At 36.1% G+C, this 59,446-nt stretch overlaps 1 protein-coding gene across 1 annotated transcript; it reads right to left on the bottom strand.

Moving 5' to 3' along the window:
• Positions 1-9,575: 9,575 nt before the first annotated feature.
• MICU3 (mitochondrial calcium uptake family, member 3) lies at positions 9,576-48,165 on the bottom strand (the record flags this gene model as incomplete). Its single annotated transcript, XM_010010943.1, has 14 exons — positions 9,576-10,335; positions 15,030-15,104; positions 18,253-18,410; positions 19,381-19,489; positions 21,774-21,945; positions 22,786-22,886; positions 27,986-28,081; positions 31,298-31,336; positions 32,621-32,692; positions 37,709-37,791; positions 39,202-39,249; positions 43,085-43,163; positions 44,022-44,053; positions 48,012-48,165. Coding segments are annotated over 13 exons (1,212 nt in total), but the record flags the coding sequence as incomplete, so codon positions are not given.
• Between the last annotated feature and the right edge of the window lie 11,281 nt (positions 48,166-59,446).

The following is a 59,446-nucleotide window of genomic DNA, read 5'->3' as shown; positions in this document are numbered from 1 at the left end:
GTGTCACGGTGGGGCCGCGGTGGCCGGCCCTGCGCTCGCCAGACGTGCGGCCAAGGGAAGGCGGTGTAGGGTTGTGCTGACTCACCCCCTCCCGGGCAGGCTGTGCGTTATGGCCATCGTAGCGAAACGCCTGTGGGATGTCCTAGTAAACCGGGGCTGCGGCGCAGTGTGCGCGCCCAAACGGTTGCTGAATTACTGCTCCAGAATTAGAAATGCCAAGCACGGCCCGTAGTATTTCTGCAATCTGCTAGAGTCTCTCAGAGCACCGACGGCATGGTAGGTAGGAAGGAGCTTGGTTAAAATGTGTTTGGACTTTGGAAAAAGGCTTGTGTAATACCGCACACGGGAAACTGCATGAAGCGAAGTAATCACAGCATGGAAGGAGTACAACTGCCTTTCATTGAGAAACAGGCTGCGAGGGAGAAAAAAAGATGGAGAAAATACGAGAAAAACAATAGTAGGTGTGCTGCCAGGTTCTAGGGGATGAAACGGAGAGGCGGGAAAAGAAGTTGGCCATATGGCTGCTGTATTTTTGTGTAATGCACAACCATGTACCCCTCCTTATTGTAAGATGATGCAGAAGAATTTCAGTTAGCCACAGTGAAGTGGGTGAATGAGCAATACAGAATGATGTATCGAGAGAAATATTACACATCGCATGGCTGTAAATTTTCTTTGCCTGTTCAAGAAAAAGACTTGTAATCATTGTGAATGGCTCAGTGAAACCGTCTCTGCAATGTGTAGTAGTTATCATAGACGAGAAATGAACGGAATATACCGTGGAAAGATTGGAACATAAGAACTTAAGATTCTGCATAATGGGGAATTATGTATTATACATCAAAAAAGCAGAGATATAATGAATGGTGGTGAAAAACTACATTTGATATTCCTGCATACGGTACTTCACAAAACAAGAGGAAAGGGACCAAACCCAACGTAACATAGACAATAAACCCACTTTAGTTTACCATCGTTACTTATGGAAGCCATCACATTTTAATACAATATTTAGAGGATTTGGGTTTTGTATGTTTTAATGAGAACATCCGTGATTATTCAAAACAGACTTTAAAAGTATAAGGAATAAGATTACCCCTGCCTGAAGGCATACCCCATGCTTTAAAGGCAAAAGTAAAAGAAATTAAGGCAATTTAATTTAATTTGCTGGCTTTTTGCACTGGTTTGGAAACAGCTGACAGTGACCTTTCTCAGGTGCAAAGGGTAAAACGTCTAATGGGTTGTGTGCTTCCAGGGGCACATGGCTGCACCATGAGAAGTTAGCAGCTGGATGCCCTGTGTATAAGGATGAAGTAATTTTTGCATTGTACTTAGGGGGCTATGAAAAGCTTCCTCCTATAAACCATTTTAAAATGCTCTATGTGTTACGGGAGTTATTAACAACAACACGTGCCAGGGAAGCGTAGTAAACATCAGAGAAAGCTTTTTAATGTAGTAATTAAATATTTGAAATAATAGTCATACAGAATTATGTACACAGAGAGGTGGCAGTTTGCCAGAGATAATGAAATAAAAAGATGATGTGTTACAAAGACCTCAAACTATATCATACAATTTCTGGTCAGAAGCTTTTTACTACCCCTTCATGGAAATGGGCTCGTGTAGTCCATCTTTCTAACTTTTCCATGGCCACTATCACCCTCTTCTCACTGCTCAGATTTCACAATAATCAGAATTTTCTTACTTAGTATGCTGATAATTACATTAATAATTACTACAGCATCCTCTTTGCCAGAGCTCCAAAATCACAGTCATTCTGGTTCAAAATTAGCCCATTTAGTCAAATAAACAGGCAAATCTTACTTTAATTGAGTTGGGACAAAAAAGCTTGCCTTGACTGACACTCCGAATTACCTTGGAACATCCTTTGGTCAGAGAGCTGTAAAGAATCCCTCACGCCTGCCCTTGCACTCTTGGCTTTTCCCCATGGATGTGGGCTCCCTAACTCATGCCCACAGTTCCTTTCTGTTCCTTCCATAACTCTCACCACTGGGTCATAAGACACCCTTACTTCTGTGCCTTTCCTCCTCCTCCTCCCTCTATGATATGACCCACAGAAATTTTAGGTAACAGCAGAAGAACCTGAGAGTGAGCATATTCAAAGGAGCATTGTGTTAAGGCAGAAGTAAATGGTGGGATAATCTAAACCATTAGGTATTCATGGACAGATTTCCCAAATGACTCTGCTCAGGCAGCCTCTTTCTACAATGAGAGAGGTTACTTGGGGCACAGGTAATTGGTGCTTGTGTGAAATGTTCACAAGCTAGAGGAAATGAAGGTAATTTACAGGCTTTTCTTCTTCTCGGGAGCTGAAGACCGCTGCGGTTTGAGTGTTTGACAAATGAAAACAAAATGTTCTTGTCTTAAGTGGTACCACTCAGCTTTTCCCCTCAGGCAAGATGTGTGCGAAGTATTGGTGGTGGATTTTTTTAAAGAAGTATCTCTCCTGGAATACATTTGGGTGTTTCTAACAATACCACATCTATTTTCTGTATCACATGGTGTGACTTAGCTAGTGTGAAGGGATGTTACAAGAAGGGGCTGCCCCCTGCAGCTCTGGGGCTGGGCATCCTCTTGCCTGGCCGCCGGAGGCCAGCCTGGGGACCTGGCGTCACTGCGTTTTGGTATGATCCTTGTCTAGTTGATCTTGCCAAAACAAGCATCCTCCTGCTCCACACCCCCTTACCAAACAGTCTGGCTGGTGCTTGCTATTGTTTCTGAGCATTGCTTAGTTGGGTTTGTGCCTCTGTATGTTTGGCTTCGCCCCTTCTCCTTGTCATCCCGCTTGACAACGTCCTTCATTAATGAAGGATGACTTTAATGAAGCAGGCACCTTCTCCTTCCACCTACACTGACAGTTAGATTTCAGCTGGGTTCAGAGAGACAGCCCAGCTGGATAGAGTGGAAATTGTGCCTCTTTCTGAAGGAAGGCACCCCAGTACCCTAGCATGCAGTCGCAATTGAAAACGACTCATGCTCAAGTCTAGGGAGCTCTACTTTGTTAACTACCTGAAGAATTACATTGTGGTTCTAATTGCTGACGTTAAAAGATCATTGATGCTTATGGTCAGCTGATGCTGCATTTCTACAATGCTCATTGTAAATGGATAGCTATTCAGAGCATTTGGGGACATTTAAGAAATAAGAAACTACTAGAAATTCTATGTTACTAAGTTATCTATCTGGAGCAAACAGTAGTAGAAGGTTTTTACATGCCTAATGAAGTTACACAGGTGTCTTGAATGCATTTTGTTAAGATGTGATAAATAGTTCCTGATAATAAATCTCATAAAGTAGTGGTGGCAAAATGGAAGGAAATTTGAAGCAAAAAAGGATGTTTAACATATGGCAGAGAAAAATTCCCTGTTACTGATAATTCAGCATAGCGAGCGTCTTTGGAGCTCAGTTTTATACCAGTTTGAAAGGTCAGAAAATTAATAAAATGAATAAAAAAGTAAAATGAGCCACAAAAGTGATTATGAAAATTAACAGTGTTCTCCTTATTGTATACATGAATTGAATACCACAATACTGCAGTAAGAGGGCATTTGGCAAGGAATTACGTTAACATTCATTTAGCCTCTTGGGGATTTAATATCCAAGGCTGCCCATAAATGTTCATGTTTACTGTCCATTCATAGGTTATGATGAGTAGCTGGAAACATCCTATGTGTATCTGGCTTATTACATTTCAGCTAAAAAATTACACTGGACTCTTAAGACTACCATTGCAACAACTGAGTGTGGAAAAGTAAGACTTCATATTACTAGATCATTTTAAAATGTTGCAGACTTACTGTGCTAGAACAGTTTGAAAATGATAAAGCATGATACATTTTATAATTTATAATAACTTTCTGATGATTTTAATCACGGTATTTCTTTCATTATTTGGTCAATTAAAAAATGCCAAACTAAGTGTATGCAGAATACAGTGAATGATAAACAAACACACATGAAAAATGCTTTTAATTTAACACGTATTTTTCAGACTAGGAACTTACAGCTTATAGACTCTGAACATCTCCTCCTCTATGTAAGCAATCTGATATGGTGGAATACTTTCCTGCCACATCCCATGTATTCAGTGGAGCAGCAAGAGGAGGATGGACAATAGGAGCATAAATATTTGCTCTCATACCACAGCAATACACAGAGCAGCAGCCAGAAGCGGGAATATGCGTGGACACAGACATACAGGTGCATGGCACTAATGCGGTGACCCAGGGGCTCCACGGGGATGCTCTCTGACCTTCACAACAGTGACCACGCTGCTTGATTCTCTCCAGAATGCTTGGGTGTTGGACCACACTTAACCACACGTGGAAAAAGAAACCTCTCTGCAACATCTCTGGCATAAGATATCACTTAGAAAATGTACATTGCATCCCAGCTGGAGTCAAGTACCATCTGTGTATAGTTTGTAGCTCCCAGCTACATGAAAACAAGCTGCTTAGTAGCCTCTCCTGTCTCGGTCTAGCTATCAGATGCATTTTAATTGAAGGGCTAGCCCAGAGATACTCACCTGCTTGCTCTCCCTTCATCTTAGCTAGGAACTTACTTATTTGCAAGTAGAAATTTGCCTGGTTCTCCACAGGAAAGGCTCCTTTAGCTCCTTTTCAAATAATGAAGTCCTTCCTGGCATTTCCTGCTTGCTACCTGTCCTGTTTGCAGCTGGGATGGAGTTAATTTTCTTCCTAGTAGCTGGTGCAGTCCTGTGTTTTGGCTTTACCCTGAGAACAGTGCTGATAACACACCGATGTTTTAGTTGTTGCTAAGTATTGCGTATCCTGATCAAGGACTTTCTCAGTCTCATGCTCTGCCAGAGAGGAGGGGAAGCCGGGAGGAAGCAGAGACAGGACACTTGACCCAAACTGGCCAAAGGGCTATTCCATACCACAGCACGTCATGCCCGGTATATAAACTGGGGGGAGTTACCCGGAAGGCCCAGGTCGCTGCTCGGGTCAGGCTGGGTATTGGTCGGCGGGTGGTGAGCAATTGTATTGTGCGTCACTTGTGTTTTCTAAATTTTTATTCCTCCTGCTTTTGTTATCATTACTATTATAATTATTACAGTATTATAATTGCTATTATTGTTATTCTTATGTCTATTATTATATTTTACTTAATTGCGATCATTAAACTGTTCTTATTTCAACCCATGGGTTTTACCTTTTTCTGATTCTCCTTCCCATCCCACCTGAGGAAGGAGCAGTGTGGGGAATGAGCAAGCAGCTGCATAGTACTTTGTTGTTGGCTGGGGTTAAACCATGACACTACCCCTGAATTAATACAATACTATGTTTGCCACAGTCTGCCTTTAGGGAGGTTGTTTAAAGTCCTGTTTGGGCTTACCCATTCACTCTTCTGTGACATTCAGCAGTCATTTTTTCACTGTGTTGCTTTTTCCCCAGACATACTCATCTTCAGTTTTCATTCCCTTGCCACTTCCCCTTTTGCCACTTCAGGGGGGAAACACGGGAAAAAGTTAAGTCAGTTCCAGGCAGTACTAGTTCTGGTGCAATGGAGATTTCTGTGCAGTGCCCCAGGGCATGTCTCTGCCTAGGCAAAAATCACAACCCCTGGTGTGGAAAGACCCTGAAAAGCTGTAAGGAATAAACCTTATCCCATCTTGTGCCATCCCAGGCTGTGTGCACTGATCCAGTGCTTTCTCCCCTTAGGAGTAGTTGTTATGTGGCTTAATGGTTGACTCCAAAAATAGGCATCTAAATGTAAAACTATCAGTCTGACAATCTCTCTTGTTTTTCTTTTTTTGGCCTTGAACACTGCGAGGAATGGGGCAGCCACAGCTCCTCTGGGCAACCTGTTCCAGGCTCTCACCACCCTCACAGGGAAGAATTTCTTCCTGCCATGTGGTTTCCAAGTGCAAGGGCATATTCTCTTCACAAGCTATGTTATCTCTGGCAAGAAGCGCAATCTGATAGCAACTACCCCAGCAGCTCAGGTCTCTCTGAATCCAGAGTGCCATTATCTTGCTCTTCATCTCTGCTTCAGGCAGTGTATTTCCACCCCACCTCTGTGCTGTCCCCAGCACTTGTGTAAGAGGGAGCTGTTTTCATTGAATCACACCTGTGCATACATATATATGTGTGTGTGTGTGTGTGTTTCTTTTGGCTGTGTTACTTTCTGAGCCATCTCACTCTGTCACACACGTGCTTCTGCCCATGAAAGAAGGTGCATGAGAATGCACAGTTCCCAGGAGGTCTTGCAGCCCTATACTCTTTACTGCCTGGTTAACTAGTTTAGCTAGTTTGCCAATTTAAAACAGTTTGTGGTACTTCTGGATCTCATGCAATTCTGTGCACGCATTTCTCAGAGAGCCTAGGTGACTAACTTCAGACTGAGTATTTTACTGCAGAGATTTAAATACCTGAAGTTTCTTTTCACAGCACTACACTTTTTTGACTCTAGGTTGTAGGTTCTGAATCAGGGTTAGGGTGACTTAAAAGTTCATTGTTTCAAACCAGAATTCACAACCTCTTAGCAGTGAATCCACACAGTAAAAACCCCATGGTGTACAGGTATGGCTGCTTAAAAACTATTCTAAATTTACTGTCAGAAGGAAGCTGTTAAATGAAAAGTTACTTGCAATGCACAGCTATGAAACTATTCTCTACAATGATTATTAGTTTGTTGTTTTTTTTTTTTTTTAATTAGGGTGGACATATAAATAGGTAACTCAGATCTCTGTATTTAAACAAACAAACCAACAGGAGTAATAGTTTACTTGCTTGTATTCAATAAATAGTAACACATTACTAAAACTTAAATACATTTAATATGCTGCTGTTTCTATAAATGTTTATATATACAAAATTAGGTATTTTGTTTTAAAATTTTTGAGTGGGTACTAACATTTTTATGGAATGCTCCTAGCTAATAATAATGTTCTTCTGTGGGAGGAATTTATAAGTCAAAACTAGTGGTAAAAATTCACATTACTCATTCAAGATTAAAGCACACCCTCATGTATTTAATTGTGTGTGTATGAAAAAGAATATAAGATATCCAAGGGCACCATCTGCTGACAGGTTCAGGGTGCCAAATGCTTTCATGGATTTTCAGATACAGGGGAAAATACTGTACATTCAGACCTCACATATTAGAAAATACTTACACTAGTTTTAGCTTGATTTTAAGGGGAGTTCAGACTTGGTATTGCTACAAATTAGTTTCAGATTAATTTTTGCAGAGTGAAGTTCTGGACTGATTATTTTCCTTCTGCAAGGATTACTCTGGAGTTCTTTTGCTATAAACTGTCTTGAAAGTGACCTTGGTGGGACAGGAGTGCAAGACATCATTATGTAAAGAATATTAAGCAATATCGAATCAAAGTGAAAAATTCCTCTCCTTTTTTCCCCCGTTTTATTTCAATGTATCCTTATCTTGATACTTACGTGGAAAAGAAGAAATCAAGTAACTACAGGAACCTCTGAATATACTCTTACATTATTAAAGTTTTCTTAACTTACTGTAGAGAACAAGGGCTGGTTTAAAAAAAAACCCCTTCATTTACACAATTTTTCACAGATTTTAGTTCCAGCATACACGTTTTCTCTGCTGCCATGAATTTGGCAGATTTTGAGTAAGGTTTCATTGAGCACAGGGACTGCTGCCTATCCAAGGGGTGCCTCTATAGCAGATGGCATATTCCACCACCCAGCCTTGTTTTCACCTGTCTGTCCTTGCACTTACAGCTTTTTTATACAGAATTCCATGGCAGAAAAGCAAAGCTGTCTAAAGAAAATGACCAAAAGAAGGAAACAAGTCTCGGGGGTTTTTTATGATGCTGAGATACTCTAATTCAAAGCGCTTACACATTCATGTTATGCATAGAAAGTTTTTTTATGACAAAAAATTTGAATGATATACACTGTGAAGAAAATGAATTTCAAGTGCATTTATTTTGAAACAGACAAGACTACTATATGCATATATTCATATTTATATTAAATAACTTATTATTAAACATGAGAGAAAATACTCTTAGAAACTAATCTGACACTTTCACATTCTATTTTATATTAAGTGACTGTAGTTAGGAAATACATATAAAAACGATAAAATTGTTTCAAGCCAGCCATAAGAGCAAAGTGCATTATTGCTTAGGGCAGTGGAGGAGCAAAATGGTGATGGTACTGCTGCTTCCAAGGGGAGGATTGCTGTGCTTGGGCACTAGTGAATGAAGAGGAAGGACATGAACCCCTTCAATAACTCCCTATCTTTTCTTCCATTTTTTGTCCTTCATCACTGAAGTAGCAATGTGGGTTTTGCATATGCTGACAAGAAGCAGTGAGACAGTTCTGCGTACCAAGACGACACACTGAACACAGTTGATTCCCTAAATCATCACACAGGGATTGCAGCGTGCCCATGTTCTGTTGTATCAGTTCAAAAACCTTTATCCCAATTTATTTGATTTTCTTGTTGTCAGTAGTTTAATGACGCCAAGGTGGAAATTTTGTAAGTAACGATCATGAAACATTAAAGTAGCACCCTTCAAATGCTTTCTGAATCAGGTTTTTCTCAGATAAAAGCCACATGTAGCACATTTTTATTTTCTAAAATGCCCAGTGTGGTATTTTTTAAAACCCCGCTTCCTTCTCGTTTTGTTCTGATTTTTTAGCAAAGGTAAATCTTACTATAAATTAAGCACTTCTAAACTTAGTTGCACTTGCACAGATGCTATACATCATTTCCATTCACATGTGATATTAAGGTGGTATTTGAGCAACATATGCACTGAATACAATTTCACAAAGTTTGCTTTCATGTTGGAGTAATAAAAGATTTAAAACCATTATTTTGGTTGTATTATAATTATCTGACCACCAAATTTTTGCCTTTCTGATAACAATGTACTGACATTAATTTTAGTGTGTGTGTATTCAGCTAGAAATATTTGAAGGCACAGATTGTTTCTAAATAGGTACAGACTTATTTAATGTCCAGCAAACCTTTTCAAGAAGGATGTAAGAAATAAGTGTTCATGTTTGTTTGGGTTTAATTGATACCACCTACCAACAATCTTGAAAGGGAATAAGGAAAAACGCTGCTGCTGGACAGCAAAAAAAAATTTAGAGAATATGAAAAACAAATGTAACAGTGTCCTTACCACTGTTTCAGGAACATCTAAGCCTACAGGGCATGAAAGGGCATAGTGGCTACTGACTGCCTGTAGTCTCCATAACCTTTGTAAAGCCTAATTTGTGTCTAGTATTTGATGTGTAATATTCAAATAATATTACTTAGTGTTGCTCTGTACTGTTGCATGCATTCATGTTTTGTTTTGCTTTGTTTGACACAAACACAAGTTATTATCTGTTTTTCAGATACTGCATTCCAGAGTAGCAAATTAGACAGCTATAATTTCTACTCAGTGCCACTTCATATAAAAGTGCACTATTCACAAGAAACACATGAAGTTTTACTCTACGAGAAATATAGCAGTGAATTTATATGTATAGCAATAAAATTTATAATTAATATTACAAAGTGTATATTTCTTAACATGAATTTGAACATTTTGATCTTTTGACATACTGCTCATAAGACATCTTAAAAGCTACACTATTTTTTTAAAAGGATAAGTTACTAAACATAATAGTAAGACTTGGAGAATCTGAACATTAGAGTCCATACAGTACCTTCCCTAGGTAAATACCTATCATTCACATTATAACCGTAACAGCTTTACTCTTTTTAAAGTAATAGCTTCTGAGAGCTTAATTTGTCCATTCAACTCGTACATAGCTGTTATGCTACTTAATGCATTCTCATTGCCAATTTTGCACAAACTTTTAATAGCGCTCTTCTGAAAGAAAATTCACAGTCTAAGCTGCTGCAGTTTCTCTTCAATGCCACAACATTTGCCTACCCAGGTGTCAAACTTGTTTTTATTTTCTTTTAACTTGCAAATTTATCTCAAAATAATAAAAAATATTCAAAACGTGTTCTTAAGAAAAAGATTTTTGCCGATCGGGTGATGGTTAGTTCATCATTTAAATAAAATACATACTGAAAAGCAGTTGTAAGAGTTGATGATCACTACACTAAGTGGAAAAGAAGTCCTGTGTTTTCTACTGCAGCTGTAAGATTGACAGTTCACCTGGGTTTGTTCTTCATTAGGAATTCACAGAGATAAATAGTTCTAGCCAGTGTAGATAATCCTTCTTTCTTCCTTTATCTCAGCATATCTCGCCTCCGAAACTGCTTCCACAGATCTCTGAGGTGTTCGCTGGTTACAGTCATCACACAAGAGTAATATTCCTTCCAACCATATTTTGGAGTCTCCTGTGAAAAGTGAAAAACATGTAATTGGAAAAAGATATTGTTCATTAAATTCTTTAATACTACATTAAATTTTACTCAGACTCATACACACTAATATATGTTTTAATATTAAAATCATGAAGATCAAATACTTTATAGCTCAAAAGTACTTCTGTAAAATAAGGGTTGTAAATCCATTCACAGGTTAAGTACTCAAAATGCATCCTCATCTCGCAGCACACAGTTAGCATTCAACAAATAGTCTATTTATATTAAAATTTGCAAGAAAGGATTTCCTTTTTATTCAGGTATGTCCTGCTCTGTCTCTAGTTTTGATTCTTGCTTGTGTTGACACTGTACTAAAAAGATCACCTGTAACACCAAGTAAAAAAGCACAGAGCCTTGGGCAACATAGTTTAGTGTGTGGTGTCCCTGCTCATGGCAGGGGGGTTGGAACTAGACGATCTTAAGGTCCTTTCCAACCCTAACTATTCTATGATTCTATGAAACTGAGGCATCAGCAACAGCCAAATACAATATGTATTATTCAGCTAGGCTGCCTTAATCCTAAACTGCACTGCAGTTCAGCACTGCTAATGAGTGCCCATTGAGTGGAGAGCAATACCAGCCAAAGGCTGTCCTGGAAGATTCACTAGGCTCTATGCTATCTGTAGTTATCAGTGGATCTCCTTATTTCTTCCACTGTTCCTAACTTCACAAGCTTATTTTGATAGTAAGTACAGAAAGATGGAGAGAGACTATTATAGCAACTAGGAAATGAAGCTAAGGGAGGAATAGGAATTGTAATTGCTATAGGTAAGTCAGAAGCATTCACAAGCCATTTTAATTTCTAAGACGGATTGCAATTAAAGTCCAGTATCTGGAGGCAGAGGGTTACAGTGTCAAGGTGTCGTGGCTTAACTTGGCAGGCAGCTAAACACCACACAGCCCTTAGCTCGCTCCCAGCCCCTGCAGTGGGATGGGAGACAGAACTGGGAAAAAAAACCCCACCAAAACCAAAAGAAAATTAACTCTATCCCAGCAAAACCAGGACACAAGGTGAGAGATTGCCCGGTAACTTGGTCTGGTTGAACTGAGTGAAGATGTTAAAAATATTGTGACACTGCAGTACATTAAAACCAACCATTAGAGAGTGAAGCCTACATCCATTTATTCTTATCACTTGCATAATTAAAACCCATAGAATATTATAGAGAAGTTGTAAATATTCAGAAAACAAACTAAACCACAGCAGTATATAACCCAGACTTTACATTAAATATTAGAAACAGTACATACATGAATACATAATTTAGTTGAGATGTATAGTCTTAGGAAAAAAAAATGCATTACTTGCAAAATGCACTGCATTATTTAACAAAAGCACATTCAGTTAATTAAGCAGTGTTTTAATACATGCATTTATTTTTTATTTTATGAGAAAGATTCAGATAAATGTTCATGAAGATCATTAAGAGAAACACTGGAGTATGTTAACTGTTCATCTGCTTATTTCTAATGTATACACTGTTGTATCTACTCTTAGTGTACCAAATCCATAGAAAGAACATTTTGTCCACAGTCTCTGCAATGCTTTCATATTTCACTGGAACATTTTCCTCCAACTGTATACAGGTATGTTTTTAAAGGCCTAGTCAGGTTTAGGATGAAAAGTCTGGGTTCTGTAACTTCCAGTTACCTTTATAAGATGAGTCAATAAGGCATGCCTATCACACACTTCTCACTTCATCAGATTTAGAGAAGAGGTAAGCAACACCCTCTTCAGGTTTGGGGTTTTTTTTAAGCTCTCTCTTATGACAGATGTATTCGACTACTGTGAACTACTGTGAAAAGTATGGAAATTATGAGTTTTCAAATTAATAATTACATAACAAATTTAATCTCATTTGACTGAATGAATTACAGAAGACAGCAATTTATTGTTGAAACATGGCTGGAAACGAGGTTCTGAATCCATACTTCAGTCTTTCATGTCTTTCTCAAAATAAAATTTCCTTCCTCAATCAGTCCCCCAAGATACTATTTTTAGCTATTAATTATTATTTCCTAAAAACCTTTAATCAAAAATTTAGAAACCCCACAAAATTCAGAACATCTAAGAAAGTTATTTTAATGCAAAAATCTTAAGATTTTTGGGGAATTACTGGGACATACAACTTAATTTCTAGATATGTATTTGTGACATGTAATAGTTACTTTTAATACTTTAGAAGTCAACAAAACCAAAATTATTGCAGCTACTGAGCACACAAATAGGACTTTCAGATGGACCTGAATCCCTCTGGAAGTTGGCCACTAGCATCCATTTTTTGGAAACAAACTCTGAAAAGGCTTTGTTAGAAATTTCCTTCCCATAAGACATTCAAAGTGGAGTTCTCCTCTCTGCTCTGGCAGACATTTCTCTACTAACATGTTTATTTCTGTTCTCCCTGCTGTGCGTGCAAAGGAGTACCTGCTGATGCCGAGTCAGGCTGCGTGCCCTGCATGGAGAGCAATGCAGAAAGACAAGCTCCCCAAGAACACCGTCAGCTGGCTGGATCACACAGAGCTTTGTACAGTTGTTCCCCAAAGAGAGATTTTCATTATTTATTACAAGCGTATAACATGCTTTACACTGTGAAGTACATTGCATTAGTGCAATCTGGAGATACGTAATGTACAGCACGATGTGCTGTTCATCACTTTTCAGGGTGCAGATTCAAAGTATGGTGTAATCTGTGGTACGTATGCCAAGCGTCTTAATCTCTCATCAGAGTTCTACATCTACCACAGAAAGTATATCAAAGCCCAGTGAGTTGTACATTTATATTTGGAACAAAGTAAACTTAATAGTAATTGCACTGGACCTAACTTTGGGATGTAGGTGCAGCAGTTTTTGTATTTCACATACATTTATGTGTTTCTGTGTACATCAAACTGAAATTTAACCGCCTAATTGAAACTGTTCAATTTCAAATCTCCAATGATTCCATCTTTATTATCTTTTCAATGTATAAACTAAATGGAAAATAATTATTTCTAGAATGATGTAAATCCACTTTCACTCCACATTGTATGGCAAAGACAGGACTACTTCTGTTCTCCTCCGCAGTAATTAACACCAAATCACTTCACACGTGTTTTGGCTAAAGCTTCCATTCCCATTAACTGACACTAGCAACTAACTTTTATTAAAGTTTACAACAAATCTGAAGAAACACTAAGTTATTTAATGTTTTGCACAGAAAGGATCTCCAAATAGCCAAGAACTGGATATGTGACTGTAATTCATAACAGACAAGAAGCAGTTGCTCAAGTGAAGAGCAGTAGCCAACTAATGCGTCAGCCAGGAAGAGGGAATATTATGTAAGTCAACGAGGCTTACACCATATTCTTCATGGCACAGGTAAGATGTATCTGACACAGACCTACACAAGGAAGCTTAGGTAGAAGAAGCATTTTTGTTAACAGCATTCAGGAGCTTCAGGTGGGAAGAAGAGCAGAGTAAACAACCAGCAACCTCTACACTATGTTAGTGAGGCTGCCTGTAACCAAGTCCATGCACTGAGAACTCACCTGGTTTCTCTGCCTCCCAGTGCATAGTGTAGACATACTATGACTCAACTTTGATTGATTTTTTCTCCCTGAGAATGACTTTTATACAGAGTGAACAAAATCTCCCTTTATAAATTTCCACTGTGTATTTTTTTCCCAGTTGACACCATCTCAAGATAAGAATTAATTAATTGCCTGAATTCAGACCTCTGTCAAGGTGTTGATGTATATAACCCGATGCTTTCACCGCAGTCTCTCTTTTTGTCACCTAATTTTATTAGGCTTGATGACAGTCAAACTCTCCTGGCTCAGGAGCACAAATGTGTTGACTACTCCATGAGGTCCACTCACGAGACCACTGGCCATGAGGCATTGCCTGTCACGGCATACATCTCTGTTAGCTGTTAACAGCCTTTGTAGCAAACTACTGTAAATACAAAGAGGAAAAATGTGCTTGCACCAAAACCTTAAATTGCAAAGAAGCAAACTCTCGCTTTATGCAAGAGAAATGTCTACTAGCATATTTCTGCTGTGTCCACCATGTGACAAACAGTTACAGTTCTGGCTACAGAATATGCACACCCTAGTTTTTAGACTGAAACCCACAGTACAATCTAATTGTAAGAATAATATTCATGTAGTGGATAGGCAGAAACAGCCATGGTGGTGCTGATTTTTGATAATTGCTGGTATAGCACTAATTGAGTGAAAACCACATTAATGTTTTCAAAAGTCTAAGTTGAAGTAGAATCAATCAAGTTACTAACAATCTCTCAGGAAGAAAGATCTGCCTCTATAATCTTCACTGCTAAATACTTCTCAGCTACAGGTACCCGAAAAATTACTTATAAAGTGGTCACAGGACAGATGGAAAACAGCAACAGAGACCATGAAAGAATACTTTTCCTTATTTCAAACATAGCACAAAATCTCAGCTGGCTTACAAAACAGTGACAGTGCGAGTCAGTCACTGCCAGCTCCAGAATAAAATTCTATTGCTTCAGTCAAAACAACAACATGACACTTTGAGCTACTGCGCTGCTTACAGTCAGATAACCTATTCCTGAATTTAGGAACAGGAAACAAAACAGTGACAGTTTAACATTCAGCCATTCCTGTAAGCATGCCAGCACAATCAAGACTGGGTGGCTAACACATACCGTCATTTATCTGCTATAGAGTTCCTTCCTCACGCAGGATTTGAAAGTAGTATACCTCTGTATAGGTTTGTAGCCCTGTGGAGCAGAAGATGGAGAAGTGCGCAGATGCAGACAACATGTGAAGGCAGCCAGAGGTAAGCATAAGACAACAGTATCATGAAAATACAAAAAAATGGCTTTAAGTGACGAATAGCTAGAAGATAACAGTATAGTTCGTGCTAGGTAAAACATTTATCATTTAGTCATGTTCCAAATCATTCAGTTTAAAATTTGAATTTACAAAGGAAAGGGAATCTTCGTATGTAATTTTTAATTAAAAAAAAAAAACCCACAAAAAAACCCAAACAAAAAAAAAAAAAGACATGAAATAACTATTTTAAACCAAACATCAAGAAAAAATAAAGCTTTTAATGTCTGCACATTTTAATAAGTTTACGGCAATACTCTGATTGACCACTTGATGGCAGCTTCATATATGTTTGTTTCAAACTACTAAAACCACAAAAGGTTTCAGATTATAATACTACATTTCAGAAAAAGAGAAATTTCATTTGACAAACTCTTTAAAAAATTTTCTTTTCCCAAATCATACCTAAAATATATGTTAAAATGAGGATTTATTATGTTCCCATAAGGGGTAGTACTTGATCTTTCTCAGGTCTATGGTGAAACTTGCTGGTACGTACTGACTGGCCCTTCAGAACTCCAGTTTCATTGGACTTGTGCAAATCTTTGCTCTTAGATACATTTGCTGTAGTCAGACTATAAAACTACAAAATACATGGGCCTAGTACCAAGCTCTGTGATGCCTTCCAGTTTCTTCTGGGCAAACATTTTAGTAAAGCAACTTTTTTAAAAAGTTGAATTACTAAGTATAAAATGGTAACTGTAAAATCATACTTCAAATCATAGGCCTATTTTAAACTGTTAGTTTTAAATGTATTTAGAGTGATAATCAGAGACTACACTGATTTGGGCAGACATTAATTGTAAGGTACTTAACATTAAAATTGTGTGTTTACACTTTATAAACAGGTTCCAATTTCTGAAGGTAAAAATTTCCATGTTGCTACAAAATACTGCACAGACAGAGGCTATAATGTTCTTTTATCTGTGTAACAGAACTGACCAATCGTAATATGAATTTGAAACACAGTAATTAACAAAAAAAGGTTAGTGATTTGTTAGTTTTAATTTGGAACAAGACAACACTTGAGCCACTACAATGTAGGAGCAAGAGGGTAAACTTTTACTTGTTCTGGCCACGCTAAATACTTTGTAACTTCTAATGTACAAAGAATAGAAAGCAATTAATGATACTTTCCACCAATTTGTTCTGGGCAAAAAGTTCTTACGTTTTCTTCTTTTCATTCTAAATGGAGATTGGGATCAGAGAGGGGTGTTAATTAAACTGAACATAGTAGTAATTTGTACAATTAACTAAACTGAATATACTAGTAATTAGTATAATTGTACTAATTATACTAATCATACTAATTACACTAGTATAATTAATATATTATTATTTTTTTATATTAAACTAAAAAAAGGCAAATTTTTGCAGTTTTTACTACTACCCACTCTCGGAAAAAATCACGTTTGTGTGACGCTTGGGAAAACTTACTGGAAATTTTAATTCTTAATTTTGGTACTGTAATTGTCCTGGACTAATAGTGATTAGTGAAGAGAATGCATTTTTCTGAATAATCTAACAAATGTGCATGTAGGCATGTCTGAATATAACTGAATTATAGGACCAAAATCATGATCATCATCTATGCAAACCAGGAGATACCTGATACCCAACTAAAATTAGACATTTCAGTTATGAAAAATGGTGCTATTCTTCTGTACATCCTTGGCTATTCTTTACAGTTCTTTTACAGGCCACTGGAATGTTTTACAGTGGCCTATGCAAAAGAAAGACACATGCAAAAGACTGAATAGTGCTGGATGATACAGATTCTTAAGGATTATATGTGATTTCTGTCATGCATTTTGTGAAATAGAAACATGTAATACATTTACAAGAATTACTTAGTAAGCAGACTGTTTCCTTGTTAAATTAAACATACACTGCACACTTACAATTAGTAAACAACTAAAACATAGAGCTGAACATCTTGAAACAAGTTATGAAACAATCATCATTCTCACACCGTAATAAAAGGAATTCAGGACCAACAAAGAAAGAGGTTTGTTACAAATGCGTTTTACATTTGATCATAATATTACAATAACAAGTAGACTATTAGACTCAACACAGCTTCACAAAAAGTTCTAAAACTATATTGAAGAAGCTAACTAAAAATGAGTAAAATTATAATACGGAAGTAACATACTGGAATGTGAATTCAGGAACTATGATACAGTTTCAGATTTATGTCTAAGCAATTATATTGTCAGGAAGAACACCATTTTACATTCAGTAAAAAAAAAGTTAACACCTGCCATGTAAAGAAAAAAAAAAGTGACTTTTATTGATCATACTCTAATGAAAAATTCTCTGCTACTATAAAATTCCCTGTACTACACAGAACCTGAAGATGGCAGCAAGGCCTGTACATTCATCTAAAAGGCAATGCATGATTTTAAAGCCATTCCCTATGAAAAGTTTCTGCAAGTAATTTCCAGCCCTCTAGCTTATTATAAATTTAATATATAAGACAAAGGGTTAAATCATCAAAAGCATCTTTGAACTAGAATATAGCATCGTTCAACAATTGTTTATTTGAAACCTAAAAACTATCTTCTGCTGCAACTCTTTCCAACAGTCATTATCAACACTTGGTATTTTAAATGTTTTAGAAGAGGTTACCCTTTAACTAAACTGCTAGAGTTTGAGAGAGACAAATTCTCTTTTCCCTCCAAACAACCCAGACATAATATACACCCTTTCAAAGGTATGTATGCTATATTACCCATATGTCAAAGTTCTTAATGTCTGTATAGCAATCACACAATACAGAAGAAATGACAGTATGCAGAGGATTTCCCATTTCCAATTTAGTTTGTGTACTATAAAGGTCCTCCACGTATTGCTTCCTAACAAAAAAGACATGAATTTAAAAAGGAATTTATCTTACAGACTGATCCGGATTTCTATAAGACACATGCCTTTAAACATGTGCACTGTTTGCAACACACTGGTACTACAGGTGCTAACGTACATAGCGGAAGTAGGAATGTTAACTAAGATAACTACAAAAATTAGAATCCTTACCCTAAACCCTCGATTGAGTCTGTCTTTCATAATGCCAATAAATTCTTTGTAACTCAACTGGTCATCTCTGTCAACATCAAAAATCTTGAACACCGTGTTCACCAAATGTGGCGAAAGCTTCACACCTGTGGCTACATACACAGCACGTTTGAATTCATCTGTGTAAAGAGAACATCAGAAGAAAGAACAAAATTAATTTAATTGTACTTTGTGACAACATATTATGAAATATAAGTAAACTTTTGAGTTTTTACATTTAAGCACTCAAAAAATAAGAAAATGTGAAAATTAGGATTGAATTTCACAGTTCTAAACCAAGTAGTTCTCAACTGATATAAAATGATGCTGTTTAATTGGTACCAATTATCTTATATGAAAGATAAGAGTCCATATACTATGTGTAATAACAAAGTTAGAAAATCATATTATAATTAAACTCACATTACATACATACCAATGGCATCTACTTAATTGACATCTGAAAACAGAACCTAAGAAATAGAGCACACGGAAAACAGTATAGTCCTTTGGTAAGGCCACATGAGGTGGGATTATGCTGGTGTGATGGTGTCAGACCCATAAGGATGCAACTTGAAGACAGCACACAAGTCCGACAACTTCACATACTGCTCATCTGCACTCCCCAAGCATCTTAACTGTTGTATTAATGATTTTAGTCAGAAGATACCTGCCTAGTTCTTTCAGCACCCACTTACTGATTTGTTCAAAAATCTGTCTAATCCCTCTTCAGGCCTTCTGACACTGTTTCCTTCTACACCCTTTGCAGAAGACCAGGTTCCAGATGCCCACTGTGTAAAGAAATGCTTGTGTTTGCTTTAAACTGATCTCTTATTAGTGTCATCAAGTGTCTCCTAACTCTTGCATTGTAGGATTTGGTAACCAACTATTCTGCATTCATCTTATCCAGCCCTTCTATGACTTCTTTGTAAAGCTTTGTTGTATCTCTCATGATATAACTGAGCCTTTACCTTTCAAAGCAGGAGTCCTAGCCTTTTTAGCCATTTACCTGAGACATTAAAACTACAAACTAGGAATTTCAAAACATTTTTGTAGTTTTGTCAACAGTTCTGTATCTTTATCAACAAATTTTTATACGAATATACTTACCCTGACCTATGGAACGACTTGCAAAATTATACATTTGCATTGCAATTGTAAAGTCTTCTAGGTTGTTCAAGAATTGGAAAAATGATCTAAACTCGTCAAATGTGATACCCTAAAAAAATGGAAACACAATATGCACCAGAAAAATTATATGTAGCGATGACAACTGAATGAATAAACCTTGCAGTTACATATGCCTACCAAATCTGTTAAAAATGCATAGACTTTCTTTAGGAGCAGTTATTTCTAGCAATCCAAGATGCCAGCTTAAATGAATCATTGCTTGGCATCTAGTTAGAAAAAGGAGGAAAACATCCTGTGAGCAGGCAGCATGCCATCTGAACATTTTAACGTGACTGCACTACGCCAAATAATCGTCGTGTTGCTTTACAGGCATCTACATATAGCACCACCAAAGATTAACATTGCCAACTGTGAGAGTAGCTGCCTACTACTTCACAGGCTAGACTAATTTTTCTTCTAAATGGAATCCTCTGGTTTCTATTAGTATTGCAGCATATCACTGCAACAATATAGGGAGTACATTTCATAATTTTCAAATTAGAATGTTACTACAGGTGTAAAAAGTGCAAATGTATGAATATATTATATTGCCTCCATGGCAATAAAAGGCAAAGTTCTCAAAAGCCTGGGACCAGTACAAGAGATGCCACAGTAATTTACTTTTTCCACTGTACTAACAGTGTATTTACCAAGCCAGTGATAAGCAGCTATGGAAAACGGCAACAATTTGTTTTACTTATGGGAGGTACAGCGTATGACACATTAGTATACGTCACTGGTCGAGTGCCAGGGTATTCCCAGAATGCAGCATAAGCAAACCTGTAACTGAGTGTCACAGCTTTCTGTGTGGAAGTATTCCATAACTCATGGTCCCACTGGAGATCAAGAAGAGGAAACTACTGTGGAAGGCTTGCTGTCAGAATAGTGGCATTGGAAGACTTAGAGATGTACTTCCAAGACTACTTCCCCTGGTTTAAAAGACAGTGTCTGTATCTGTATTTACTTAATCAACCTGTGCCATTCAAAGGAGTACTTCCGTGTAGCTACAAGTGTCATTTTTCAGTTACCCAAGATGTCACTGTTATACAAGCCCTGAATTTATCTTTTTTCCCCCAATTCCCATATAGATGCAAATCTTCATTCCACCCTGAACAAAAAACCATCTGCAAATCATGCAAAAAGAGTTTTGTACCACTTCTGGTGCACTCTCTTGGCTTTGAATACTGAATGCTGCACAGACCTTTTAAAGGTCTCAATCTTACCACTTCATCTTACACCTAATCTGGTGCAAAAGAGACAGTCCTACTTTCCCTTTCTGCTTCCCAGCTACATTCACCTCTCAGTGGACCTACTTGCTGTTCAGCCACAAGAAGAATAAGAAAATCCAGATATTTGAACAGAAAGCTGTTGATTTATTTTTGAGGTGTGTTTCTATCAGGTCAGCTGACTGATCTTACTTCCTCTGAACACTGAAATTACAATGTAATTTCTCAAAAAAACCCCAAACAAAAAAAGAACCCCAAAAAAACAACAACAAAAAAAACCCCAACAACAAACCACCAACCAAACCCAAAACAAACTCAAAACAAACCAAAGCTGTCCAAACTTTACAAGTTTTACTTTTCCTTTACAAGCTCTGCCATCAATGCTATTAAAATAGATAGCTATTTGAAAGAAACAGATTTCTAGGGAAGATCACCTTCTGTAAACACAAAGAGAAGGAGTATATCCAAAACATCCCCTATTTGAAGGGCTACTTTTAACATTATCCTACTGATTACAATTGATGCACAGTTGTGACTGCATTTGTCTCAGGTATACTTCTGACAACACACTGGTTGTTAAACAAATGAAGGACTATCTACTTCATGACCTTTACTGTTTTTATTATCTTTCCTCTCTTCAGCCATTAAGAAGAACCACATACCCATCAATAATTATATAGAAGTGATTAAGACTATAAAACAACTAGACAAAATGTCAGTTATTTATGAAGAGGTGCTATTCCAGTGGCAGTGCAAAAGAGAACAAAAATAAAAAACCACCTCATTTCCAGAGAATGGTTTTTTTCAAGTCATATGGTTTCTGCTGTTTAAACTGAATTTTCACATAATATAAATCTTTGTTACCTAAACTTCAAAAATATTACCACCCAAATCCTATGGAACATAATTCTATGCTATTTACTCTTCTACTTTTTATTCGAGAAGTAACCTGAAAAACATGAGACACACAGCTTATGATCACAGTAAAATCCTGGTGCCAATAAATTCAGTGACAGAATCGTACTCAGTCCAACAAGGCTATACTTTCCTATCAATGACACTGGGACTGAATGCTGTGGTCCACTGCTGTCGTCACTAAACAATTACCTTCTCTTCAGGAATCCTGCAGCGCATGTTTTCCAGGTAACTTGATGTATTTTCCACATTTGTATACCTCAAAAGAATATGGGCAAAGTCTTCCTCACTAATGGTGTTCATCCCGTTAGAGTAGGAAAGGAATTCTATCTCTAGAACTTCAGTCTGTAGGTTATCCATAAATCTAAAGCACGAACATAAATACGAAGAAATACTAGTACCTTACATCTGTACTATTCACGTCCTTAAAATACTCATAGAATTTAAAGCCAAATAGCATTGCACAAATTACTTCCTCTTTTGTAGTGCTGATGGCAAAATTGGTAAATCCTTTATCTATGTTCGTATATTTTCTAATCAATACAACGGTCTTAAAGATGAATTGTTTTACTAAGGATTAAATGACTTAATGCTTACATTTTTTATTTACTTCTAGTTTGTGTTTGCTTAATTTTCTTCTTCAGTGGGTCACTGATCTTTATTTTTATATCCTAGACTGAAAATTCCATGATGGTACAAAATGAATTCCCCAAATTTATTCCCCATATAGTTACTTCCCAATTGTGATTAAACCTTACTCTTTTAACAAGCTAAGTATGATGAGCTCTTGCAGCCTTTCAATCTAAAACCTTTCTTTTTTAATTCTTCACTATTCTTACAATATTTCTATAAACTCTTCCCATTAACAGCATATTTGGTAAATTCTGGACACCAAAACTGGATGAAGTATAAAACCAGCTACATATAAACATAATTTCCCTGATTCTGCTTGATGTCCTAGTTATACAGCCCAAGGATGGAATTAGCTCTCTGGTCACAGTACTGCACTGGGAGCGTATCTGATTGTTAACCTCTAAGTTCCTTGTTACAGGTTCACAAAGGTTCCCATCCTGTCAACATTGACAAAGGGAACATAAACTTCATGTACATCTGAATAAATGATGTGTATAGTAATATAACACATATTAATTAGACCAAGTACGCAAGTAGGCTTTTACAAGGAATTGATAAAGTTGAGACTCACCTATAAAAATCTTCAAAGTTCAGTTCAGCTTTTCCTTTCTTGCCAAAAAAGTGTACAAGCAGTGTAGTATCTGACAATGAACTTGAAATATCATCAGCACGCTTAAATATTAGAACAAAAAAATGAAAGGCCATGATTGGATTAGTTACCGAAGAATAATCTGAGAATGCCTATCATCACAATAGACATTTCTCTTAAAAGAGTTTGTGGTTTATGTTCACAGTCTGAAAAAAGAGTTTAGTATTAAGAAACATTAATTTAATTTAGTCATGCAATTTTCACACAAAATGGCATTAGGCTATTAATTGCATTTAGCAGGAAACACTTAAAACAGCAATATAATATAATGGAAATTACAATGAAGGGGAAAAAGTATGAAAAAGAAAACGAGAAACTTGGGGGGGGGGGGGATAAAAAAAAAATGTTCTTGTCAGTTGAGGTAAACCATAAAAATAAATCCCTTTGTACACAATCTCCTTTCCCTCTATTATGCAACTACAAAGAAATTAAAGGATGTTACCTCATATACTCCTACTTTTTATTTCAAAATTATTAAGTATGGGATTGTATTTCAAACCCAATCACATCAGTCAGGTGTTCTTTATATGATTCTTTTCTGTAAGTAGCAGATAATGACATTTACATTTTATTGCCCAAATACATTTAAAATAACAGAACTGTAAGAAATTTTGAAATAATGAAGTAATTCTGACTCACTCTCTTAAAAATGTTCCTCATCTATCGAGTATGTGGTCTCTGCATCAGACAGGAATCTTTGAACATGTACTAATACTATTTCTTTAATAAGTAACTACCATATTTGAAGGCACAGAGTTAGAATAGTAATGCCAACTAATTTTGACTATTCGTAATAGCAAGAGTTGTAAATAAGCAGACATGCATATAAACAGAAGTAACTATCATTTGTGTATAGTGACTGTGCAACATTCTACTTTTTTACTGCATATTCATTACCCTTATTGTCGTGTATATGCACTGATTTTACCTCTTTTACAAAGAAATTCTTGATACACTGAAGAGCTAGTAATATAAGTTAGTAATAAGAGTCTTAAATAAGCCACAGTATTCCCCATCATGGTAATGTCCATCTTGCATTAATGTGTGTCTGCCAACATTTGAAGTTCAAAAGTAGTATGCTTAGTCTCCTTGTTGCACCTGCCCAGGGAGAATCTTCTGTCTGAGCTCTCTCTTTTCTTACAAAGATGAGATAGAAGAAAAGCAGAGCGGAAGCCAGTAGTCTCTGCTCTTCCTATGCAAGCTACCACCCAGCAGCAACACCATATTTTTGCAGAAGTGTGCGTGCCAACTCTATTGTTGAAGTACAAAACAGAATACACAGTACAGAAATCTAGTAAGTATTTGGGAGATGTAACAGTATTAATTTATCAACATAGTTATAGACTATAAGCCTATGAGATTTACTATAATGACAGAAAACTGTTTATAAGTATCTATGAAGATCTGCATACACGAACCTGCAAACTGGACTTAAGAGTCGTCTAAGTCTGACTTTATTTTGTAACAGAAGAGGCTATAAATTTATAGCAGATGGAGAAACTCTAAATGAAGAAACTAGGACAAAAATTTTGAACAGTATGAAGTAGTTCAACATCATGTACCACAAAAAACTATTTCATATCTACATTCTCTGAAATACACCATATTAATTTCAAATTTACACACGGATTTATAAAAAAATGGAAAATGCAATATCCATTAGGAGTATTCATGTATTAATCACAAGAAAAAATATTAGGCAGTAACAACACAAATCCCTTCCTTTCAACATACAACAACTTAAAGAACAAGAAAGATTTTTCTGTACTTTAGTATAATCAGTTTAGGATTCTCAAGATTGTATTTCATGTACTCTAGCTTCCTCTTTATCCTCATATTCTGCTCCAGGGAGAAATATAATGACATAGTATAAACGTAGGCAGAGAGATATTTCATGCCCTTCAATTAAGACAGCTCCATTCTTCAAGTGAGTAAACTAATTCAGAGAAGTAATCACTATTTGTCTTCTAATATTGTTATCCTCCACTACAGGACACAATATACTGAAATGCAGATACCCTGATTTCTTATGTGTTTAAAGCAATTAAATCCCTCACCACATTCAAACAATATCCCTCAAGTACACTGAAAAGATATCAAATGATAAATTACAGCCTTTCATCTTGCAAAAACATTTCAAAATCTTAGACTTAGGTTGCATTCACCCATATTTAAAGAACTATTTAAAAATATACAATCTCTAAGTTTTTTCACAATTCCCATTTGGTCAGCCTCACTAAACGAAAAAATCCCAAACAAAAACCTCATCCCAGAAACAACCCAGTATGCTTCTCTGCAGAATTGCAGGCAACTGAAAACTATTCCTGTGCTCCTTCTGCACTTGACAGCATTAAATAAATTCTCTCTCTGAAGGGGCAGTGATTAAAAAAAAAAAAAAGCCTTAATAATTTAAAACTATTATTTATTGTTCATAAAAATTGAATTTTGTATTTTAGATCAGTGAAAATAAAATGACCACACCTGTTTCCATATACACAAATAAGCCTCTATTTTGATCTAATATATTGTGTAGTCATTTAAATGAGAATAAAGCCCTGCCTCATCTCTCTTTACCTTTACACTAACTGTAATACAAATACGGGTAAAGAGACAAACAGGAGAGACAAGTGTTTCAGTCACATTATTGGCTTGCTGCATAATGGCAACGTCTTTTCCTTTCAATTTCCTAACTTGAAGAGCAGTTAATCTATTTTAAGATTCTGAAAAATTAATTTCAAGCTTTCGATTAAAGAGGATTGACTAAAACTAAGTTATTCTCATAAGGGATGGTTCACTTGTAGCAACAAATTCTGAAAATGAAGTATGCATATTATGCTTTGAATTAGTAAGAGATTTCTTACTTCAAATCCCTGATTTTTTCTATAGTCATAATAACTCTACCGATTCCCAGTTTCGTATAGAAATCTAAGAATAAACCCACAAACTGAATCCAGTGATGACTGGCATATTCCAACAGGATGGTGTAGTTGCTGAATTAGGAATAGCTGAAACAGTACTGTAAGCTGCCCAGGAAACAAACTGGATGTGATGAATAAAGAGCAAAGAGACCTTGTAAGTTGATTCCCACAACAAGGAACCTTATTTGCTTTCCTTTTCAACTTACACAAGGCCTTCTCAAAAGGCTATGAAACAAGACAGATGCCAGTGTCACCTAGCTTTATGCCACTTTCTTTGTAGAGATGGCTATAATATTATTCAGATGTGAAAGTACCTGGGAGAGATAAGAATATGGATGAAAGCCGGCTGGCTTGACCTTAACCCAAGCAAGATAAATAATGATTATGGTGAGAAGTGGAGAATTGTCAGTGGAGCAAATGCAGGACATGATTCTTCTTCATAAAATGAGGATCAGAGAGACCTTTTATACATTTTATAGACCATTTAGATCAATGTTTAGTATAGCTGATGTTAAGCTTCAATTACATTGTAGTTACAGATACCAGTCTGAGTCATCAGATGTAAAAAACCTCTCTCTGTTTAAATTAAAGGTGTGTAGAAATTACCAAACTGAAGTCCATCTATACTTAGGACTGAATCCATGCCAGTTAATTGCAGATTAAGACAACAGTTAATTCAGGAAACTCAGTTCCTCAAGCTTCTTAAACAGTCAATGAAAATAGTGGCCCGCTCTCTCCTCTATGTCTGACTAGACAAGAATGATAATTTTCTGAGATTTAAAATCTGGTGGAAGAAATAAGGATTAATAACTGGACTAATACAGGATCTCATCAATTTAAAATCAAGGAAAGAAAGGCTGGATATACTGCTTTACTGCAAGATTACTACAAGGGTATTATTACTGTGAGTATTGCTACAAATAGTAACATAAAACTCAATTCTGTAACACTACATTTTGTTTTGTTCAAAGACAAACAGGCTCAAGCTGAGAGAGGTACAGAGAAGGCCTACTTGGTACCTGGGAAATGTAGATCCTACCCTAAGTGAAAAACCAAAGACCTTGCTGTATTTAGCCTATGATAATTAAAACTGAGGGCTATGGCTGCATTTATAAATACAACCATGAATAAGAAGATTAACACTACAGAAGAAAAAGCTCTATGAAAATTAAGGGACAACAGACTGGTATAAAGGGACTACGAGCAAATTTAACCTGGAAACTAGAAAAAGTCCATCCAAGTTCTAAGGTTATTCAATAGCTTCTGCAGAGGAACAGCAGGGACAAAACACTAATTACTTTTAATATGGAGCACACATTGCTTATGAAGCAAAAAAAAAAAAAGATCATTTTACCCTGGAGGTCCGTTTCTGTTCCTTGTTCTTTTCTCATTATGATCCTGCTTATGAAGCATGGGACTTGAGATCAGAGTCAGTGGGGAGTTGCTGTATGTCCTTTAATGCCACAACCAGCAGAGCAAGCACCCTCACTGTATGGGGCACAGAAAAGCCTAAATGATCTAGTTTTCTGACCCTCTTAAATGATCAATACAAATAAATGTCTCAATTATCTGAAAGCAGATCACGAAACAAGAATTTTATTAGAATTTAAAGCACTACAGAAATTAATTTGACAGCTCAGTGATATTGCTAGTCCTCCATAATGATCGAATGATATTAAGAAAAAGATTGATTAATATAACTTAAAACACTCCTAGTTTGATATGATAGTTAAAACAATCTTTGTGTGATACTGTTTTTGTGAAGATAAGCTCTGGAAACATACATAAAAAGCAATTAAGGACCTAAAAAAATTAAAAGCTTAGAGGTCTTCAACTCTCACTGAAGTTGTTGTATCACTGGACCAAGCCTAAATGACAAAGTTTTCCTGAATTACTTCTCTAACTGTGAAATATCATCACCGTTAGTGTTAGCAAATGCTTTGCATAGTAAAGACTGAAGAGGATTTGATATTCCAACTCTTTCAAAAGGTAATTTTGCTTTTACTTGGAAATTACAACTTTCAATTATTTTCACTGCATGGAACCAAATCTATTTCACCTTAGAACTTTCAGTGTTTGTTTTTGTTTTTTAAATAATTAAAACAAAGAGAAGAAACAAAGTGCATAAACGAGGAAAATAATCAGAAAATAAATAAATAAAATAGCAGTGTGTTTATGGACCAGAGACAGAGGTTGGCTTATACCTCCGCAAGGTCCGAAAAGAGTGCTTGGCTTGTGCTACGTCTCAAAGTATCCCAATAGCTTCTGGGAACAAGGTCCTCGCCTTCTGTTTTAAGGACCTGCAGAAGTTTCAAGAAGCACAATTGTTTGAAAACGAACAAACAATAAAACAACCATTCATTTACAGACTTCAAAACTTTTCCCAACTGATCTTCAATAGCATGGCTTGCTTCCTTTGTTTCTACACAGAGAAATTTCTATCCAGTTACATAACACTTTATAAATGAAAAGAACATTAATCTGTTACAGCTATTTGCTTATTACTCATAACCTGGCTGTGCCAAAAGTATCACCAGACTCCACTTCCCGAACAAAATCAGAGAAAATATCCATCTAAATTCAGTATTTTGCTGTTGTTTTTTTAAACAATTCTATGTTGCCCCCCAAAAAACGTTTTTGTACTTATGAAATTTCTCATTGTTCAAAATATAAATATTACCATACAGCTAGTTATCCAAAATTCTTTTCATCCAATAATGAGGAGGACATACTTGCACCAAACAAGAAATGGAAAAAGAAGTCTCATAAGTTCAACTTCAACTGTAACATACTTATTCAGAAAACACTATGCACATCTGATGATAAAACTTACCTTGTTTAAACAGAAAACAATTGATTAATCTCTCCAAGTAAAATACGCTTACCTTTTCCTCTGAAATGTTTCATTTTTTGAAGCCTGAAAAATCCTCCCTTATTAAAACAGACCTTCCTTTATCTTGCAATTAGTCTTGGAAGACTATGCAATACGTTTCTCCCCCATCACCAAAGAACCTAGGGGAAGTGATCCTAAAGACAGTAGAAGGCTATTTGAACTTGGTTAGGGTTACTGCAACTAAATAAACCTTCCCCTTTCCCTCCACAAGGTAATCTAAACTATGTCTCCTACTTTCACGGCTCCCCACTCACATCCATCTGGGCAAGCAAAATGAAGACAGAATGAGTTTAATCTTCTAACTACAAATGAAAACTTTTTTTTTTTACTCAGCACATACTGTTCTCTTGATTTATGCTGCTGTGTGACGTATAAACCCACACTGTTATCATAAAGAATACTGCACAGTGTTGAAGGTTTATTATCTCTATGTAGTCTACATTATGGTCAACACATTTGATGTACTGCTTCTACAAGTTCTATTACATATTTCCTCCACTAACCAATTCAACTCAGCTTTCTGTAAATTGTTATCAAAGAAACATGACAAACTACCAAGAATTATACCCATGCTTAATGTATACACTTCTGTTTCCTTTTTGAACAATTCTGGTTTTGTATCTTTCTCTTATTATGGAGTAACAGTTCCTACATCGTGGCCAGAGTATTCTCATATATAACTCCATTTAGTCCTAAACTGCTAAACTCATATAATTTGTTTACTTCAGTGTGTACAGGATTAGGTCCTTACCAGTTTCCCTCTTACACTTTGATGTTTTACTGGGCCACGTGAATAAACAAAACCTCATTCTTTTCTGCATACAATTCGTAATTATCTATTTTAAGTGTTCACTGAATTTGTGCTCTTAGTGGAGATGTACTTTAGCCAATGGAATTAGTACTTACGGGCATGCACATTTTATTTTCCTTACATGCATCTCATCATAATTATCATGTTCTGGTTGGCATTTGGCTAGTGAAAACACTCATGCAACACATGCTCATGTAGCCTCAACACACAGCTGCAGTATGCCCCAGAACATGACTTGAAAGAATAAACCTATTCAAATGAAAATACAAAAATATTTAACTCATTTTATATCTGTCACAGTAGACACTCTATGGCTTATAGACTAGACCCTGACACTTCTCAAAAAATTAGAACTGTTTTGAAGGATGAAGTGAGCAGTAGGGCCCAACGCTCTGGACCATCCCAGATATTTTAGGGCTGCATCTCCTGGGTCTTGAGTATCTTCAACTCCCCAGGACATCAAGGCAAACTGGGAAGGCTGCTACACGTCTTATTTCAGTAGGAGAAACAGAAAACCAAAATATCAATTTTCTGGGTGGGGGATTTGTCAGATACTGTCATTTTCCTATACACCTGAGTCTCCTTTACATGGTGATCTCCATTTAGGTCGTAGGAGGGCAGAAAAAGATGGTGCACACCTGGGCATCATCTTGATAATGAGTTTGGATGTGGCTGGAGTATAAAAGGAGATTGTTTACTAAGGCTTAAAATTATTATGAGTAGGAAACCCTAACTAGTTTGGTTTAATTTTAAAACAGGAGGCAGCACAGGAATATGGCAACCACTGTACAGCATCTTTCCCTGCAGTGAAGCCTGATCTAAAATCCACTGAATCATAAGGCCTTACATTCCCTACTACATTATTCTCAGAATACTGCAGCATCATGTCACTGCACCTTTTCATTCAACAGACTTCCTTCCTGCATACTGCCCAACAACTTCACAGGAAAGAAATATGCACATTCCTGTGAATGCTTATATAAAGAAACAGACTTTAAAATTGGAATTTCAGTAGTCATCTAGTTCTCGTAAGTTCCCTCTCCTCACTTTGACTATAATAATAATTGTACCCAAACAAGTTTAATTCTTTCATTTTAACATCTTTTTTTTTTTTTTTGTACAACAGTTTTACTTCTGCTGTGACCCAAAAATTAATCAGACCATGATGAAGACATTGGAAAACCCAGAAGATAATTCTCTGTCCGATTCTCTCTCCCACTCCTCAAAACTGACTGAAAGTAAGTTTACCATCACCTACATAATACAGGGACCATTTTCTGTAAATCCTATTCTAGTTCAGCACTGAAAGTTCTTACTTATTTGTTTTCTAAGTGAAGCACAAAAATAAAAAGCTCTCTTCTAGTTTCTTTTTTGGCAGGGGGAGGAACTAAGAGGTGAAGGATTCATTTGACTAATTATTATTTCACATTATACACAAGGAGATGAGAGAGACCTGGATCAAATGACTCATGCAGAACGACTTAATTTACACACATCAGTTAAAAACAAGTCTATGATTTCTTAAGACATATTTTGTCCCTTCCCTTCAAAGTAACATTTCCTTCATTTTCTATAAATAGAGAGAATATAAATATAAATAGCCTACCTTTCCTCCAGGCAGGCTTGCCTGTTTCACAGGGCATGCAACAAGCATGCAAAATCTTTTATGCAAGTAAAGATCCATTACATTTTTACTGATTAGCAGAAGTAATTTACTTGATGAAAAAGACAAATATAGTTAATTTTCTTATAGAAGACTATTTCAACTAACTGGTGAAGACTGCATACATTGAAAATAATTAGAGTACATACACTGTTAGTAGAAGTATGATATCCATACAGCTGAAGACGCTGACATACAGCAAACACGGGCCAAGCCAAGTATCACGTCAGAATGAAGCCAAAAGAAGAGGGGAAGAAGAAACAAAAAAAAAAAAACCAAAACAAAAAAAGACAACATAATAGGTTAAGACAGGCATATCTTTATTTTATATATTACTAGATTTGTTTGTTTTTAAAATGACAGAAAAAATGGTTTATCTTTAATCTCATTCTCCAAAATTTCAAAAAAGAAGTACAGAGTTGCAGAGATTACTCACAGGAGAAATGTTCTATTTTGCAATCCTTACTTTTGTCTAAAGCTCTTCCTTTAGGTGTAAGTTTCCTTTGTTCAGAATAAAATGTGTGAAAGATTCAACAACTGACCTACAGTTCTGAGAAACTGAGAAGGACAGGTCTCTCCGGGTGGGAAGAAGAGATCCCTTTTTATGCTCAGGGAAGGTTTGAAAAGTAGTTAATTCTTGAAATGCAAACTTCCTATGGTTTCAAGACAAAGATCTGAGATCAAGCACTTACGGTTTCAGAAGGATAACGGGCACTAGGAGAAGCTTTGCATGTATGACAAAAACTTTCTTGCGATAGGGAATTTGTGCAATAAATATGCAAATTGCAAAGGAACGTGTTTTTTTTCTGCTGTGAGCTTGACAGAGACTTGTCTCTGATTTTACCTGTCCAACAGTAAAATAAGTTCCTGCTACTGCTGCCATCCTCCAGACAAACCACCACAGACTTGTCTGACTTACTTTTCTTGTACACATAAAAAAATGCAAATTTGACATTCCACTAAAAATGTTTTGCATTGGTCATAATCAGTATTTAGTAAAAAAGAAAGATAAATTTGAATATAAAGTCTAGGTTCACTTGTAATATTTCATCAGCTAATTTAGACTCAGGATCAGTATGTCTACATGAACAGCTTCAGTTAATTATGAGTAAGAGCATAATTTGGTCTTGCCACTGAGATCACTCACTCTTACAGGCAATAACACTGGGACATTACTATTTACTTTCTTCTAAATTTATAGACTCCAAATGGAATCAATGCTATTGTCATAATATGTAATACAGTATTTAAACACTAATTTTTCCTATCGATGACTCAAATAGAGATCTTTTAAATAGCTGCAGTTTGGATTAAATATTGCTTTTTTCTATATATAAAATTATGCGTATTATTTTAATACTATGAATTTACCATTTAAAAAAGAAAGTGATTAATGAAAGACACAATTTCATCCTATATAAAAAAAAAAATCCAAACCAACTACCAGCTGTTACTATTCTAATTTCACTTACCAGCATTGCACGTTTTATTTCATCTCCTTTCCTTTCTCTCTTCTCATTTTTTTTCCTGAAAATTTCTTGTAGCTAAAAAACAAACCATTTTGTTCTTACTCAGTTTTCAGACTATTTCATATGCATAACAATAACTCATCTTGAGGAACATCGCAAACTAATTAAAATATCAGTGTTTCAATGGTGCTTTATTGTTCATATTCATGCCTTCATGTTCCTCCTTAACCATTACATGGAAAGGAAAAAGGAAGTAAGGCTACAGTAAGTACACAAAGTAAGGCTAATAATTCTATTTGGGAGCACAACACTTAGAACATCCTATTAAGCTTTACATTTTACCTAATCCAGCCTATACTAAAAGGGGAAGCTCCAGCCTTTTTCACCACCTCTAGGCACATCCTTTCTTGTCAGGTACTAATTAGTATCTGTGTGGCTATGTAGTCAGATGGATCAATCTTTTTTTTTCATATTGTTAGTTCCCAACCAGATCAGTTCTTACTCCTGCTGGCACAAGGGAGGGGTGGAAACAGCTGGTGGGGATGAAACATTCCCTTTCAGCAGCAACAAACCACTACTCAAGAATAATTTATCAAGTACCCTTTTTTTTCAAGTCTGTTCAAAGAACACCTTCAAGTCTTGTAAAATACCCCTTTCACAACTTTCTCTAAGAGCTTTAAACATGACTTCTGAGAAAACCTCAAATACCAGATCTAAACCATACAGATTCTTGAGCATATTTATTTTTTGAAATTCTAGAGTCTTCCAAGGACTGATCTGTTCTTTTCTTCCGTTATAAGTATCTGTTTTATTTTTATTTATAGTAATACTTGTTAATATTACCAAGCAATTAGAAAAAAAGTGTCACAATGTTTACTTTTCACTGCAAGAGAGATCACTAAGTATATAGGATGCCATCTACACCTCTACCAGCAATCTTCAGCTTTCGCAACCTGCATGTGAAAATATTGTACTGCCACTTGTAGCATTTGCTAATCTGAAAGTGGGCTGGAAAAAGTATAAATGCTGTGGGTAAAAAATTTCTTCTATCTAGAATATGTTATTTTCAGAACCAAACATCATGGCATAGAGACACAACTGTGGCAGTTGTTTCAAAGATCTGATTTTACCTACTAGAAGTCTGATAAAAACCTGATACTGTAATGACATGAACACAGAGCTCCCCAGGGACCAGAATGTGAAAGACAGAGTGTGTGTGATAAATTTTGCAAGCAAATTTATCAAATTGAATTTCAGAATACCGCACTTCAGAGAAGGCAGATTACGCAGACAAAGGGTTCAGCGAGATCTACTGCAGGGGCGTAAGAACACTGAAATAAATAAACAGTGTTTAGTGATTAAACAGCAAATGAATTTATAAATAACGTTTTATGAATTTCCAAAATTGATTACTGTGTTCTGGAATTGTCTCTTTCCAGAATAGAGCAGAATATTGTGTGTATATATTTTTGAGTACGGGATCAATTTACAGACCTTAGGTTTTTTCTCATTTTTTTGCAAACCTGCAGTCACAAATTACCATAACCTATGCTGACAAGGAAAGAGTCACGATAGGACATTTAGCTGGATGGTGTAGAGTATTACACAGCTTGCAACCCTAAACTGTGGAAAGAAGAAAAGTAAATCAAGAGAGAGAAGTAGAAAGAAAATACCTTGTAAAAAGTGAAGTGACAAGCCATCAAGTAGGAGAGAACAGTGGCAGCAATTGAAAACCAAAAAAGAACAGTAAAAAGCAATGCATCCTTGGATGTATTTCCCCTGCCACAGAGGCAAAAGGAGTAGGATTCTGTTGCATTCATCATTAAACCACTTGCTAAACTTCTGGAAATGGATCTTTTGTTCAGAAGAAGTGCTACAGGATACCAGTGAGTCGAAAAGTGAATGCAAAAAGGATCTAGGAGTACTTTCATAGGAGCATTGTTTGAAAGAGGATAATGAGACTGACTGCTGAAAGCAGCAAAACCAAGATCTCCTGTAACAAGGCAACACGATCCTTCTGTTCCCTGACCTCCACTCTATGGCATAAGCAAAGAGGAAAGCACAAACACCATGGAATTAGTTTACAAACCCACTAAAGCTGTTATCAGAAAAATTAAGTGTTTGTCAACTCTTCATTACACATACTCTTCAAAAATTACATGTAATCCCTACACCAATCTCTTTAAACTCTCTACATTTGCAAATCTGAATAGTGTTAACTATACTTTCAATCCCATGACTGTAATCAGCGGAGAAGTATACTGCAAATGTTAGATATCATTCCAACAGCAACACTTAAGAGTGTCCTGCTACCAGGCACACAGGAGATGATGCACATGCAGGTAAGGCAAGTAGAGATGCCAAATGTATGTTCTGGGGCCAGGTCTATCACAGCTGCGGCATCACTGAATCAACTTTTATTTTCATATTTACTTTTATTTACACAGACGTTATCTTATCTACCTGCTGATCTATTTTAGTCTTTCTCACTTCAGATATAACATTCTGACTTACAGGTTTTGATGTAATTTTTGAAGGGTCACTGACACAGTAATCAAGCGTTTAGGATCAGGTCTAATTTATACAAATTTGTTAAATACAGTCATAGGTGGAGAACAGTATATCTAATGTTGGAAAATTCTACATTCTTCTATCCACCAAGACTGGTAAAGAAAAAGAATAAGAAGGAGAAGTTTTTATCAGGAACTATGGCAGAGAACAAATGAAAAGCAAGATGTGACGAAGACTATAGAAGCATGATTAGAAAGAAAGATGAAATATCCACAGTTAAATGTTGTCCTTGCTTCCTGCCTTATATACTTATTTGATTTCATTCTCAGCATCAGCTTCTGTAAGACAAAGCCTCCTGCTTCAATTTCCTCCCATTTAGCTATTGTAATGGAAGCCTTTTTTAAAAGGAGAAAAAAAAAGTTGTCAGTCTAGTCCATCACATTCCGTTTTATTGACTCATGAAAGACCTTTTTTTTTTTTTACTTCTTCCTCTATTTTCCTTTAGCCAATTAATCCAGTGTTTGCTGGCTTTTTCCCTCAAGTGGAAGAGACAGTTGTTAGGAATTAGCAATTGTAAATATATATACATTTAATACAAGAATACAAAAAATTATCAGCACGCCACAATTTGAAAGTGGTGACAGCTTCCAGAATAAACAAGACCTGTTCTGCTTAAGCTAGGCCACAAGAAAACAAGACCTCAGATCTCACTTCCTTGAAAAGGAGAATTGAGGGAAGTTCAGTGTTTTGAGGACAGTTCCTTTCACATTTCCCATTTCTTTAGCTTAGCATAGCTTATATCAATCAAGCCTTGTAACTTCACTTGAAAACAATTAAGAAACAGCACACAGGAAATTAGGAGGTCTTCGTTTTAGATAAACCATGGTCTGGAACTGAAATCCATTCCATGTGCCTGTTTCCTCTTTATATTTTGTTCTATTTTCTTCTTCTTCAGTTAGGCATTGGGCTTTTTCTCATGCGTTTTACTGCATTTATTTATAAACTCAACTATACAAAAAATGTCTGAAGAATTGATATCTTCTGCAAATATATTTTTTACAAACATCTGATTAAATTCTTCTAAATATTTTTTATTCTATTAATCACCTGTACTTGTTCAGTAGAAAATAAAGGCCTTGTGCAGTCTTCAGAAAGCTTGTCTAAACCACTAACCACAACATTTTAAATGCCAATTTTGAAAGAAATGTCCAAACCTATGGTTTTGCCATAACTGAGTGTTTCAGTGTAATTCCAGACATCTGCTGCGTATGGATATTACTGATTTACAAACCTCTGATTTATACTGCATTGTGCAGTTTGTTAATGTAAAACCATGTAGGCGCCATGAAATCAGAAGCCTCAGTGCTGAGTGGGCAATCTTCTGCATTTCATGATTTTTAAAAAAATGACCAATTTTTTACTTCTTCAGTGACATTAATTTAGAACAGCATTAACTATTCTCTCTTTTTCTCTTTTTAATCAGAAAATAAATAACATTAACATAAACCTGAAACAGCACTCTTGTTCCAAGGCTTTTTAATTTTATACTTGTCAGTGCAAACATGATTCTCCTGTACTTAGTGGACCCTATCACCTTAAAAATGATGAAATATTAGAATTTTAAAATGCAATTATCAGATTTATCACGATCAAAATCAATTTATAGTGGGTGATTTAAGGCTTTTTGAAGATTTTCTGTCAAGTGCCTAATTATTCTTAATGCACAAATCTCAATTAAGTGAAATAAGCCAATTTTTCTTTCAAACACTGGGCCTTTTAGAACTGTTTAAATTTCTAACCAGAAGAAAAATAAACTCTCTGTTTAAATAACTGGCAAGAAGTATTTACAGAACTGCTTTTTCCAAGCAATAAACTGAGTAAAGCTCTTGTTTGAAAAATACTGTAATTCAGATTTGTAATTAACAAAACCATGGATATAATGAAACTACTGACAAATTCTAGATGTCCTGCCAACTGTTCCTAAATTATTCAGCCCAAAATCAATTTTGCTATCAGGAATTTTCTCCTTAAAAAGAAATCACTGAACTCCAGTTTAACAAATTGCCTCAGCATATGGATTTCATAGGCTGAACTAGATTATATATACACAGTATGTTTTATTTCATCAAAAATCTTCTCCAAAACAGATGATAGTATCACATTATGTCAGTCAACATTTGCAGGTCACCTGGGTTTATATGCAAAATGAATGACAAAGTGAAGTGGTCTCCCAGGAAAAGATTCTTTTGCAAGTCCCTCCACTATTATGGTAATTAAATTATTCTGCTGACCACTGATACAACAATATTATTTTAATAGGCTAATTACCTGTGAATGGAGTACCAATTAAAAAGATCCAGAATAAAAACTGGAATTAAGATTCAAAAATCATTATATGCAACACACCTGTGCACTGTAATAAGGAGCTACTGATTACGATTTACATTACATTTGCCATTTACATTAAATAAGACACAACCACATTCAGTCAACAGCTCATATTCTCATTATTACTGACATCAGACAAAAAATGAACTTGAAAAGTAGATAAAAATACTTAAAGAATAAAAATATACATACCACTAAGAATTCCTTTTTGTCCACCATCTCATTGCCATCAGTATCAAACATGTTGAAAGCAATTCTAAAGCCTGCATGTGGCTCTGCAAAAAAAAAAAAAAATCCCTATCAAGTTATTTATTTGCTTGGAAAGAAATCAAATATAGAACTATAAGAAATTATTTGGTGTCTGTTTGTAACAGCCATATCCTCAACTAATTTGAATTAATGCATTTGTGTACATAGTAAATGCAAATCCTAACATCTGTAAAATCCATGTTACGAAAACAGAAGGCATGCTCACAGATTCTTAGATTAGGGGAAATAGTAGCAATAGAACATGAAATATTAAAAAAAGAAAAATCACACAGCACTGGCTGGTTGGGTAGTTTAGAGTGTTATAACTAGAGTCCGTTTTGTTACAAAACACAAATTTGTAGAAAATAAATTTTCTGTGAAAACACAGCATTCTAATAGACACTTTAAAAAGTTTTGCAAAAATGGTGTAAGATGCAACTTCTGGTCAAAACAAATGATGTGTTGAAAAAGACCCAGAATTTCTTGTTTACGTGTCTAGACTCTCTGAAATACAAAATTAGGTTCGAATTTTGAATTATTTCTGAAATATAGAGATTTTGAAGGTAACTCTAAGTGAAGCTTTAGGCAACATTTTGGTGATACTCAATAATTTTCAATATGGATTAATAATGCCCAGAAGTTAGTAAAGATAACAAGGAATTTATGGAAGAATATACACCGATCCAACAGTTAGATTGTAAGGGTTCAGGGTCAAGTTCCTGCTCTGATTCATAGTAAGAATCCAGACCATGTCTGGAGACAAAACCCGCTAATTAATTCAATAAAAATGTTTTAATTACATACAAACAGAATAGAAGTGAAACACTTCGCTCCTTCCCAAAAAACACCTCTTTAAAATCAAAACATAGCCTGTATTGGCTTAGATTAAGTTATTCTACTTTGGTTTTATGGATGGTAGGAGAATAAGTATTCAATTTTGTTAGTGTTTTCTAGCATAAACAAACATTTACTTCAGTTTGGCAGGTTTTGTATTTTATCACTGTCTCGCTGACGTCACCCATTATGGACTAATAGGTGAAAGAACCCCGTAAGAATGTGTATCTTTCTCTTCTCCCTATACTCAGTATCCTTTATGAACTTCAGATAGAACTTTTGTAGGAATTTCAAAGAAGAAAATAAATTTAAGGTCTTAACCGGAGCTTAGCTGAAATGTACGGCTCAGCTTTCTCATCAGTAAAAGGTGTTCACATCAGTAAAAGCTCGCCTAGATAATAAAGCACTTAAATAAAACATAACACAAGATTCCAGTAGGACAGAAGAGTTTCGAATGGACACAGAGACGTATGATATGTAAGAAAAAGGAAAGGAAAGAGTACTGTAACATACAACACATAAAGAACTTGTAAATTTATACAAAAACTTTTGGTTTTGTTTGTGGTTGGTTGGTTGTTTTTTTCCCTTCCAAGAATACTTACTTGTTAAAATACATAAGAGGAATAAATATTCTGTGTAAGATATCACACCTGAAGACAAAACAAAAAGTTATGCCATATTAGTTTTACCTTGTCTTCACATCCAACCTGAAAATATTAAATCTATATATAAGAGGAACAATTGTTGTATATGCATATACATACTTGTGTACATGTGACTGTATTCAAGCTGGTCAATGAGTTATTTGTCTAAAATACTGATCTATGGGGTGGAGGGTTTTGTTTGGGTTTTGTGTTTTACTATTTTAGGGGAGGAATACATTGAATATGGCAAATAGACAAGTACAGTCAGTGGAGAATGGCTCATTAAACAGAAGCTGGCTAGATACTTAGAAGTTAATACAAATTACTTACTTGATTTTCTTTCCTAAAACCCCACTGATAGCTCATGACAACACTCTCTAACAGCATGAGAACATTAATAGTGCTCCCTCTTGACAAGTACCATCTGAATACAGTTCTTGACTTTAATACGTATTTCCTAAATTCATGCCCTATATTAATTGAAAACTTGGCCTCATGTTACTTATGAAAGCACAGATTTTGAGTTGTCCTTATATGAACATTTTCATAATCATTACCTGAAGTTTACACTAAAATTTATACTAAATGAATGCATAATTTTGTTACGCATTTTTAAAGCCTCTCAGAGTCATTTGTACTATCCCTTCTTCTACGTTCAGAAGTAATTTAAGGAATACAATCTAAGCTTTTAACCTTTCATTAGATGTCAAAAGGCAATGACAGTGTGGAATGGCACTTCCTTTTCTCTTCAGCAGTGATTAAGGCAAAATTTAAATTAAAAGGTGAAGTGAATATGCAAATAGTATGTCTGGTACTATAACCTGTACTTCTGCTTTTTTCTAGCTGTGGGGTATAGAGATAACATTGCAGAATGCCCATAGTACCAACAAAGAGAAGCATCTTACAGTTCAGTAAGTACTGAAAACAGTGACTTGCAGCTTTCCCAAAAGCCCTTAGCTCTAACGATCTCCAACACTGAACTAGCAAAACTGGTTCTTGATTTCTGACCAACTGATTTTGTCTGTACTCCAAAACCAAAAGTGTTAAGTCAGTCCACAATACCAGACTATTTCAAAAGAGTAAGAAAAAAGTAATTAGATGCCTGAGAGTAAAGATGTCTATCAATTGGGGTTTTCAAAAGTTGCTGGCTGTCTCCTTGATTTCAGTCCAAGTCAGGTGCAAACATTTTTCTAAAAACAGCCACATCTTTGGATGTTTAAATATCTTTTAAAATCTGACTTAACTGAGTATGTAACAAAGCATGTAAAGTCATCTGATTTTTTTTCACTGAAAACCCTGTGCAATTAAAACATTTTATCATTTTACATTTACTGAACACATTTAGCATCTTCTACTAATATATACAGCACCAAAAGTTCTAAATTAAATCTGTACTGTAGCAATACTCAGGGGGGACTCTCTGTCCTCTTGAATAGCTGAGATTTTAATATCTCAGCTATACTTCTCTTGGATCTGTCCAAATTTCTAAATGCCTCCGAAAACCTTCAATGATACTTCAATACTCCTCCTCAAGAGCAATTGTCCTGAAAGAGGAGGATCTTCAAGAGAATCAGGTCATCTATCCTCAAACATAAAATATCCAACCATGGAGATCTTAAACCCTCAACCTTTGTTAGCTTAAACACTGCTCATCCAACTTCCACTCCATTCATCAAAAAAATAAAGATTTTCCCACCTTTTGATCCAAGAAAAAATTTAACTCTTCAGAATCAAGATTATAGTACTGCTAGTAGATCTAGTTAGGAAGGCTACCAAGCATTTTTAATACCACCTACTCTTTTCCTCAATTTACACATAGCTCCACACTGAAGATTAGCGAAGATTAAATGCAGGCATTTAAGTACACATGTTCTATGCTTTCTCTTCTTGATTTTATACAGCAGCTTGCAGAAATTAGTTTTCAAAGCCCTGCTTGAATCTTTGGACAAGCAGCTGTCAAGAAATCAGATACCTCAAAGGTTCTCATCCAGTGATGTAAAGAATTCTTTAACAGCCAGTCAGTAAATTTAAATATGTATTTTTGTTTGTTTGATGACACCTTCTTTGTTGTAAAACAGAGGAAGAAGGTGTGTTTGTAAGCAGTCCCTCACAGGTACTACTGAGAAAGCAGTATAAAAGACCTTGAAAGCATTCTCTTCTTTTGTTTGTACTGGTATATTGTGGCTGTAGATAGTTCTGGTTGATTGCTCTCAGTGTTACAGGAGAAAGGTTCTGAAATGACGATTGAATAGAAACAAAAGCTTACACTAAAATAGAAGAGAGGGAGGTCACTCTGGGGTAAAACATAAAAATAAAACTTAAGGACAACTGGCACAAACCTAAGTGGCTCATCTGATTTAAATCAATCTATAGCAAAATACATGGGCATAGGCTTCTGCTACTTTCTTCATATTAAAATGTGCGCATTTTAAAGAAAATTAGTAAACTAATAAATAAAAAAAACCTCACTAATGAAGGATTAAGGAGACCTGAATTCTATTCCAATTCCTTTCACTGGCTTACTGAATGAACTTGTCAGTCATAAGACCCATCATCTTTTCTTTTATTAACTATAAAAAGGGATAACGGAACTCACTTTTTCATAAAGCATGTTGAAAAGCTATGGCACTGCTAAAGCTTATTACTAATTTTACCAGATTATGATGCCAGTTTTGAGTGCTCTGATTCCACCAACTTCTGTAGAATTTCACTGGCAGAAAACTGGAGTAAAATATTGTAGAATTAAGACTGCACACTGCAAATATTTTATTACAGACCTACTAAGCAACACAGAGGGGTATTTTTTCCCACTGATAACATACTGATGTAACAGATTCTGAAGCTGAATTTTTATGTAACTAATATTTCAGAAGTCAGCTGTTCTGACTATACAGAGAGCAGCCTAGAGCAAGGAAATACAAGAAAATACAGTGCAAAGATGTGCCAGCTTTGCATCTCTGGAATTCTGGCTGCAGACTCAGGGGAAAAAAGCAAGCACTTCCATGCACTAGATTCAAACTTGAGATCCTCCTCTTACATGCATACTTACTCCGTTAGTAAATTTGAGCTACACTTAAAATAGATCCATCAATTACATGCACGAATTTGATTGAAATTTCGTTGCTGGTATGCTTATTTTAAACATTCCTAAACCATCTTTATTTTATACCAATTACTTGTGGCTGCTTTTTAAAACATTTTAAAATGCCCCACCAGATTTTTGCCATTCTGAATATAAGCAAAGGAATATGTGGATTATTTATCACAACTAACTTATAAATGTCTGATACAAGCCATCATAAAAAAAAAAAAAAAAAAAAGGGACGAGAAGTGGCTCTTGGCTCTTCCTTTACCAATAGTGTGTTTTAAAAGCTATCAAAGCCCTTATCTGCAGAATTTAAAGGAATATATAGCATTTCTGAAACTGTCTCTTTGTGAAGAAAATGCTTATTTAGTGATATAAGATACCATTACTCTCTTTAAAAATAAGCACATCACTGAACCTATTAAAAAAAAGTAAAGAGATAGTGTCTTCATTAGAATATTGTACTTATGGTCTATAGATCATTCTTTGTCACAATGACCTGAACTTGAAACATTCAAACACCAATTTAACGAACCCTAAGATACCAATTCACTTGAAGAGCCTAGCTGAAAGATGGAATGATTAAAACACTGTAGAAACTAAAGAGAATTTTTTCATGCAGTAAAATGTAGAAAGCAACAAATGCTTTTTATCTTGTTGAAGATGTGACTCAGATTAAAGCACAACATCACTTCAGCCACACTAAATTAACACAAGTGATAATTTGTTTCAGGAAAATGAACTACTATCCCTCACCTTTCTCATTAAGATTACGAAAAAGTTTGGATGATCCTTTCCAAACTGGTGGTGTCTCCATGAGGATCTGATTCAGCTCCTAAAATAAGATTTAAAAAAGATAAAAGTATATGTTTAAATATTTGATGAAATAGTTAACAGATTATGAGTAAATGCTAGGAATCAATATAAAAGACAAGGAACTGCATGCAAATCTACTGGTTAATTTAACTTCAGTTTACCACAATGACTTTGGAGGTACTCAAGCACATAGACAAATTTTGCACACATGATAACTGCAATAAATACTCATCCGCATGAATACTATTTGCAGAGTTGGAGAGAGATATGTAATGAATTTGCTGCTGAAATTACTCACCACTGCTCATATTCACTGAAGCCAAGGATAAGTCCCCCTAGATTTCAGTAATGTTTTCATGCAAGTTCCAAGCAACTGCTCTTTTAAAACACTCAACCTGAACTAAAGCAAACTTCACCCATGAATACGAATGTACTTTACTTAAAATACAGAGATACAGATAGAGTCTTTTTGCAGTCGTACAAATGTGAGAAAAAAAAAAAAAGAGACACTTAACATGGCAAAACGTAGCAAATGACATAAGTATTGTACGCAGTTTTCCATGTACCTATTACACTGAAGATACTAAAGAAACTCAAGTCAGATATGGGCTGAGGAAGGAACTGACAGAGGCTTGAGAAAGTCAGTAAATCCACCATAACAGGCACAGCTGCCCAAGTAAGTATCTTTGAGACTCTGCACTCAGCTGAGTCTGAAGTGACAAAAAAGAAGAAATTAGAGTCTCTTTCTTTTTAAAAAAAAAAAAAAAAAAAAAATCAAAAATGTCCCTTATTTCTCCTGTGACTAGGTTTATCTCATGAAAAAAAGTAAGTGTATCAAAATCTACAGTTTTAAGACAGCACAGGAATTATTTCCCACCTGCTTTGAAAGGGATCGCCACTTTTTAGTACCTGCAACAAAAGACAAAGTTATGAATGCACAGAATTTGTTTATGCCAATGTGGTGTCATAAAAATTAGACTGCATCTATATTATGTTTTCTAACCAAAGAAGAGCTATTTTGCCTACTGCATGAGGACAGTATTTGACCTGGTTCCAAAAAATTCTCTTTTGTTATTTAAGAAATAATTAGCTTAATACATACATAAACTCCTAACTTTAAAGAACCAATTCAGATGTATAGTTTTTAATCCAACTCTGGTTCAGTAAGAGAAAGTATTTTCTACCTCCAAAATACACCATTAAAACATTAAACAGGAAATAGAGGGCATTCATGTTAACCAGTGGTATCAATATCCTGAAATGATTACTTAGTAGCAGCAGTATTACAAAGCAGATTGTAGGAAGACCTGGATTCTGCTCTGGCTTCAGGGGTTGGAGCCTTTTAAAGCAAATCCAGAAAAAAAAAAGTCCTTGAAGCTACAGCAGGTGCCAAGACTCCCTTTGGCCATTCCCAATAACTTGGGTCCATGCTTCCTTTTACACCTTCTGTCATGCTCAATGTTTTGTTAGTAGTCTTAAGAGAGGAGCTGAAGAGGGCCTCCAGTTCAGAGCTGTAACTGCTTGTTAACAGTGAAAACTGATGAGTAAGACTGAGCAGATGCTTTTTTCCCAATGCCTCACATGACAGACTCCAGGAGCAAAGATACTTGCATTTGACAACAGTTGTCTGAAAGTATCCAAGAGGTTCATCATCACCCAAGACAAACATGTGCACAGATTCAATATTAAGATAAAGCACTGTGAATATCAAAATTCACAAAGGTACAAAAAGTAGCATAGCGTGTGGTCAAATCCATAACTTTCCGGTTGGTAAAGGCTCATTTTATAGAGCAAACCACTCTGGTATTAGAAATCCCTTCCTTATGATGAACTCCATGCTCTATGAAGTAATTACCACGATACAGCAGCTACTCACTATAGTCTATCATTAGTTCATGGCTAGAAACTTACTGAAATTTTAGTTTTACATCTTGGTAAAGGTTAGCACCAAGACTGTCCACAAAACTGTAGACAAATTCCAGTCTAACTATGGTGGAATTACATCAAGCAACAGCATAACATGAGCTAGCAGATTTTCATATATTTTTCAGTTTAAATTGTTAACGTCAATTAAAGTCTTGTTTCAAGATATTAAATACCTCCCCCAACAATCTCATTTGCCATACGAATTGATATATGTTTATGCCTACCATAAAACACTTGGGGAATAAATATATCTAACTTTCCCATCAGATAACTTCCCAGTCTCATACGTTATATATAGATTTTCTTTCTGGACAAGCAAGTGAAAATTTATCTTACAGCTCAGTGTTAGTCTAAAATTACTATAGTTAGAGCTAAAGAGAACAAAATACATTTCCTCTTCTCTTAATTGGCTTTCTAAATATATAAACATATATATAGATGACAAAAATGTATCAAGCATGACTGCTAAAACTATTGTATTTTCCCAAATGACAGCCTGCACCAAAAAATCATCAGCAAGTTAATTACAGCATTTATCATATACCTATTTTTATAATAACCATCTGGAGTCAAAAGTTACATTTCACAAAAGAAAATATACTCTTGCAGTATTAGTTAGTGTTTAATCAAAAAAGGAAGTGAACACCCTCTTGACTTTTGTAGGGTTTACAAGATTTCCAAAGTAAATCTATCACAATAGACGCATTCACTCCATCACAAATCTCATTCAGGTCTAGTATTATTAGCTTTTCTAAAAAGCAGACACAAAGAGCTACTATTATTACTCTTCAAAGGGCATTTTTGCTTTTTGACAAAACTCAAGACCTTTCTAGTCTTCATCCACAAAAAAAAAAAAAAAAAAAAGCCAGGGGAATGTTTTTTTCCTGCAAAATACAGATGCTCTACTGTGTCAGCCTGAATGGACTCGATTATTCTCAACTTGAAACTTATTTACAAAATGATTCAAAAATACCAAATAAGATGTTTAGAATGCATTATTTTATTCAGAAAAATACCTTCCTTAAACTTATTACTTTCAACAGAGCACAGCAGAAAATTAAGACTTGCCCAAACAGACAAAGCTGTACTTTGACAAAGCTGCAGTACAAAGGTTAAAATCAACACAGTTGGAGATCAAAAGCTCGAAGTGGTAATCTGCAGGATATCTACTTCATCTATTATTTCCTACTTGTCAGCCTTCTTCCAAACGTCCCACACAATGACTTCCACTATAATGAAGTCATCCACTTCTACTTAGTTACAGCCTCTTATGCTATCCCTTAAAATAACTATCTCAGTCATGTAATCTCTGATACTAGTCTATAAAACTAAAGGACATCCAGGTTAGTTTTGCTTTCCGTCTCAGAGACGAACTGGATGCACAGGAAGGATTTTGGTACATAAAAGATTTGCCACACTCAGAAGGCTGCCTAACTGTTCAACTCCAGCTTTCTTCACCTTTGGCATGAGATGAACAGAATGCCTTTGTGAACTTAACATTTTTTACTTTGGTTTGGTTTTTAAATCTGAATACCTACTGTCAGGAAACAAATTTCTTTATCATGGAAAAATCTTAATAGAAAATCATACATACAGTGCATTCAAACCAATCAAACTGTCATAAAATTGAGTTAAACTGAAATGTTTAACTGACGTCCAGTATATGGCACAAATGCTTCATGACCATACATGGTGAAACCCAATTCCATAGTAACAACAAAAGGAGGATTTGGAAATCTGGGCAGAGGAAGTAGATGTAAAATGCTGATGTGTATTTGTATTAGCTTCTGTGATAAGGAATGTGCTTCCTCTCTTTTAATTGCAGAGCTAAAAAAGAGAATGAAGATTTGCTTTCTGGTAAAGAGTTTCAAAGTTTTCCAAGTTTTCACCATCTAAGCTTCTGTCTTCACTGTTACAATGAGATTATATCTTTATTCAAAAGTTATAGAAGTTTTGATCACTGATGTGCCACGACTGAATTCTTTCCCCGTTTCATTACTGTTTAGAGAACAAAGGGGAAAAACCTAACATCTGTGCAGAGCTTTAAGCTCTCCATTGACTGTTTTAGCTGCTTTTGACTGTTCTCTATACTAGCTTTGTGGTGTAGGCTTTAGGAAGAAAGACCTAAGGTGAGTTATTATACATGTCACACCTGAGCAAAGATATTCACTTTCCCCAGAAGTTGTGTGCTGCTACCAATGCACTGCAAGCCTGAGGGCTAGGAAATCAAACTACATCAGAAATAGATCACCTTACTATTTAGTCACTCTTTGATACTTAAAGCAAACATTTTACAATAAGTGAATTAAAGCTGATAGTTTATTTTTCATTAATTTAATTAACACATAGTGCTAACTCTGGCAACTTCTAAGCGTAGAAAGTAGATCCCCTGGGGGATTGAAACTTTTAGTCAAAGCATGTTATTTAGAAAGATGTGATATAGTTGTAAAATCTCTGTAGGGCAAAAAAATCCCAACACGATAGCAGATTACAATTTAAGATGGCAAAAATTGCAAAATAACACTATCCTAAATTATTTAGGGAACTCATATCTTGCCTGCCTGTTTACACAGAAACTTCTCAGAGGAGGAGCAAGAGTTTTACAGCTATACTGGCCTGCTCAGAAAAAAAAAGGTAACTGTAACTGTGTCACTGCAAATGGTACAAATGAACTTCTTGTCTTTCATGCCTGTTGAGCTATCTGTGACCTCTAAGACAAGAACATTTAAATAATGACTAGTATACAGATGTTTACAATCTAATAACAATCAGGATACTGATTGTATGCACTTGGGAATAACATTAAAAACAAAATTCTGGAAGATGCAGTACCTTTTTACCACAATCAGAAACAGAAGTAGTAATCAAAAGCAAATGGAAAAGTAACAGACATGACTGGCATTTTCCCTAGCAATTTAACCAATACAAAATTCCTGCTTACGTTTGGGCTCATCACTTGTGACAGCCTGAATGAAGTCGTATGGAGTCATATATAGCTGTCCTTCAAATTCTAAACTGGCAAACCTGCGAAACCGTTGCTCCCGAGGAGTTGCATAAAGCTCCAGATCTTCAAGGTCGGATCTGTTTTCTGTAACCTTGAAAGACAGAAGGAAACAATTTTAATGTACGAAAGAAGTTTTGGTTTACAATTTCCACTGCCATTCACCATAGAGAAACTGTAAATGTAAAGGTGATAATTCATAAGGTCCATGCATTCAAATATTTTTCTATGAGAGCTGAAACTACAATCAGGATTTCACTGCTATCATTTTTGGCCTTCTACAATTTTAGCAATATATCTTTATGTATTCAAATTGCTGACACCTTCCAAGCTCAAAAAAAAAAAAAAAAAAAAAAAAGGGAAAAATAAAAAGAGAGAACTTGAATCACAGAATAAGGGGCAACTACTTTGACTCAAGGAAATCCAAGCAACTTCACCAGTCAAACTTGAAACAGCTCTGCCAAAATTATTTAGTTCTCTGACATTCCAGAAGAGAATGGAATAACTTTTTTTTCAAATATTGCTTCTTAGTGTAGAGCACAGCTGTTGACAATAATAAGCAAGACACCTCCATAATATACCCCAGTGTAAATCTACGCATACCACTGTATCAAGTATCCAATGCAATTAAAGCTGTCATACTTGCAAACAGAAGAAGACAAAAGCACAACTACTCCTTCAGAGTTGCTACTATATGTCAGCAAGCTCACACCTCATGAGAGTTTATAGATGTCAGGAGTCTCTGGTATATTTACCATCTAGATGATTTACATGTAAACTTAGTAGTACAAAACCATTAAGTGTCCTAAATTATTACATCTTTGTGTTAAACTGTCAAACCTTTTAACAGAAAACATGCTACCGCTATGCGAAACCTCTTTTAGCCCATAACAAGGCAAGCTTCTCTGTGTAATCAGTATCCTGAAGAAAATAAGTATCTTGAAGTTTTTTTCAGAAATGAAAAAAACAGACCTTTCACAAACTGTTTCATAAAAGGTGGTACACTGATATAGCTAAATCTTCCCAGTATGCTAAAATAGGAATTTCATTTTACCAATGGAATATCCCAAGATGCCACTGTTCTCACTATTCCTGTCATTTCATACAGTATCCCTAAAATTTTTCAGGTGTCAAACTTAAAAAAATGCAACCAGTAGCACTCGCTTTAACTAATGCTTACGTTTTCTTTTAACAACTAATAAAACCGCCAAATACATTTTGTTCTTCAGAGAGGCATATAAACACAAAGATAAGTTTGGAGATGTCTGCAGTTCTGTCCACTAGGACTTAACTGTCCTCAACTGCAAATGGAAACTGGTTTTCCAAAATCCTTTGAAGATGTTTCAGATTTCACATTAGTAAGACTATGGCAGCTAAACAAATTTTTATGGCCTCAGTTGTAACTAGGAAATTAAATTATGTTTGTAAAATAGACAGATCAGAACTGTGTCTACAAGAAGTCAAACACTTTCTAGGTCGAAAAGAAAACAAAAAAATCACCTATATATAATCACACTGTAACAGAAGACTCACAATTTCCTGAATTTATATATGGGAGCCTCAGTTACTTCAATACCTTAGATTTTAACCAGACTTCTAGAAGGAAAAAAGAGACTACTGACTGCATACTTCTCTTTCTGGATTGTCTCTAGGCTTTTTGAAATTATTGCTTCTAGTGGGTGTGTGCATGTGTGAAAATGTTTCATTTCAATGGAAAGAACTGTCATGGAAAGAAAGAGTAATAGAAATGCTTATACAACCGTCTAATTTTCAGGAGATTGCTTTACATACAAATTTTCTGCACTACTTCTTGGGAAGCAGCTTTAAACCTGGTCTTTGTGGGTTTTAGAAGTTTCAAATTATCACCAAATTAAAGATGAGGAGGGAAAGAAAATAAACTCTAACAGCTAAACCTACAAACTTACCTTAGACTGACACAAAAAAGCTGAATTCTCTTCTGACATACTCATGTGCAAGTCAAAATATTTCTGTCCTATCTCATTGTTTGAATGTTATGGTCTTGCTGATCCTTCAGCAGTCCAGCGGTATTCAAGCTATGCCTTCATGTGGGATTTACATGACTCAATTGTTTTGATAGAGCTTGTAGTGACATAACTGATTATCCCTGAATTTGAAGTTTAATAATCTATCTTATTTTTGATACATGTTATTTTATCAGTACTACAAACATGCTTTTGTATACACGCAGGTTGTAAGCATGAGTAATAAAGCAGTATTTCTGCAAAGTAAATTTTCAGAAAAGAAACTGCTTCAAGGCCGTATTACACGTGTAGTATGTGTAATCAATTGTAATCAGTCATAATCAATCATACATAATCAGGAGAATCTGTAGATAATGTATCACTCAAGAAACATCATGTTGAGATTCTTTGCTCTCTCAAGAAATTCACACTATCTCAGGTACTGCTACTTAGTATTTTGCTTGAGACACTTAGAAAAGCATTTGCTAAATTCTCAGACGCATATTTCAACATTATCTAAAGTACTCTATGCTACTATAAATATAAAATAACATACTGCAAACACAGAATTTTCAACAAATGCTTAAACTTAACTCATGTCAGTACTCAACTCTGCAAAACCTTAATTTCTGCCTCATTTTAGCCAATCTACAGTTTCGCTCTGACTATATAGCAATGCTAGCATTCCACACTGGTTCAAAGTCATTGCAACCTGATACGAATGCAGCCTACCACCAGAAAGAGCTCAATACCCTGGATGCCCTTGCTCTGGCACTTTATATTAACTTTTCCACGCGTCAAACTGGATAAGGGAACTGGTCTGACTGAGAACTTCTGTTTTGGCGGCGTAACTTTTTAGCCAGATAAATGCCTGGATCTTCCCCACAAGAACATTTGTTTCAAAACCAAGGCCACGAATATTTGCAGCTTATGCAAAGAAGGCATCACCTGTTCCAGTAGCAAGCTCTACCTACTTCAAGTTAAAGTGATGGGAAAACTGCAAGCTCAAGCATAATTTTATTCCAAGGAATAAAAATACCACTTTATTTTGAACTGTGGTTGTACCTGAAAGAACCAAACCAAGTTGCTTCTGCTACTGCTCCAACATGAATTCAAACAAATGTATGCAGGGCTTAACATGTACATACAGGGCTTAACTGGTCCATACACTACATATCCAAATAAAATCATGGTTTGGCTGCAGAAGACTCCAAGAATGTAATTTAGCAAACTGACAAATAAAACAATCTATGTGAATACTACTATTTTTTGTTTCTTGTTTATAGCTTTCCTTTTTCTATTCGTGTATACCAATTTATGTATCATACAGCAACCTTCTCTTGTATAAAAGCTGCAATTACCAGGAACTAATCAATACGCTAAATTAAAGGCCAAGCCATTCTAAAGTATGGCCTCAATTTGCACCTCTTTAGGCATTTATTTAAGTATGAAATGTCTCCTGTTTTCCATAGCATTAGCAGATCATAATCCAGTGAGACAAGTGTGAGAATATTAGTGACAACAATTGCTCTCAGTTGATCTATTTTATATTTATGCCCAGGTTAGGCAATCTTACTGTAGCAGCATTAGTATCAAATCCAACAGACACATGAACAAGACTCAGAAAGTAGATGTTCAGTACCTCAGGGGAGGTACTGGTTGGTGAAAGAATTAACAAGATTCAGTAAGATTCCAATTTCTATTTGAAGTTTCAAGAGCTTATCCAGACTAAATCTCTCTGTAAATATCAACAATCTTCAAAACACTTTCATGAAAGTACATCTCTTTGACAAACAAAAGAGGGGAGATTTTTTTTATGCTTCTGTTTACTAATCCTCTTGGCAATCCTGCTTACTAATTACTATGATCTTGTACCATGTTATGGTTCTCTGCCTTTTAAAAACTGGACACAGCCATTTCCTTCAAGCAGCATGTCACTAATCTCCCAACAGCAGTATTGTCTTCATTTTAGGTGTTGCAGGTTAGCTTTGCTTTACCTGCATATCTACACCAACCTACTCTATTACGGGAACTTTTAGGGGAAACAAAAGCCCCACAGCTGAAACTAAGAACCTACCCAGTAGACAGAATTTCTGTCCTTCTAACTTCATAACTCATGAAGTAAATAAAAAGAGGCATGACTGAAGCTCATTAGCTCTCAAGAACAATGTATCATCTTTTCCTATTCTCAAAAAACTCTTAATCATTAAGTATTGTAATCAAACAACTCCTGGTTATCATCCTTCTGCCCTTTCTCCTTCAAACTCTGTTACCTTGTTGCTCCATATTTCACTTCCTGTCCTCCTGTGCCATACCCTTGCAGAAGGACTGCAAAGCCGACAGAGCACCTTTTTGGGGTGCCATTATGCTTGGTCTTGGCTTCCATCTGCCTTCTGCAAAACTAAGAACAGAGACTGTGTGACTACTCTAAGCTCAGTTTAAATCAGCTGAAGAGAAAAAATTATCTCTGCCTATTTTCTTGCTATCCCCCTGAAACAGAAATGTATATACACATACCCAGTACTCACAGAGATGAAATTTCAAACCACTTTCTAAAATGGATTAAATTCAGCACTTATATGCAAACCACTGCCAGACAAAGGAAACACAGTGAAACATTTCCAATAGAAAGTCCATTTTAACATCAGCTTATCAAATCAAGGTAAGCAAAAATTAAATTGGAGACTGAACAGTAATTTGGCAGGGTACTTCTCTGAATGGAGGCTATCACTCTTCAATTTTATGTGCTTCAACTGCAAATCTACACTACAAATATATTACAAACAGCCCAAAATATCTGGAAAAGGCCTCAAAAATTCAAAATTTATTATATAAATGAAAATATGATAATGCACTCTCACTAATGTATTTCAATGACTTAATGTAATTCCTAAAAACTATTTTCTAGAAACACTGTATTTAGAAAGGGCCACCTAAAGCCACAATACTACCACCATGTGTCTCACAGAGTAGTCGTCCTTTAAATTAACGTGTTTGTTATGGACACTCAACATTTTTAAGTCAATCAACCTTGAAAGTGTTCCTTGCAGAACCTCTCTTAAAGTGATGCCACTCTGTATTTTCTCTTTCTATTCACAGAAAAAACTCGAATGAACAAAATCAAGGGTTTTTACCAAGCAAAAATCAGTGTCCAAAATCCATTCCCATCTTTCATGTACTATGTCTATCACAGGAGGAAAGTAAAAATGAAAAGTCTGGTGCTCTCACCACAGGTTTCCACGCATTATTTGAAATTCCTTGAAGCATGGGATACCCTCTATTTCTGGTCCCATGTTTGTCTTACTGGCTCTCTTACCTGAGAGATATGGTCTGTCTGAATTTGGTATAACATGAATTAATCTGTATGACCTTCCAGTGAAATCCACATAGTAACTACATTGCCATATGATGACCTAAAACAGGACATGAGCTCAGAAAGCAAAATGAAAATACCTAAAAATTTGCAGTACTTATGACCCCAAACTATCCGAAAGTATCAATAAATGGTAATGACACAGCTCTTTCAGCAGAAGTACAGAAGATAAACCATGACATCATTACCCTTTCTCTTAAAAAACACAAAAGAAATATTCTTTGCCAAATGCTAGTCTCATATTACATTAAGTCAGTAATTCAGAAATTTTATTCTGTGGAAAAAGATCTGGTTTTCCCATAGAAACAAGCTTAAATGCCAGATACACTTGAAAAAAAATCAGAAAAACTGATGCCTACAAGCTTATAAAGCTCTGCAGAAGTAATCTGCAAGAATCCACTACCAAAACCCAGAACAATACTCCCAACTCCCAGATTCTGAGAGTATCTACAAATATTGCAAAGTATTTTACAAAACAAATAGGTAAATATATACATATGCTGCATGTGTAAGCATGAGGCAAAAAGCTCCACCAGTATCACATAAAGTCCCACAACTTTGCCGAGTTCCAAGTTGAATCAGTGTTCTATTGCTTTTTCCAACTGAGATAAAGGTAAGACTACTTTAGCTAAAGAAGCCAACATTTACTACTAAAAGTACCTTTTGCTTGCAGTCAAAAATATGTTCTGTTACAGTAGTTTAATCTTTAATTTATTTCAAGTGAGTTTCTTTGAATTTTTGCTTGCAAAGTAATCTGTCTTCCATCAATGAGAATCTGTGCAAATTATTAAAATAAAAAGGTTTTCAAAGCAATGCTGTTCCTTACTTCCTTCGTTTATATTTGACTTGAGGCTTATTTAATATGCTCCCATGTAGATAAAAGTAGCACATTCTGTTTTCATGCTGGGTGGCCAAAAGGTTAAACGTCAAGTTCCCAGTGTGGGAAAATCCCAAGTAGACAAAACTGTTTTGATGCTTACTGAAGTTGTATTTCTAGCAGACTACTTAGATGTAGCGCAGCCAACAATTTTGTCAGTTGATCCCGCTTCACTAAGATAAGGGCATTATTATATTAAAATAGTTACACACATAGGAAGCCGGAATGTGTTTAAAATGCTGTAAAAAGGGCCCTGTTCAAATCAAATTCTGTTACAGGAAATCCTTGGGGTAACAATATTTACCTGTAAGCACAGCTATTCCAGAAATCCTCAAAAGTAAGTATTATGATAAAATATTCTCTGACAGTCCTTTTTACATTAGTTCCATATGGAAGCTACTTAACCTCTAACAGATCTTCAAGATGCTTTAGTCAGCGTGTATATGCTGCTATACATTGCCATATGCTTCACTGCATTAAAGACTAAACGTAGTAATAACTGGAGCTGCGTGTTCCAAACACCTATCATACTTTTTTAGCATCCTGAGGAACACAGAATCAACGCTGAGAGGTAAATGTTCCTTTTCCATCAGCATGTCTCTCACTACAGCTGCCTGGCACAGTATCCTCCTCAGGATGATGACTGTGAAGAGTTTTAGATGTCATCAGCCAAAGAGCAAATCATCTTCCTACATCTGCCAATTGACCTATGACATGAAATTCACCATGCTTATGAAAAAAAGGTTAGCTACAAGTGGTTCTTGTAAAAGTGATGCTTTATGCACCTCTTGGAACAGCATCTTCTTTGAGTAGGCAGGAGAATCTCCTCCCTAGGGGAGTTTGCCTTACTTTCTGGAGTTAAATCTTGTTCTTCATTACACAGATGGAAATACATTATGTAATCCACTCAGAAATGTGCTGCTACAAATAAACTTGACCTTTTGAGTATTTTCACAGAGAGAGAGTTTGACAGTACTGCTGAGGTACTAGGGAAAAAAACTCTGGAAACATCTGAAGTATGCAGCTTCCTTCTCCTGGAAATCAGTGTGCCTTCAAGAAATGTGATAAAGTACATGCTCTCTGTCTGTCTTTCCCTGCCCCCTTTTAATTCCTAAATCACCTCTTAAGGAAGTGAATCTCAGAGAGTATTTCATAAAACCAGGGAGACTACCTTTACACAATGACAACACGATTACAGAAAAGATCTTTTGGGAGTGCAAAGAGGCATCATTGGTATTTTCAAGACCATTTTAACAAGCTTTACAAATTAACTGGAATTTTGAAAATAAGGCACTGTAAGACAAATATTAATTCCTCTGAGGAATTTTGACACTGGATTATGTTTTTCTAAAATTGTTATTTTTCTCTGGAAAAAAACCTCACAATACTCAGCTAGTCCAACAAGGTAAATACTTCATAAGCAGTATATTGGATCAAGGTTCTTCTTGGGTCAATACTGTTCTCAGTTGCCAGTACTCAGGATCTGTATCAAAGTAACAGTTCTTCCAAAGAGTTTCCTGCCCTGCACAAGCATCTCCTGGACTTTAAATGAGCTGTCTGTCAGCAGAGCTCTCCCAGTCTTCACCAAAACTTCAGACACAAAACCAGCAGCTCTGACTGCAGAATTTTACTCTGGTTCTGAAATGTTAGCAGCAACACTGGAATTAAAACTGTTGCTTTATTACTGTGTCTAAGATTTTGCTCCAGGTAATCACAAATAAAACCCTGGTCCTCAGGACTGGAATCATTCTCAGAAGCATCTAGGAAAACAGAATCCTGTAGAGGGCTTAGCTTCATGCTGCTCCTGTAACAAATCTTACTCTCTACCAAAACACCTCTAGTGATATGCTTGGTCAAGCAAGTATTTTTTTGTACTGACTACATGAGATTGGTCTGTTTGAAAAGTCTGCCACACCACTAACCCCATGTTGGTGACATATAGCTTCCAAGAGGTTGGGAGGGGACACAGCTGGAATGGCTGACTCCAGATGACCAAACGGATACTCCATAATATACAATATTGTGCTTGGCAATAAAAGTTTTGGGGAATAAGGAAAACAGGGAGGGGGAGGACATTCAGAGTGAAGGTGTTTATCTCTCCATCTGTCTCCTGAAGTAACTGTTATGTGTGATGGAGCCCTGCTTTCCTAGAGATGGCTGAACACCTCCCTTCTCATAGGAAGTGGTGAATGAATCCCTTGTTTTGCTTTGCTTGCGTGCGCAGCTTTTGCTCTACCCGTTAAACTGTGTTTATCTCAACCCGTAAGCTTTCTTTCTTTCACCTTTCTGACTCTCTCCCCCACCCCACTGGGGGGCAGGGGGGTGAGCAAGCAGCGGTATGGATCTATGTGGGAGCTGCTGGTCAGGCTTGAACCCCAACAAGAAGGATGAGACAGCCATAGCCATCTTGAATACTTTTCAACACTTTGAATATCTGAGACTTTACATTGTGATACTGTTCTCAGTTAAAAACTTACTACTTATTTACCATCAAAAATGAAATTATCCATCGTCAATTAATGTTTCAGAATGGATTTTCTCTGAATGGAACAAAAAACTATGGGAGGAGACAGATTTTTCTTTTCCCGCATTAGAACATTTTTAAATTCTTTAAGACTCTCCAGCAATTGCACGTTTTAAAGGAAACTATTTCAGGTTTTTCAAGGGTTGGTCAGGACTGGGGTTTTTTTCGTGGTTGTTCTGCTAAGAAGTAACTAAGGTATGAGCCTATGCCAACCATCACCCCAAAATCCTCAATTTGTTAGCCAAATTCCCCAAAATTTTCACCTGCTATATGGTCATTCTAGGTCAGAGCCCCACAGGTGAGGACACAAGAAACATTCAGTGTAATTGCTTCTACCAGCGGCTGATCATCTCTATACCAAGACACTGAGAGCAGAGACACCACTGGCCTCTTGCTTCCAACGACCCAAGTAAATAGCATCTGGGAAAAGGATCTTACTGAATGGAAGATTAAGGAAGAAGCACACAAATGAAGTATTAGGATGAAGCAGAAAAGTTTGGATTGGATGAAAGAAGGTAGAAAAAGATGTTGGACGATTTGCCTTTGTGGAATGAAAAGCAGACTGAGACTGGAAATGAAATGGGGAGCTAGAGAAAACAGGAAAGTGGGGGAAGGACAAACCTAGAAAGCCCCAGAAAGTGGTGTCAAACTTTACGCATCAGGAATAAAGGATAATGGTCTTTGACCTTCAAAAAGCAGCTTGAGAGGATCCCAAAATGCTTAAGCCTCAAAATTCTTTGTTGGTCAGTACATGATACAACCACAAAAACCTCCTAGCAAATTGTGCATCACATTTTCATCAAACTCATCTATACAGAAACTGCAGGTTATCATTCTCCAGCCATTACTTTAAACACACTCTGCAGAAGATCCATGAGCTCCAACCTTCACCCTGATAACACTGACACTTACACAACTTCTCATGGCAAAATTTTCTATTTCAAACATTATTATGTTGTTTAAACTATTAAGTTTATAAGCTCAGTACTTAAAATTAGGAATTAGAAAGTTATTGTCACTCGAGCAACATTAATTCAGTCTTCTAATAAAGGACATTACAATACAAAGCCATTACTGAATACCATTCAGTGCCATTTAAACACAGCATTTGCACCTTTTTGTCCTCTGGAAGACACCTCTGGAGGTGTTTTAGAAATCTGTAATGAAAGAGTTGGTGCTCAACACAGGTCTAGAGGGCAATCATAAATGGGAGTACAGATCACAGATGGAGTTCATGGTCAAACTGTCCTTGGTAGTTCACCAGCTAGATCCGGTATCCAGCTATGGTCTTTCCTCATTGCCACACAAGTCCTTCTGCATCAATGAGACCTCTCATTCAAAAAGAAAAGAAACATAAAGCTAGTATTCTGAGATGTCATGGTGTGCATTCACTCTGGCCACAGAAACTGAGTGGACATAGAGCCAGTTAATCTTTCGATTTTCTGCTATGCAAATGGAAAACCAAATTAATTAGAGCCTTTTCCACAAAGGAGCATGGTGTTTGTCTTCAAGAAATAGTCTTCGCAGAAGACACATTTTATACATTTTTTTATTTTACATTATTCCGATATAACCTTATTTCTGACGTTGTAACCTCAGTGTTTTTGTAGTGATGTGTGCAAAAATTCATAATTACACATCACAGTAAATTTATTGACTTTTCAAAGGTGCAGCAACTGTGTTTCCCTTGAAAGAAGACTGAGAATTCAGACCAGATAAGTAAAACAATGTAAAGTTCTGTCAAATCAAGACAGTATGAAAGGCTAGAAGAGTTTGTCTTTGGTTCTCTGTGCCACAGTAACATACTCAAGACAACAAGCACATGAATAATCAAAAATACCTGGCTCAACTTCCCTCCATAAAGGACGCTGCTAACAGAATCTGCCTTTCGGCTAACAATTCATGGCAAAAGTGGTAACAACATTTATAGTTAAGCCTAAGGCCTCCATCGCAAAGATACAGATCCTCTCCCCAAACATATTACAAGATAAACTTGATCCACAGAAAGCAGGCAGATTGCACCACTGATTTCCAGTCTCAGCAAATACCATATTGACAAACTGCCTAATCACAGCTCTTGACATTTTAAGAAGAATCCAGTTTTTTAACCAGGAAACTACTATCATTACCACATGTTACGTACAGCATGGTACAGGAGGTTTTCCCCTAATACAGGAAACTTCTTTTCCAGGCTCACATCAACTGCTTTTTGTTACCCATGGTCAGTCAACCAACATTTTCACCGAATTAGTCCAACGGAAGCGCTACTTACTTACACCAATCGCTACACTATCACTCCTTGCGAAATTCTGCAAGAACCTTCCACTCTACAGTACATTTTATATTAAGAAGGTAACTGTCCTAAATACAAAGATGAAAACAGGTTTTGCACTATCAGTAGCAGTTACATTTGCAAAATGTTATTTTCTATCACAAAAGAAAAATTCGCTGAGGACAGCTCCAGAGTCGAAAACCCGAGGAGGACGCATGCGGTTGACGATCTGGGCGCAGCCAAGGCCCACTGCCTGCCGCGATGCCCCACGGACAGCCCTTCCCTCCTGACGGGCGCCGAGCTCCGGCCCCTGCCCTCACCGCTGGTCCTGCCTCGTCACCCAGCCC

This window comes from Nestor notabilis, unplaced genomic scaffold (assembly GCF_000696875.1).
Source record: "Nestor notabilis isolate BGI_N333 unplaced genomic scaffold, ASM69687v1 scaffold27203, whole genome shotgun sequence".
In the NCBI taxonomy this organism is placed as follows: domain Eukaryota; kingdom Metazoa; phylum Chordata; class Aves; order Psittaciformes; family Psittacidae; genus Nestor; species Nestor notabilis.
The sequence above is the reverse complement of the archived record's forward strand: the minus strand, read 5'-3'. Positions and strand labels throughout refer to the sequence as shown.